This window comes from Lactuca saligna, chromosome 4, assembly GCF_052625555.1.
Source record: "Lactuca saligna cultivar CGN05327 chromosome 4, ASM5262555v1, whole genome shotgun sequence".
In the NCBI taxonomy this organism is placed as follows: Eukaryota; Viridiplantae; Streptophyta; class Magnoliopsida; order Asterales; family Asteraceae; genus Lactuca; species Lactuca saligna.
Genome location: NC_136420.1, coordinates 13,338,852 through 13,410,940, shown reverse-complemented (window position 1 = coordinate 13,410,940; position 72,089 = coordinate 13,338,852). Strand labels below are relative to the sequence as shown.

General features: G+C 37.0%; 1 protein-coding gene and 2 long non-coding RNA genes across 3 annotated transcripts; 2 read left to right on the top strand and 1 right to left on the bottom strand.

The window, feature by feature from the left end:
• Positions 1 to 5,685: 5,685 nt before the first annotated feature.
• On the bottom strand, positions 5,686 to 9,712 carry LOC145041258 (uncharacterized). The gene is made up of 6 exons (XM_078989264.1): positions 9,678 to 9,712; positions 9,462 to 9,611; positions 8,686 to 9,183; positions 7,318 to 7,449; positions 6,734 to 7,197; positions 5,686 to 6,538 (listed from the first exon to the last, which is right to left on the bottom strand). The coding sequence occupies exons 2-6, from the start codon at positions 9,601 to 9,603 to the stop codon at positions 5,903 to 5,905; spliced, it is 1,872 nt and encodes a 623-aa protein (XP_078845390.1). The 5' UTR covers positions 9,604 to 9,611; positions 9,678 to 9,712; the 3' UTR covers positions 5,686 to 5,902.
• Positions 9,713 to 52,865: 43,153 nt separating this feature from the next.
• LOC145041257 (uncharacterized) lies at positions 52,866 to 57,483 on the top strand. Its single transcript, XR_013680007.1, has 4 exons — positions 52,866 to 53,590; positions 53,655 to 54,951; positions 55,455 to 55,533; positions 55,640 to 57,483. It is a non-coding gene; the product is annotated as an uncharacterized LOC145041257 (long non-coding RNA).
• Positions 57,484 to 57,623: 140 nt separating this feature from the next.
• On the top strand, positions 57,624 to 59,042 carry LOC145041256 (uncharacterized). The gene is made up of 3 exons (XR_013680006.1): positions 57,624 to 58,282; positions 58,368 to 58,412; positions 58,531 to 59,042. It is a non-coding gene; the product is annotated as an uncharacterized LOC145041256 (long non-coding RNA).
• The last annotated feature ends 13,047 nt before the right edge of the window (positions 59,043 to 72,089 follow it).

Below are 72,089 nucleotides of genomic sequence, written 5' to 3'. Positions count from 1 at the left end.
GGTCTACTACCTACTGAATGTTGCACCGGTTGATTTCTATTTCTCTCACGCATCACAAGAACAGTGAGAGAGTGCCTTCGATAGAACTTTATTTCCTATGGGCGCTAGTTACTCCCGGGAGGCACCTGAACCTTCCGGTTGCTTTGGCTGTAGGGACGGAGGGCCAGGGGACTTAGGGGGGACAACCCGATATGTGGAGGGCATTTTATCACGCGTTTAGCCTGGTCATATCAGTTGCTGATGCGTGAGATCACGAGATTGATGGTGTTCCATGACATGAGGTCGATGAGTCTTCAGCTATTAGAGTCGATGCGTGTATTGGAGGGGGGTGGAGATGGTGTCTTGAGAGTACAAGCAGATGATGTGGAGGATGAGGAGGGTGCCACCGAACCACAGCCGAGACGGGTCCCGCGGCGTAGACCTGCTCCTCGGGGAGCGCAGGAGGGACTTGAGTCGGAGATCGATATGCGCTACTTAGCTCAGGTCATTGATCGTCTTGACATGAGGGTCCAGAACCTTAGCGACTATGTGGCACATGTGGACGCGCAACAGTGGTGGCAAGGGAATGCGTTGAACGCATTCTTTGCCCACCAGGGTTTTCAGTATTCGGTCCCCTACCCACCACCATTTCAGTCACGATATGATGGGGCCGGTACTTCTGGGACGCAGCAGTTGGATGATGGAGATGATGAGTGATTTAGTTATCCTTTTATTTTTATTTTGTGTTATTTTTAGTTTAGTTAAGTATTTTTATTTGGTGTGTAATAGATATTTAATTTAGTTTGTTTTTACTTTTGTTTTCCATGTTGATGCTCTTTGGTTGTTTAGATCTCTGCAGAATTTTGGCCCTTAGAAAGCTGGCAGTAAGTTCAGCAGCTAGGTCCGACTGTTGCTAGAGAGAGTCGTGTGAGAGTTCGAAGAGTATAGTCAAGACCCACAATTTGTCATAAGTGTGGGGTGCATATTTATTAGAGTTTTATTTCGACGCGAGGAAGAAGTATCATCCCGACTGCCACGACATGGTTGACACTTTCCTATGTTGTGGGGGATTTTTCATCGCGAGAAGAGCATGTCATTTTTGACGAGATGACGTGGTCGACACTTTCCCACGTCATGGTTTTTATACATTGCATTTGTTTGCAATCTTTTACGCCATATTTTTTTGAAGACGGCGGTCTTGATTTTATTTTTCGGCACATCTACAAGCAGCACTTCCAGTTTCCAGTTTTTCAGCAATATTTGAAGCAACCTGTAGCAGCCCCATTCGATCTCGCCACAACTACCCAGGGGAGTCTGTTCCTTTTTCTCCCTTTTTATGTTCTTAATTTGTTTTAACATACAATGAGGGCATTGTATGAAATAAGTGTGGGGTAGGGGGTCGGTAAAAGTAAATTATAAAAATGAAATAATAGTTGGAAATTGCTAGATTTAGGGAAATTTAAAAATTTAAAAGAAAACTTGAAATAATAGTTTAATTTAGAAAAATCTAATGATAATTTAAAATTTTGCTAATATTGTATGAGATGATCCGATGAGAACTCAAATGTTTAGTTGAGTCAATACACGTTATAGTGCATTTGTGGCTTCCCTTATTTTAGTGAAATCATGGAACAAAAACATAACCCCGCTCGGTTTGAAGGATGCAATATGTTTAGCAGCCTAAACCTGAAATGTATCCAGGAAAATTATTATCATTAACCAATAAAGGTTGAGGTTGAGCGCCTCTGCTTAAGCATGTAGGTTTTGAGTGAAAAAAGAGAGGTACATGTAAAAAAAAGAAGAAGAAGAAGAGAGAATTATGAAAAAGTTTGAAGAATTTTGGAGCAAATAAAGTGAAGATCAAAAAATCAAAATTCCAAGAAATTCAAAAAGTTGAAGATACCAAGAAATCAAATCAAATAAGGTGGTGAATTCAAAGAAATCGAAGATCAAATTGTTAAGAAAGTGAAGAATTCCTAAAAAGCTCCACAGTGGTATCATAAATTGTAATTCTAGATTATGTATGCTTAGGTTGCTCAACTAAAAATACCTTGAGGTTAAGAGGTTTTCTGCGGATGGATTCGGAGGGTTGCATAAAATGAGCATTGTTCGGAAAAAGTGGGCAAGTGTTTATGAAGATTGTGAGTATTTAAAGTATGGGGGGGTACTTTAGGAAAATTTTAGACACAAATGCATGCGTTGAGGTCTTGGCATAATGGCTGAGTTTTAAATGGATTGTTTAGTGCAATATTGGTAAAATAAAAGTAAATTTGCTTGGGGGCAAGCAAAGGCTAAGTGTGGGGTATTTTGATATGTGTATTTTTATATATATTTTTATGCACTTTATCTTAATATTTTGGCCTTGTTTATTCTATTTTAGAACTAAAAAGTACTCATAATACTTTGAATTATGTTTTGCAGCTATTCGTTGTCAATAAAGCACAAAAGAAAAGACTAAAGCGGAAACCGGACTTAGGAGCTAAAAGGAATTAAATATGCTGAAGAAGTGGGTTACGCCCCGCGTAAAGTCGCAATACGCCCAGCGTAAAGCCTAAACTAGCCGTACGCCCCGCGTAATTAAAAAGTACGCACCGCGTACTGGGTGCCTTCAAATAACTCCAAATCGCGTAGTAATCCTGTGTACGCCACGCGTAATCCTATGTATGCCCAGCGTACTTAGGTCGGCTACAAAGACTATAAATGTCGATTTTCAGCTAACTAGGGAGGGGGATTCGACTTCTAACCTAATTTAGTCGACAATTAACTTCTGTTAAGCCGTTTTGAGGGTCTAGAAGGCGGGCGGAAGGCCGTTAAGCTAACGGGAGCGGAGATCGAAAGGGTTGGAGAACGGATACGTGTCAGTAATCCTATGGGTTGTTAACGTGACCATGTTTAGCATTCCATTGTGTTACTATTCTGTATTTAGTTTCTGACTTGGGTGTAAAAACCTTTTACTTTGTGTTTATGATTGAATGAAGCTTTGATTATTAGACTAATTGCTATATTAAATAGTTTGTTTGTGTTTAATTTATCTTACCAAGCTTGTTAAAAGATCATTATGTATTAATGATGATTATTTTCTGTTAATTGTTAAGTGAATTGAGTTGTATGAACATATGCTTGATTGCTTTTCTCTTATGATTTTGATGACCATCGAGATTATAAGTCTAGGAATAACGAATGTGAAACTAGGATTAACATGGGAATAAGTAAGTTAATGTGTGAGCCTTGTTTGATGACCATCAACAAGAGGTTAATTGAATGTTTAATTTGATTAACTATATTTACAAGTCTTGTTTGATACGAACTGAACACTAGGAAGCATGTTAGTTTAACCAATTGATCACTGTTTGAATTGAATTGTTTGCTAAAGGATTAGTTATAGTGAACACGAATCTAATCATTTTAGGAATCGGTGAACATGAATAAATGAATTTGTGTATGCAATTGTCTATGTTTTTAAGGTGGAATTTGTCTAAACCAAAGTACCTGAAGAGATTTATTTTCCTGTTAGTTTATCGAGAATGGTTAATTAATTATTAGTTTGAGATTTATTAAACTATTTCTTTTATTCTTTTCGTGTGACATGTAACCTATAATCAAATATATTAAATTAATCCACCGTTCCCTGTGATCGACACCCGACTTACCTAAGCTATACTGTAATCTGACTAGGTACACTGCCTATAAGTGCATAGTTAGTCTAAGTTTGTTAGGTTATAAATATTAAAATTAGTGGGTACTTTTGTGCACATCACCAACCCACTTAAAGGTCCACCTCGTATTCCATGTAAGTCTCCTTAAACCTTATAATCGAGATGAAGAAGACCCGTCTAGGAGTGAATCACAACGAGCTCCAGTTGCGAATGTGATCTCCTTTGATAAGGAAGTAGAAGAAATTATGGTCGATAGAATAATTCGCAAAAGAGGATCACCCAACTGGACTGAGTACTATGTTCGATGTAAGGGACAACCCGATACGGAATCCAGTTGGGAACAAGAACAAGACTTATGGCAGTTCAGAGACAAGATCGAAGCATACAAGTCCAAGGCTTGACGGGGACGTCAAGGATTTCGGTGGGGGAGGGTGTCACGAGTCGGTGTTCTAGAATCTTCCAGACTGATCAAGAAGATGGTAGAACAAGTAATAATCTACCATAAGGCCTTAGAACGATCTAGAATTCTCTAGGATGCAAAAGTATAGAATAGAATTGTGTAGAACTTTGTATATAGATAAGGATCTTGTAAGAACAATCTAGAATACTCGGGAATATACGAAATCTAGAAACTTCCCTTTGAGGAGGTGTAGGATGCCTATAAATAGGAGGATGGCTCATTTGTCCAAGGCATCCAAGAAGTTCTCTTGTAAGAAGTAAAGTTGTATAAAGAAGCTCTTTTCTTAGAAGTGTTTCTTGTCGTTTCTCTTGCTTCCTTTAATCGTTAATACATCTAAGCCATCGAAGTTAGCCTGACTTAGTTGGAGAAAATACTAAGTGGTGCACGGTGATTGAAGCATCCCGTGACAAGGTGCTAAAATTTTGAAAGTCATGGCTATGCATTACCCTTTATGTACACTTTTGCAGGATAGATGACATCTTACTTCTTGAACCAAATGCTAAATTTCCTAGGTAGAATTATGTACGTGTAAGCTCTAATTATTAGTAGCATCACAAACTGTAGCCATTCTATGCACAACAAGTGTTCGATGAAATGGTTTGCTAGGATTTATTTGTATTTATAGGTTTCATTTAAGTATCACCATTTCATTAATAAAGACACATATATTGGTGAAAAGGTTGTGCTATATCTATCATAACAATGTCAGGTTGGAGGGTGTAGATTCTTAACCAGACTGACTGTTAACGTTGTGCGATAGCTATGGAAAAGCCTGGAAGTAGTTGAGGTGACTGAGTATGTTACGCTAAATTTATAAAAATAGTTTTTGTGTCTATATACACACGATGTATTTCTCATTTTTTATCTGGAAAATAAAACAAATGTTATAATTTAATCTTTTTAATGAAAACATGTAGGATTTAAACTTGAAAGTGAGTGTAATGTAATTGTCTATTTGACGCTTATGGTTGAAATAAAAAAAATACGAGTGTACTTGCATCTATTCAACCATGATATCAACTTACTTACCTTTTTTATGGTTATATTTGTCGTTAATTTCCCAATTTTTGTAGAGAAGATAAGGGCACAATATAAAAAACAGAACAACTGACCCATGAGAAGCATGTGTCTCTTATATATCTAGTTTATATTAAGTAGTTTGTCTTTCCAAACCTTTTCTTTGCCAACTATCTTAATAAGCTCAACCCATTAATTAATTAACTCTTTAATTAAATTGAATGAATTTTTAGTTAAATAAACTATTATATTTAACTTACAATAAATAAACTGTTTTATTTATTTAATATAATTTTAACCAATAAATAATAAATCAGTATTCTTAATTTACTTATTTATTTAATTGAGTTGGTAATAAATATATACATTTCAAATATATTATTTGTTTATCATGTTCTTAAATATGTATGTTCACATACAAACAACTTCTGGACTTACGATTGTGGATGCCTTTGCACAATAGTTATAATGGAAAAAATACGGATTCAACACCATATTTTTTATTCCTTGCACATCATCCGAATAGCCTATCCCCTCTTAAATTATTGCTGACCTTTCTAGGTACGTAACATATAAGATAAATACATTTGGTTTCTAAAGATCCATGATAACCAAATATATATAGGTATTTTACACATCAAACATTAACGTTGACAAATAATTAAATACATGCATTTGGCTTCAAACATACATCATCGCCCACACATCCACTGCTTCCTGTTGATAGAAAGCATCAACGTACAATCACATGCATCTTGAAATGAAACATTACCGTGAAAACAACGAGTGATTAGAATGTTGGATTTTTGTAGTACAGCCGAGGCTTGTTTGGCGTAAAGAGATTCTTAGAAGCATATGTTGAGTGATAAATATCCGGTAGAAGATCATATAACTGAAGCCTGATGAATAAAATTACCGGTATGGAGATGAACAAGCTGATCATAATTGGTACCCAAATCAGCTTGTCTTGAAAAAGCATGAAGAAACTGGCACTAAAACCAATCAACATGGCTATGATTGAGAAGAAGACAGCAGCTAGACCTCTCGTCATTTTTTTGTATAGGGATTCCAAGAGATTATGTTCAACTTGGTGGGATGTTAAAAGAGACGTGAATATAAGGATAGATATGCAAGAGAAAGTCAATGAAATGGCATCTGATATAGCAAAGACTATAAAACATCGATTGTGAAGAAACAAAGGAATTCCATTGTTCTGGTTGTATCCACCCGGAACAGCAAACGCTGCTGCAAATCCTATGGAAGCAACGAGTGCTGCAACCACCAAACATTGGTTTATCGTTTCTTCCATCCACTTATTATTCAGAGACAGTAGACCTTCGTGCTCCCTGAGGAACAATTCATCAGGTGTTCGACCATTGTTGTTCTTCATTTGTCTATAACTAGGAGGGATTAGAGCTTCTACCTCCTAAACAAAAAGAACCGGATCATTTCAGTGCTGGGTTTGTATTTCAGAAGGTAAACATGACATGTGGTCATAACTAGCTAGCTAGTTTCTGCTTGTATAGCACGTACTACAAGTCATTGAGAATTAACGCAACCATAAAGAAAAATTATGTATATATTGTACAAAAGGCAGCTTGGCGAAAAAAGATGTACGTACCTTGAACCATAAGAATTCGCGTTGCATAAGTAGAGCAGCTCGTGAAGCGTGTTGAATCTTTTTTTTCTCTTTACTCATGGCAACTAAATGCAAAATAGTATTCCCATTCTTGTCTTTGAGAGGTGTGATCATATCCTTCATAGAGCCGATCTCTCTCAGAAGATTGTAGATACCTGCATGACGGTGTGAGACCGCAACATGAAATATAGTTTGGTTATTATCATCTGTCCTCCATAATAATTCTGGATATTGGCGAATTAACTCAACCAGAAATTCCGTGTTTCCCTTTTTAGCAGCAAGAAATAGTATTTTGGAAGACTGATTTGGCTTTCGCTTTCCATCCTTCCCACTCATGATCTCATCGATTGTCTCCTTGTTCAATTTCATAACGTCTTCCCAAATAATTCTAAGCAACCGCGTAGCATCCCTAGGCTTTTCTGCAGGCCCAACCTTCACACCGATGACTGAAAAAACTAAGAGCAACACCAAATTAGAAATAAAGTAGGGAACACCAAATGGAAGGATGAAGCTGCGCAAATTGAAGTTAGTTAGATAGAAAGAAGAAGAGTCGTAGAGATATTCACTTTGGCGTTGGGTTCTCCGGAAAAAAGGTGGTTCTATTATTTCAAAGGCATGTGTCTTTTGAGCCAAAATTCCGAGTACATTCCCGTTAACAGCGAGTTTTGGATGGTCACTCAATATTTTCAAGGCAACATCTACAAAACATTTGGCAATTACTTCGTGAGGTAATTAAGGTGTTACATATTAAACAAACACAATCACATTAAGCTAACCCTATTGCAAGTTAAGTAAGGTAACATCTTATATAACCTCAACACTAGGTAAAAGAGGACACACAACGAGTTTCAACCTTTCCCAGTGACTAACAAATGCATATGATATGTTCGTCCTTTCACAGTGCATGGTTCAATGGAATGGTTGATTGAGTTAGAATGTCAAGTTTTTATAATAAATTAAACCCAATCATAATGGATTTTTATAATCATAATGGGTTTTTATAATAAATTAAATCCAATCATAATGGGATGTAATTTTGACATATAATGAATTTGATTAAATAATCATTCAACTATTAAATGAGAAACAACTATTAAATGGAAAAGGACCCACAATTTTGATTATTTTACATAGACTTTATGAATCAAATGACTATTGAAGTGAAAATTTTATTAAATATTGTAGAGTTGAATGCATGGTGAGGATTAAATTGTTTGAAATATATATATATATATATATATATATATATATATATATATATATATATAGGGTTGTTCGTGAACCGTTCGATGGAAAGTGCATTTATGTTCGTTTATTTAATAAATAAACGAATATGAACACAAATTTTCGTTCGTTTAATTAAACGACCGAAAAAGAATAATTGTTTCGTTTTGTTCAATTATGTTTGAAAACGTTCGTTTATGTTCCGTTTATATTGATTTGTTTATGTTCGTTAACATCCAAAACGAAAATAAACCCATTATATATATATATATATATATATATATATATATATATATATATATATATATATATATATATATATATATAATGAAAATATAAATGAAAATAAACAATGTAATTTGTTAAACGAACGAATATGAACAAGAAAACTAGTTCATTTATCCGTTCGTATTCGTTTGGTTCGTTTTATATATATATATATATATATATATATATATATATATATATATATATATGCAAGAAAAAATAAAAGGTTGTTTCCATCAAGAGTAAATTACCTATCAAACTGTGAAATTATTGTAGCAACACTCCAGATTTTGTTGTCATAATAATTTCTTGGAATAAAACAAAATTTGTGCAGCAAATTTCCTATTGTTTTTTTACCTTCTTTTTTATTTTTTTCAGAAAACAATTAGAAAGATGTAAAAAAAAAAAAAAAAAAAAAAAAAAAAAAAAAAAAAACTACTTACCAAAAAGATCACCTTCTACACATTTTTCAAAAACCCAAGCACGATTCTGATCTGTCCAAGAATCACCACGCATCCCGTAACAATTATCATAGAGATAAGTTATCATCTCCCTCTGTCCAAATAGAGAAGCAATGTTGAGTGGCGTCATTCCTTGACTATCAGTGACGTCCATCAGGTCCTTGTTCTTTTGCAGCATAGTCCTCGCAGTTTTTACATTTCCACTTGCCGCTGCTAAACACAGTGCGGTTTTGTAGCCTCTGTTCTGAAGTTGTAACTGTTCCTTTGTCATTAGATTCACTAGATTTTTCACAAAATTTTCCACCAATTTACTGCTTTTTGCAGATGCTGCTATGTGAAGCGCAGTATCGTAGTTTTCAGTGATACCAAATTCTAGCAGTTTTGGGTATTCCAAGAGGAGGGCATGAGCAGTTTCCCAATCACCTTCGAGTGAAGCAGTATAGAGCGGAACACAGATTTTGAGGTACTCGTCTCTATTTCCTTTTGATAATATAGCAGAGGTTAATGATGCATGGACACAAAAGATCGAGATGCTTTTCTCAACACATGAACGCTAGGCTGCTAATTTTACTACCAATTTGATCTCAAAAAATAACTGAAATGCTTTAAAATAGGATTTGTGCATGGAATACTCACAAAAAGATTATTTCGAACAGTTTTCTATGGTAACTAAAGGATCTACTTCACCAATTTTTTTTTGAAATTGTGGTTGATGAAATAAACAGACATGCATGGGTGTAATTAAGATCGTCATATACCAGTAAGTAGATCTCCACAAGGTAGATTCAGAGGTGGACGAAGATATGAAGGCGTCAAATATTCGGTTTCTTCCAGCTGCCAGCCATGGATGGGAGTTGTCTCATTGGTTGAACCTTGTCGTACTGTGCTTTCAGTGGTCATTATTGCACCTACATAATATATCACACTATTAGTAATTGAAATCGAAAAAAAGGCACCATACTTTATGAAACTACCTAGAATAAAAAAGAGTAAATTCAGCTGGATGAATCTACGGTAATTAAGTATGAATGAAATAGCCCCAGCGTAGAAACGGATTTATAAGCAAAATATGATGGGTTAGGTAGATGAAAGTCAACGTTTATTTAGAATTGTATTATTCTATTATTATGTATAGACCTTAACAGTCGAGAAATTCATAAACAGGAATGACCTGGAAGACTGTAACATGCTAACTAACACTATAAAATATGAATGATACCGGTTTCGTCCCATAATTTGATCATGTATGTGAAAGAGATTTTTTTATTTTTTTATATTTTGAAAAAAAAAAAAAGTGAAAGTGAAATTTTAGCGACTTGATTAATAATCAATAACTCAAACAAATTAGAAGTTAATTAACTAAGAATGTTGCGTTTTTCTGTAGCAAAAAATTATATTACACATTCAATCAAGCATTCTATGAAATTAAAAATGTTAATCTATTTTAGTCGCAGTTAAACAATCGTGTAAATCCCTCTCATACACATTTGGACAATGAACTTTACAATATGTACTTCGATTTGGAATAAGTGTTAAGAGGATCTCGAATGGGGATTTATTTTAAAGTTTTTTTTTATTGATTCATCACTTATTTTCATTTAAATTTTTTAAAAAGTTATCTAGTTTTATCAAAATTTGAATATGTTCCTTAATTAATACTTCAATTTTCTAAGTAAAATTAAAAAAAGTCTGTTAGCTAATAATTAACTATGCTAAAATAGTTAAACATATGAATAAAATGATAATTAAATTCAATTAATTTTTTTTGAAGGAAAATAAAAATATTTATATGTTTAAAATGTTTGTATTGCAGAAATAATAATGTATCATATTTTTTAGATTTGTTGTAGATATCTATCGCTCGTAAAGCAGTTTTGGAGGTGATAATAATCACTATAAGGTGACATTATTTCCATGCAATTTTTTTAAAGAAGAATGAAAATATTTTATATGTTTAAAAGTTTTGTATTTCAGAAATAATAATATTATCATATTTTTTTTATTTAAATAAATATAGTTGTATAAGTTATTATTTCTAAAACACAAACATAAACCTTTTAAACATATAAAATATACATGTATTTGTCTAATTTATTATATAAATATATTTATTTTTATGAAAAATATGATACATTATTATTTCTGAAATAAAAAACTTTTAAACATATAAAATATTTTTATTTCCGTTTAAAAAAATAATTGAATTTAATTAATGTCATATATCCATATGTTTAACTATTTTAACAAAGTTAATTAGTAGCTAACACATGTTTTTTAATTTTGTTTTGAAAAGTTTAAGTATTAATTAATGAATATATTTAAATTTTGATAAAACTAGGCAACTTTTTTAAAAATTAAATATAAAAAGTTTATATCGAACCAATATAAAATTTACCATACGTAAAGCAAAAAATATGTTTCGGTTTAGGTTTCATAATATAAATACAGTAAAACATATATTAGTTAGATATATACTTTTGACAATTACATTTTTAAAAACCATTTTGTTTTATCATAGTTTGAATATATATATATATATATATATATATATATATATATATATATATATATATATATATATATATATATATATATATATATATATATACTGGGAAATCTTCGGAAAAGTCCTAATATTTTACCCTAATTTACGAAAAACTCCCAAACTAAAATTGGTTTATAAAATTGGTATTGCTTCCTTATTATTGGCAGGAGGTAGGTGTAATGCCCAGGATTTGTCAGGTAATTATATTGCTACTTATCCAAGTATTATTATGCATATATTGGATTGGGGAGTACGTTGGGCGTACAAGGTGTACACACGGTGTACGCAAGCGAGGCGCGGAGCAGGAAGTCCCCATGCGTACGTTGGGCGTACCCATACGTACGATGGGCGTAGGTTGATCAGATGCAAACCCTAATTTAAGCTTTTTATAACCCTCCAAACCCTTATCATCTCAGCCTATAGTGTCCCCAAAGTGTCAAACTCGAACCCTAACCCCTTTGCATGTATCTTGAGCTTACTTTGAGCTTTTTGGTGTTACTTTGGTGGTTTTGAAGGAAAATGAGCTTGGAGAAGGAAAATGAGCTTGGAGAAGGAGCATGAGCTTGGAGAGGGCTTGTAGATCCAGAAGTTTTGCATCATTTCTAACCCATTTGAGGTATAAAGCTTTAAACTTGGTCATTGGACGCTTAGATTTAGTTTTGTGGTGTTTTATGTCACTTTTTTGTCCCATGCTTGAGGTCCTTTGAGTATTAGAAGATTTTGTCCGGATGGGCTGTCCTTTTTAGCTCTTGGAGGTTTTTAGAACCATAAAAATCAGATCTTGATGGTTTAGCCTCAACCATGCAAGTGTTAGATGGCTACTAGTGAACTTATGGACCTAATGTGTGTCTTAATCCCCACCCATGCATGCAAAAGCATAAAGTTTATAACATTATGGTTTGGGATGTTGTTAGAACCTAGATCTACATTCTAAACATTAGAACTTAATGGATTAAGTCAAAAGAAAGAGCTTATGGTGGCTGGTAAGAACGTTGGGCGTACCCCCTTGTATGTTACGTATACCAAGTCAGCTTCCCGCCTCTGGTTAAAGTCTGAGTACATCGGCCGTACCCGCTGAGTATGCCGCGCATACTCATTCATTGGGTTGTTTGGGGCCATGAGTGTTGGGCTTAGAATTTGTGGGCCTCAAACCTACAGGTGGACTGGAACCCTTGGGTTTGGGATAAGGATTATTATATTGGGTCTTATTGGGCCTTAAAGACTAATTATTTGGACTTCGACATTTTAATATGAAAGTTGGGCCTTGGAAGGAAAAGGCCCAATTGGACAAAGTTAGAGAATCTTTGCTTTATGTGGTAGAATTGGACCTTTGGAGTTATATTTGGATCCAATAGCTAATTAGGAAGTTATTGTGATTTAGGGAGAGGAGCCCCGAGTCATCCACAGAGTACGATTCGACATTCATAGTTGAGGTGAGTCTCCCTTCGTAGAATCTGTGGGTTGAAGGCTCCAAGGCCGACCCAGTAGTATTGATATAGTTTAATAATTGTCTTTGTTATAATTATTTGTCGCACCCCCAAACCAAGGATGGCGGAAACGTCTGGGGGTGGAGGACTTCATGTATAGTATCATAACAACAATGGCAATAGCGATGAAAGTAAACACAACCAACATATATATATATACACACACACACACACACACACACATATATATATATATATATATATATATATATATATAATTGAAAGAGTTACACCATTGTATGCATTACATGTTTCAAAATCAATTACAATATGTTGACAAAATATGAAATGTTTGACGCCTTAACGTCCCATCCTCAAAAGCACTTGGTTACCTGTTTAGTGATTTCCTGAGAATACAAGTTGTTTGAAAAAATGTCAATACAAAGGTTGGTGAGTTCATAAGCTTTTGATAGTAAGAGTTTGAAAATGGATCTTTGTAGTGAGTTGTATGTTACCAAGAAAATCCAATATTTTCCTTATAAAAGTTATGTAGTCCTAAATACCAGGACCGAGAGTGAACAAGTATTTGTCATACTTAAAGATATACAACTGATTTTAAATCGACATAAAACCCCTTTTTATTTATAAAAATTCCCGTAAACTTTATGTGTTGTTAACTCCCTATGTGAGTCGCTATAACCATACTATGACTAGAGGTAACATGCACAACGTCTTTCAGACGCCCTAATCCTATGACTCTTGTCACTCGCAGACCTGTCGGTCCGGCTGTAGCTAGCAGCGAGGTGTGGGATGTCAACCCCAATATAGATCTATACACAATTATCACGCTCTCCCTACAAGAGATTCTAGTTGTAACTTACCAGAATTTATATCCTGTACTCGAACGTACGGGGAGAGAATGTCCCACAACTTAAGTTAACAAGTTTACGTGTAGTGTGCGTGAGTGTAGAACCTTTTTCTGTGGGAATAAAACTTCCGAAAAAGTGTTTGTTGTATTAATAGAAACATAAACCATACCTATTATAGTTTATCAAAACAAGGGTAGTAGTAGTGATGTACATAAACTATACTTAACATAGTTTATTCGAACGTTTGTATGTAATGGATACAATTTGATTTTAACACATTGTTATTTCTATGCTTTATCTAGCCAAAAACCATTTGTTAACTGATGTATATCTATATACTAAGACAAAATATCATATATTGCCTTACACATAATCACATAAAGATATATACCTTGCTCAACATGTTACAAGGTGAAATGAAATTGATAGTATTTTTCTGTTGATAACATTTTCTGTAACTCTTCTTAGAAAATTTGTAGAAAAATCATCAAATGTCCAAATCAAATTCCGTAAATTCTGAGAGTTTGAAAAATGAGTCTAGTTTGTTCATAGAGGATGGGTTATTCCAGCTCTTTGAACGTAGGAAAGGCTGAAATTGAGTGGGAAAAGGACTATGATGTGACTAGGGATGGTGGGGAGGAGTGTGGGTTAGTCATGGAGTGGGTATGGTGGTTGCTTGTGTCATAAGTTAAAGGAAAGTCGACACTGCACCTCAATTATTCACCCACTAGATTTTATTCCTTTAATAAATATTTTCATAAAAATAAGTTTAAATTATGATTATTTAGGGTCTTATATGTTAAAATATGATTTTTGGAGAAAATCCCGCGTTGAAATCATGAAAAATGGGCTCAAAACGCTAAAAATATTGAAAACCGAGCAAAAATTGCCAAAATCCGAAGTTTGGGGCCGGAGGTTCGGTCCTGGTCCTTAGAACTGAAAGTGGGAGAAGAAACCGAGAGGGGGTTCGGTCTTGGAAGAGTAACCGAGAGGAGGGGAAGGAGGACCGAAAGTGCAAAGGTGGGAAGGGCAGAGACGAGGCTCGGTCTCTGCTCTGGCTGGGAAGCTCGGCTCGGTCTCGGCTGGGGCAGTGAGGCTTGGTCTCGGCTGTCAGCTGGGGTTTCGGTTGCTTAGGGTTTTGGCCTCTAAGAGGAGTTTCGGCTCCTCAAGGCTGTTTTTTGTGTTTTTACCCCGTTTCAAGTCGTTTTTGACCCGGTTAAGGGTCGGGATGGCCCGAATGACTATAAAAAGTTACGGGAACTTTTGAGAGAGATTTGGGAGAGATTTAAAATAAAGAGAGGTATAGTGAATCCGATTGAGAGGGGTTTCGTTTGTGACCTTTTTGAGTGTCTGGCTTTGCAATGCGAGGTCCGTAAACCCCGTTAAGCCATGTTTTAAGGCCCCACACACTCCCGATGAGTGTGCAATAGTGTTTTATCGCTTTGGTTCAATGTTTAGCATTATTAAAGCTATGGAATTTCAAATGTACGAATTTTCCAATGATGTTTTCTCATTAAAATAGTGGTTTGTTTAGTAAATACACAATGTAAACCCTAATATACAAGGGCTAAATGGGTCGTCTGGTTTGACTTGTTGACTTTGACTTGACCCAAAATCGACTATTGTCACATCATCCCCCCGTTAGAGGGAATTTCGTCCCGAAATTTATGTTTTGACTGGGACTTCAAGAGTTTGGGAAGAGATTCGAGTATTTTTGTTTTATTTGATCTTCGCGTTCCCAGGTGAACTCAGGTCCCCGTTTAGCTTTCCAGCTGACCTTTACAATGGGAATACGATTCTGTTTTGTTCGCTTGATCTCTCTATCCATGATTTCTACTGGTTCCTCCATGAAGTGGAGATTTTTGTTAACTTCGATTTCGTCGAGAGGTATTACAAGTGTCTCATCCGCTAGGCACTTTTTCAAGTTTAATACGTGGAAGGTAGGGTGTACGTTACTAAGTTCTTGTGGTAATTGGAGTATGTACGCTACAGGACCAATCCTGGCAAGGATTTGAAACCGTCCGATGTACCTCGGGTTTAGTTTCCCTCACTTACCGAAACATATCATTCCTTTCGAAGGGGAAACTTTCAGTAGTACCCGATCTCCGACTTGGAATTCCAAGGGTCTGCATCGCTTGTCTGCTTAACTCTTTTGTCGATCACGAGACGCCTTCAGTCTTTCCCAAATTTGAACAATCTTTTTTGTGGTCTCCCTTATGATTTCAAGCCCAGTAAGGGTGCTATCAGGGACTTGCCCCCTAGCTAGCTGAGTATCCCCCACTTCGGCCCAACACAGAGGGGATCTACACTTGCGACCATAGAGAGCTTCGAATGGAGCGAGTCCAATGCTAGTGTGATAGCTGTTATTATAGGAAAATTCGATAAGCGGTAAATGAGTATCCCATACCTTACCAAAGTCTATCACACAGGCTCTCAACATGTCTTCTAACGTTTGTATAGTGCGCTCGCTCTGCCTGTCGGTTTGCGGATGATAGGCCTTGCTCATATCTAGCCTAGTTCCCAGAGATTTTTGTAAGAACTACCAAAATCACAAGGTGAATCTACTATCTCGGTCAGAGATAATGGATATTGGTACACCATGCAGTCGCACAATCTCCTTGATGTATGTCCTGGTTAACTTCTCCATCTTGTCGGTTTCCTTTATTGGTAGGAAATGCGCAGACTTGGTCAATCTGTCTACGATTACCCATATGGTGTCAAGCCCACCCGATGTCTTAGGCAGCTTGGTTATGAAGTCCATGGTTATCCGTTCCCACTTCCACTCAGGTATATCCAGCTGTTGTAGTCCTGATGGCTTCTATTATTCTACCTTGACCTTGGCGTATGTCAGACACTTACCCACATAAGTAGCAATCTCAGCTTTCATGTTCGGCCACCAGTACAACTTCTTAAGGTCTAGGTACATCTTATCCGAACCTGGATGGATGGAATATCGTGTCTTGTGTGCTTCGTTCATGACAACGTCTTGGAACCCACCGAACTTCGGTGTCCAGATTCGGTTCATGAGGTAGCGAGCTCCGTCCTCCTTGACTTCTAGGTTTTTATCCATCCCTCTCAATGCCTCACCCATCACGTTTTCTGGTTTCAAGGCTTCACGTTGAGCTTCCTTGATTTGTGTGAACAGGAGCGAATGGATCGTCATTGTTAGTGACTTCACCCGGCGACCCGAGTATTCTTTTCTGCTTAGGGCATCGACTACAACATTAGCCTTGCCCGGATGACAATGGATTTCACACTCATAATCGTTTAGTAGCTCTACCCGTCTTCTTTGTCGCATGTTGAGCTCTTTTTGATTGAGGATATGCTGAAGACTTTTGTGATCGGTGAAGATGGTGCACTTTGTGCCGTAGAGGTAGTGTCTCCAGATCTTCAAGGCGAACACTACTGCTCCCAATTCGAGGTCTTGGGTGGTATAGTTAACTTCGTGGGTCTTAAGTTGCCTTAACGCGTAAGTGATAACCTAACCCCTTTGCATGAGCACACAACCGAGGCCTTGTTTTGAGGCATCACAATATACCACGAAGTCATCGGTTCCTTCTGGAAGAGACAAAACCGGTGTGCTGCATAGGGCTTGTTTTAACGTTTGGAAAGCAACTTCTTGTTTATCCTCCCACTTGAATACCACACCTTTCTGAGTCAAGGTGGTGAGTGGTTTGGTGATCTTGGAGAAGTTTTGTATGAACCTTCGGTAGTAGCCAGCGAGCCCTAGAAATTGTCGAACTTCTGTCGGTGTTTGTAACAACCCGAAATTCCGTATCATTACTTGTAACTCTTTTCGTAATCCAATTTGATCAACCGATCGTCGTTTTCAAATCCGATTCTGATTTCGTCATTTAATTAAGTCATTAATTTGTATGTATCTAATATGACTTAATGGGTGTCTTAATGCATTTAGAAATCATTCTAACACCCCATTCTAGTGATCGGAATATTTCTAGAATCAACCATATCGGGTTACGGTAACTTAATCGGGTGCGACCAAAAGCCCCGTCTAACGCCGGTATCGGGTAGAATTCCACCGTGTCCAATTCCCGAACACTAAGTCATCATTTGAAGCTTTTGGCTTCATCTCACTACTCTCTCTCTCTCTCTAACTTCTCTCCTCATCCAAGATTAAGGTCCAAATACATAGATTTAAGGCTTCAAATCATAGAGGTTGTTGGGTTATGTGCATTCTAACACTCCTAAGTGTACATGCAACCCTAAATACCTTGGATCTATGTTTTCTCTATTATACATGCAAATATGAACATCCAAGGTATTATCCTAATCTAGCATACAAAACTATCAATATAACAAGATAGAATACATACCTCTTTGATGTAGAATGTCTTCATGAAGCTTGAGTGCCTAGTGCCCCAAGTGTGACACCTCAAATGGTTCACACAACACAAAATACTCTTGGAATAACTTGAGATAATTCTACACTTCATAAAATCGGCTAGCCCTCTCTAGAATAATACTAGTGGCTGATTTTCCTCAAGAATAAGATGCTTATATAGTTATACAATTAGGGTAAACTCTAATTGTCATGACTTTTCATTTCCTTGGATCCATGGGTTCAAATACACCATGGAGCATCCATGGAGCATCATATAGGTTTTGGCCCAACTAGATAATCCATGGAGCATTAGCCCACTATATAAGTATGGATGATTTGTACAATCAACCCATATATTTAATTAGTCTTCTTTTGATCACTTAATTAATCCTAGATTAATTCTTGATCAATACTAATTAAATAATCTTATTATTCTTATTATTAATATACTAGAACTTATAATATATTAATAACCATAAGTGTCTTATTTCTCTCATTATAGTCTATCCAAGTGCATGATGCCATGCAACCTAAATGGACCATGCCGGGTCGGGTCAAGTCTTACCAATTATAGTTATGGACTTAGACATTAATCCAACAGTCTCCCACTTGGATAAGTCTAAAACTATTATTGCGTATGACTTCAGGAACCAACTGGCAATCGTAGCTCTCAAAAGCTTCTGTCGAACTCTGACCTTGTAGATGAACTCTGATCTTGTCAATGACTTGTCCATTAGATAAGGGATCATATATTCCTCCATTCTAGATATCATATGGACTGAGACATGGATTATAATCATTCTCTCTGTCCATTTGTTGTTTCCCGATTTCCGATTTATGATGACTGACTAATTGAACAAATCAAATCAGTCCTGGCCCGGCTGAGCACTTCCATTTGTCATCATCAAATCATCAAGGGGCCCACAGATATCGCTTTTATCCCGAAGGTAAAAGGAATGGATAAACTTCGACTCATATGGCTTGTTCTACTACTTATTGAATCATACACAAAGACACGTTTTATAACATCGAGTTACCAATGCGTTTCGTGTAATCAATGTACTATCAACTCATAGTAACAACTCATATCTCTAGGTTTGAAGAATATAAGATATTATCGTCTCATGATCACTCGTGATAAAACCCATGAAGTGATTCCAATGAGCGCGGGTTGAATCCAATACTCAGAACTTATGAGCACTCATGAGTGTTGTAGCCCTTTGTCCAACATCTTAGACCTCTACAAGCCAACCCATGACAGTCTTAATTCATATCTACTTCCAACATATGACTGACTGTGGATGGTTTGAATAACTTAGTCATTCTGGAAGAATAACCTAGCTTATTCGGGAAGTCAAAACATGCAAAGTGAAACACAATAATAATTGAATCCAATATGGTATCAAAACCTATGAACATAAATAAAACACCTTTTATTTATCACCATATGATTACACATTATTCATTGTATACTGTTTCAGCTATCAACTTTATTCTTGAATTTAAAACAATAGTTGTCCCATGCTCCAAGCATGTACACTATGTTTTCTAAACAATAGTCATGCCACACACCAAGTATCATACTATGTTTGTCTATGATCTTTACTTTGTGAACTAGATCAATTGAACATAATCTTCAATGATTCTCTTTTCACACTCCCAAATCCTTACTGCAAATGCAAGAATTCCAAATTCATGCCATTTACTGAAATCTGTTAGATTCTAAACTTATATGCATTGATCCTCTTGTAATGATTATGCACAAAGTCAGAAAGACTTGGCAACAATCATTACAGAGTATTCCAAAGGAGATCAATTCCTTGGAAACATCCTTCTTGCATTAAGTTTCCTTAATCTTACACATATTGAAATTTCTGACTTTGAAACATTTCCAGATTCATTTTGACTATCACTTCTGAACAAGAGTTGCCTCCTTACAGATTATGTCAATATGGTCCTTCCAGAATTATCATTATACTTCCAACTGTCCTTGAGCAACCAATCTTTGGTAAACCTTAGATTTTCCTCGACAATTGTTTAATCCTTTTAGTCATATCCAGTTCTAAACCTTTTCCCTTCTTAATGCCCTAGGCATTTGGAAAATTTTAGAAAGGATGAATATAGCACATGTAATCGGTCCTATATCCGAAGCATATGGGACACGATTCATGATGTCTCACATAAAGACTAAACCATTCTTTTGCTATAACATTTCCATTTCTATTTGCCAAGTTCTCATAATTCAGATTATAAAAAGGGATGCCGTAATCATAATCGAATTTTAGAACGCAAATAATGGAACCATATACAGAATTTCCTTATGTTGAGCCAATCCAACATGAAATTCATATATATCCTTGACTAAATGATTAAAACCTCACGATCTAAGCTTATAGATTTGAGATGAAGTATAATTTCCTCTCCCTTAATTATAGCAAAACAACTTTTTTTCCAATTGAAACCTTTTGTTTTCTATAATTAACATTGCTAGCTTGCAATACTTATCGTAATTATCATGCTCCCACTAACATGATGATTATTAGCATAACACTTATGCTCCCACTAGCTTTGACATGTTCTCAAAAATCAGCTCGACTTCTAGAAATCAATACTTTATTGACTTTCTTACCAAAGTTCAGATTTCTGATACTAGATTTCCTTGATAAGACTTTATCAATATCATACACCTCTCTTAGATAGCTCACATGTGTGTCTAAACAATTATGAAGAGGGATGCCGTAATCATAATGGTTAGACCTTTTTGCCACTTCTCACAAGTCCAGGTTAGTGTGCCGGTAAACCACACACGCTCCACTAACAACTTTGAGAATGCAAACATCACAATTGCTATCTAACTAAAATCTACTTAATGAAAGTGTTTCCTCACCATCATTTTCATGAATCGGAGAGAAACTTTATGACACTTAGATTTAATGGTGTATGTGTTCTTATCCATGTGAATTGTCAAAACCATAGTCACAAGACAAGGGTAATGACAAATCCAAACTCATATGGACTGAACTCAATCTTAACTTCTTGCCACCTGACAGCTCAAGGGCCTGCCATTGCTTCCAAGTTGTTGTGCAACCAATTGAGAACTCTAAGAACTCATATGCAAAGCCAACTTTGATTGGAATGGGCACAAAATATGTCAACACGATATGCTATAAACCTTAAGTCGTGTGCTAGTGAAGAACTTTAGGTTTTATTCTTGATTAGTTCTTGAGACTTTCAAGACCTTTAAGACTCCCACTGTCCTCTTGACCTATAAGACTCCCTTGTCAAACATCCAAGAGATAGTGTGGATTCTAACCAAGACAAACACTTCACACAATTGGCCTAAGTTGGTCTTTGTTTTATCCAAAACATCACAACTTACCAACTTAAAATGAACAAGAGTAGGACACTTTTACTCTTACATTTGACACGTGTTTTAAACCTTCTTAAAGACATGTCACTCAAATTACAACCTTGGAGTATGACTCTAAGACTTGTATTGGAACGAAGTATGAATCATCTTCTTGATTTAACCATTTCAACAATTCAAGATCCCTTCTTCTTAGTCATAAGAATGCACTAAGACTTCCTTAGAGAACTAATTTTGATATGGTTTCTTAATCATTAAGATGATCACAAAACTGATACTAAAGTACTCTCCCATCTTTTCAGATTTGAGAAACTTTTATCCTTTTGCCTAATTTGATTCTTCTTATCCGCTCTGCTATGCATTGAAACCTTTTCCAATGTCTCAGAGTTACACTTAAGCTTGTAAGTATAATCATATTTACTGAGCTTTAGTAAACTATGACGAATAGCCTTACATCTTTTATGGTGGACTTAATCAGTGCACATGACTATGTACTCGATCCCTTAGTCCATTACTTGACTCACACATCCATGTGAACAAGTAATTAGTCTTAATTTTTCCAATACTTGGAAGTTCTCATTCATCATGTTATACAACTTGCATGATTCCAAGTTTCGGTCCAATTGAGACTTGGTGATGAGAATCTTTCCTTTATTTGGTAAATTTAGACATTACCACAAATGAAGGAATCAATTTCATATTTCCACTCTTGCTATTAATGGAATCATATAAGCAACAATTTTTCCTCAAATGCCATTGTAAGGATATTTAAAATAAATAAAATAAAAAATTTCTTTTATTTTAAAACTATGCGGAAAAACTTATCCTTACAACCCATATGAAAACTTGTTGTTATCTATTCCTAAGCAATATCTCATAACTCCTAAGAAGTAGCTCAAGAATCCGATCTTCAAACTACGCGATAGAAATCCATCTACGCGATCAGATTCAACATATTCTTTCTTTAAGTTCCTTTACTTTTCTTTGATTCTTAAAACATTACCATGTGACCCAGTCACATCATGTATCAGGAATCTCAGAATAGAAACTTAAGAGAGTTAGATAGTGGACTTTACCTGAAGTAGAGTCAAACTTATTGACTTTAACATCCTTAGGTAAATTTGGCAGCTTCGCAACTAATAACCCTTACTTTGGCAATATAAACATATGGACCCTTTGATAATGGTACACAGGACTATTACAGACTTAGCCTTTTTCTCTTTACCAATTGGTCAACCTAGTTGACTATGGTCAATCCCTTTCCTTGGGAAGAGAATGTTTTTTCTGTATTTCCAGTGTCACCATTGTCAATGTCCATAAAGTTTCAGAAAGTTGATCTTAGCAAATAGATAAGATCATTAAGGGTCTTGTCATAGTCTGTTTCATAGGTGTTCCAAAAGAACTCACTATGTGACTTAGAAAGTAGTTGAGCCACTAACTTTCTCAAGACTTTGACACCCAACTCTCCCGGCTTATCAATATGTGACTACATCTCCAAGATGTGATCACACCTAGACCTTGCCTTGCCATTAGGGCTTGAGTGATCTTAAACTTTTCAAGAACTTGTGGGTTAGGGAGAATAATTGGAGGAGGAGAAAAAAAGTATGATATCCATGGGACATCATCTTCATTAGGAATGCTTGTTTCAAGAGATTTGGGAAGATCATAAATGTCTAAACCAGACATCTTTTAGGAGATATTCAAGATAGTTGATCTAAAGTCCTTAATATGATACCCAATATGAAATATTAAGGCTAGGACCCAACAAACTATTTTATAACTTAGAAGAGGTATGCCGTAATCCAAGCTATAAAACAATTTGAAGGTAGGTGAATGACGATTCACCAATTTCCACCAAGATAAACAAAATGTATTATTAGGTTTTAATTGGATTTGAAACTCCTAGATCTTTTGAGATTCATTGAACTGTTCAATGGCATGTTTCAATCTCGAGTGTGCCCTTCAGGTTTTGTGACTGGGATGCCGAGGATCACAAAACAAGGTGTGAAGTAACCATGCAAATTACTTGGTACCCTTAATAAATTACCCCTCAATCGATGTGCCGGTTAACCACACACGCTCCATCGATACTATGATAAACATTAAGTTACCCTTTGCCTACCTTGTTAAATACGAGTTAGTGTGTCGGTTAACCACACATGCTCCACTAACCGACTTAAACAAAGTGCAAAGTGTAATTTCATGGATTAGCACCTTCTTCACATTTTCCTAAGTAACTAAGATTGGGTATTATTAAGAGTTTAGTTACTTAGTATTTATCATTAATACTTTTAATGAAGGGAGAATTATAGTCCTGTCAAACCCGTTCGGCTAACGACCCTCCACCAGTCAAGCAAGCGGTGGGTGAGAGTGGACACCCATTAAGCTGCCATTTTATAGGCAACAACCTTATACCCACCTTATAGACCGGCTTCGTGAATGAGGCGTACTAGCGGTAAGACTGACTTTACTCTTATACATGTATATATTATTAACTTATAATATTATAAAGTATAAGGGTTGAATTTTAACTTTTAAAATTCTAAGGCCTAACTTGGAATTAAAGTATTCATAAGAGAAAACTTTACAAATTCCAAAACTTGAGGGCAAGTTTTGAAACTATTCAAAACTAATTAATTCCATAACTTATGTGTTTAAAGTAGTTTTAATCCAAAAACTCTTCAAGTTCCATAACTTGAGGACAAATTATGGAAGACTTTAAACTAATAAAGAATTAACTTTTTCTTTATTTTATAACTTATGAAATTAATTAAGGTTACATTATTTTTTTTATATTTATTTAATGAAGAGACTCTTGGTCCTCCATAACTGGAGGACAAATTATGGAGTCATAACTCCAATTAATTAGAACTAGACTCTTCATTTTTGTAACCTTTGCCAACTTTATGAGTTTTATGAGTCTTTAATGTGACTCTTCATGTAACTTGAGGATAAGTTACACAAACACATTTTATACTCAACTCTTAGATTAAAATGGATTGAAAACAACTATTTCATTCAACTTTTCTATTAATCTAAGAAACTCATAAGAACAAGATAATTCAAATCAAACTTTTTCATGTAATTAGTCTAACCTTTAAACTAATACAAAACATGAATCTATTGACAATTATCTTTGAAAATGGATTAGCATGAACATTACCACATTAAAAACAAGTTTATAAGTTCAAAAACAACTTAGGGTAATGTTCCTAGTCCATTTCTAGCCAAAAACCTCGAAGATATGCTGTCTGGGGTCCAACTCGTCGAGTGCATGAACAAAACTCGGCGAGTTGGATGCATTTTGCCTTGGACTCGTCGAGTCCCTTCATGGACTCGGCGAGTCTGCTGGGTAGACAGCAACAAAACTCGATTTTTCAGCTTCTATTGCAAGTATAACAAGAAAAGAAGCCTAGGCTCTGATACCACTGTTGGGTTATGAGCATTCTAACACTCCTAAGTGTACATGCAACCCTAAATACCTTGGATCTATGTTTTCTCTATTATACATGCAAATATGAACATCCAAGGTATTATCCTAATCTAGCATACAAAACTATCAATATAACAAGATAGAATACATACCTCTTTGATGTAGAATGTCTTCATGAAGCTTGAGTGCCTAGTGCCCCAAGTGTGACACCTCAAATGGTTCACACAACACCAAATACTCTTGGAATAACTTAAGAGAATTCTACACTTCATAAAATCGGCTAGCCCTCTCTAGAATAATACTAGTGGCCGATTTTCCTCAAGAATAAGATGCTTATATAGTTATACAATTAGGGTAAACTCTAATTGTCATGACTTTTCATTTCCTTGGATCCATGGGTTCAAATACACCATGGAGCATCCATGGAGCATCATATGGGTTTTGGCCCAACTAGATAATCCATGGAGCATTAGCCCACTATATAAGTATGGATGATTTGTACAATCAACCCATATATTTAATTAGTCTTCTTTTGATCACTTAATTAATCCTAGATTAATTCTTGATCAATACTAATTAAATAATCTTATTATTCTTATTATTAATATACTAGAACTTATAATATATTAATAACCATAAGTGTCTTATTTCTCTCATTATAGTCTATCCAAGTGCATGATGCCATGCAACCCAAATGGACCATGCCGGGTCGGGTCAAGTCTTACCAATTATAGTTATGGACTTAGACATTAATCCAACAGAGGTAACCTTCCTAATTTGTTATTCAACCTCTTAGGCCTTCAAATCCGTGTTTAAATTGTGATTTTGGACCTGGAACATGTGTTTACGGCCAAGGAGCATGCTTGGGCCGTAAACACATAATATTGGGGTTTTTGAGTAATTTAACCCTTCCAAACCAACATTGGGACTTAGATATGACCTTAAGGCTTACAAACCCGGACTTGGAACACCCTAGACATGAATTTTGAGGGACAAATGAGAGTTTATGGCCAAGGTATATGCTTGGGCCGTAAACTCCTCAAACATGGGGAGTAAACCCTTTTAAACATGTTAGAATGCCTTGTAACTTCACCAAGAGCCTTGGAATAAATCCTAGAACCATCTAAAAATAGTTTGGAGACCTTAAACACATCAAACACTCTCCATTTGAGAGTTTACAGCCATAGCACATGCTCCAGGGCCGTAAACTCCTAATTATGTGTTAAATGGTGCCCTAAATTCACACCAAGGCTTGGAAAATTAGTTACAATCACATGTGATTGTCCTAAGCATCACAAATTAAATTTGGATTGAGCTTGGGGAATTTTACGGCCGTAAACTCCATGTCTACAGCCGTGAACTCCCATAAATGGTGTATATGTCCATACAATTCATTCCAAGGCATTTGAAAAATCCATACTAGCATTCCCCATGTCCATTTAAGCCATTTAGCACTCAAAACCACCCAATCATGAGTTCACGGCCGTGAACTCATGTATGTAGGGGATATATGGCCAAAAACTCATTAGGAAGTTTACTCTTGAGGAGTAAACTCATTTCCCAAGTCCCTCGCATCATTACACGTCCGAAGATGTCACCCGAGTCACTCCAAACACTCATTTTGAGGTGTCTTAGTTCATTGAGTGTAATGTTCCATCTAATTAGTAATTGTAAATCTAATTAGATATATTTGGACATTATTCCATTATACATAGGAACATCAAGAGTAATCAAGCCCCGAACCAACGTTTAGCCTCCGAAATCATCACTTTTCCTCGTTTGGTGAGTTCATACCCCTACCTTTTTTCACTGTTTTCAGGAGGGGAATACAAGAAAAGTACAAGGGATTACTTGTACTCAAAACTTGTTTTCATGTGTGTGTTTCACATTTTATATGCTTTTACACTGATTGTTACAACTGATAACCGTTTGAACATGCAGATCACGTAAACATATATTTGTGAAATGGATTCTAAATTGTTATGTTGTATATATATTTCACAAATGGTCTTCCACATGTTATCAGTTAAAAGCATGACATTAGAACATTTGAACATAAAACTTGTACACTGTTTTGTCCTCGGTAACACTCCACGGAAATACGCAAGTGGAGGACTATCGCATTATTACTAGTAAATTTGTTAGTCCTATATAATTGGAGACACGTCCTTGTCGAACACTCCACAGAGATACGCGAGTGGAGGACTGCACCCGTAACCAAAATCTCTTAGATAGGGAGCGTGACTTGAGTTTATAGATCTATACGGGGCTGACTACCCCACACCTGGCTGCTAGCTACAACCGAACCGAAATGTTTCAAGGGTGACGAAATTCATAAGGTGATGTGGACTACTTATTGCCATATCTAGTCTATTGTATGGTTATGGAACTCGCAATTAGGATAACAGGGATTTACTAAGTAGTAATAATCAATAAGGTAATACACTTTACAAGATAACCAGGTTTTCAGTATAGATCTTTCACATTTGATAACCAACATTCAGGAAAGTATGGGACTTTCCTGGGGAAACATTGTACATAACCATGTTTTACAGAATACATCTTTTACATTTGATAACCAACATTTAGGAAAGTATGAGACTTTCCTGGGGAAAACAGTACATGACTAGAAAAGTGAAACAAACCGGATAACATTACATGTTGAGAAACAATAACCAACCTTCTAAGAAAATATGGGATTTTCTTGGTGTGTGTAACATTTTCAGAAAACGGAAAGGAAAATTTGTACATTTTCACAAACAAAACCGCTTATGAACTCACCAGCGTTATGTTGATTTTCAAACCGCTTGTATTCTCAGGTTAGCGTTAGAAAAAAGCCCAAGGTTTCAGATCACAGGTCTAGGAGTCAGCAGAGCCACGATCGGTGTGGCAAGTGTGGGAGATTGCACGAGGGGGCGTGCAAGGCAGGGAGTTCTGGCTGCTACAAGTGCGGTCGGATTGGGCATTTGAGTAGGGATTGTACGGCCCCTGCTACTACGGTTACAACATCAGATCTGATTTGCTTTCAGTGCAATCAGAGGGGACATAAAAAGTCCCAGTATCCCAGTTTAGCTGCAGCAGGGAAGGTGGTTGCACCTGCCCCTGCCACCTTGAGGATTACAGATGGCCGGCAGGGCCGACCTGATGCGCCAGTGGCGAAGAGTAGGGCGTTTCAGATGACAGCAGAGGAGGCGCGAGCGACTCCTGATGTGGTGATGGGTATGTATCTTTCCTTCATCTTTTAATTATTATTATCGTTTGAATATTACTTGATGATATGCTTTATTTAGGGTCGTTCTCGGTGAACGGCATTTCTGCTTTGGTATTGTTCGATTCGGGGGCTACCCGATCATTCGTATCGCTTGCTCTTAGCAAGAGATTTAGCAGAGCTCCAGGGGAGCTGGATTGTCCATTAGAGGTTGAGATAGCAGATGATAGGACCGTGAGGGTCAGCAGAGTAACATAGGGGGTGTACTCTTCAGATATTTGATGAGCAGTTTTCAGTGGACCTGGTACCTATTCCCCTGCGAGGGAATAAAGTTATTGTGGGCATGGATTGGCTGAGCCCCAATGGGGCAGTGATTGATTGTGAGCTTCAGCTAGTGAGGATTCGCACTCCCAGTGGGGGAGAGTTAGTGATTCAGGGCGAGAGGCCACAACGTGGACCGATCTTTTGTTCCGCCGCTAGGGCGAGGCGCTATGTTCAGCAGGGTTGCGCTAGTTTTGTAGCTTACGTCTTGGATGCCCGGGAGAAGGGCAAGACGACGATTGATGATGTTCCTATTGTTCGGGACTACCCGGATGTGTTTCCCGAGGATTTGCCGGGGATACCTCCAGAAAGGCAGGTTGAGTTCGGGATCGACCTAGTTCCTGGTGCGGCTCCGATAACCAAAGCACCGTATCGACTAGCTCCCCCTGAGATGCAGGAGTTGTCTACACAGCTGCAGGAGCTGTTAGACAAGGGTTTCATTCGGCCGAGCAGTTTGCCTTGGGGAGCGCCGATCCTGTTTGTGAGGAAGAAGGATGGGTCGCATCGTATGTGCGTTGATTATCGGGAGTTGAACAAGGTAACGGTGAAGAACCGTTACCCACTTCCGAGGATAGATGACTTGTTTGATCAGCTTCAGGGAGCATCTTGGTTCTCCAAGATCGATCTACGCTCCGGTTATCATCAGATGAGGGTTAGAGATGAGGATGTACAGAAGACTGCTTTCAGGACCCGGTATGGTCATTATGAGTTCGTGGTGATGCCATTTGGGCTCACCAATGCCCCAGCCGCGTTCATGGACCTCATGAACCGCGTGTGCAGGCCGATGTTGGATCGGTCAGTGATAGTATTCATAGACGATATCTTGGTATATTCCAAGACACAGGGGCAGCACGAGGAGCACCTGCGGGAGGTGTTGGAGACTTTGAGGAGGGAGAGACTTTTCGCAAAGTTCTCCAAGTGTGAGTTCTGGTTGCGCAAGGTGCAGTTTCTTGGTCATCTCGTCAACCAGAAGGGTATTTTGGTAGATCCGGCCAAGATAGAGGCCGTGATGCAGTGGGAGGTCCCGAAGTCTCCATCTGAGATTCGGAGCTTCCTAGGGTTGGCAGAGTATTATCGGAGATTTATTCAGGACTTCTCCAAGATAGCAGTGCCGCTCACCCGACTAACCAAGAAGTCGGTGGTATTTCGTTGGGGGCCTGAGCAGCAGGCGGCGTTCGAGACTCTCAGACAGAAATTGTGCGAGGCTCCGATCGTTACCTTGCCAGAGGGAGTAGAGGACTTCGTAGTCTATTGTGATGCTTCGATCACAGGTATGGGAGCAGTATTGATGCAGCGAGGCCATGTGGTAGCTTATGCCTCGAGACAGTTGAAGCCTCACGGGGCTAATTATCCTACCCACGATTTGGAGCTGGGGGCAGTTGTGTTTGCCCTCAAGATTTGGAGACATTACCTTTATGGGGTCCGTTGTACTATATACACGGATCACAAGAGCTTGCGATATCTTATGGATCAGTCGAGTTTGAACATGAGGCAGAGGAGGTGGTTGGACGTACTAAAGGATTATGACTGTGAGATCCTTTATCACCCAGGGAAGGCCAACGTGGTGGCCGACGCCCTAAGCCGCAAAGTGTCGGCGGCCCCTATCAGAGATCTGTGTATGAGGATGACAGTGATCACTCCGTTGTTGGAACGGATCAAGGAGGCTCAGATGGAGGGTCTCAAGGAGGAGAGGCAGAAGTGTGAGAGAATAGTGGGCCGAGTAGCTTCGTTTGATTATGATAGTCGGGGTTTGCTGACGCTTCATGGTAGGGTGTGGGTACCGTACTGGGGTGGAGTACGGCAGGTATTGATGGACGAGGCTCATAAGTCTCGATTTTCTATCCACCCAGGGGCGACAAAAATGTATCGAGATCTTCGACCTGATTATTGGTGGCCCTGCATGAAGCGGGACGTCGCTTGGTATGTTGAGAGATGCTTGACCTGCCGGAAGCTCAAGGCGGAGCACCAGAGACCTCACGGCAAGATGCAGCCGTTAGACATTCCCGTGTGGAAATGGGAGGATATCACCATGGATTTTGTCACCAAACTCCCTAGGACCGCACGTGGAGTGGATTCGATATGGGTTGTAGTGGATCGGTTGACAAAGAGTGCCCATTTTATTCCGATTCAGGAGAGTATATCGACGGAAAAGTTAGCCGATATCTATGTGCGAGAGATTGTGGCACGTCATGGAGTGCCGGTATCGGTGGTGTCAGACCGAGATGTTCGTTTCACGTCCAGATTCTAGAAGCGGTTCCACGATGTGATGGGTACTCGTCTCCATTTCAGCACCGCTTTCCACCCTCAGACTGACGGGCAGAGTGAGAGGACGATTCAGACTCTTGAGGACATGCTTAGGGCATGTGTTCTAGATTTTGGGGGCAGTTGGGATACGTATCTTCCGTTAGTGGAATTCTCGTATAACAACAGTTATCATGCGAGTATTGATCGACCTCCTTTTGAGATGTTGTATGGGAGGAAGTGTAGGACCCCGATTTGTTGGGGCGAGGTCGGTTAGCGAGTCATCGGGAGCACAGAAGTGGTGCTCAAGACGACTAAGTTGATCCAGCAGGTCCGTAGTAGGCTGCAGACTGCGCAGAGTCGGCAGAAGAGCTACGCTGACAGGAGGCGTTCGGACTTGGAGTTCCAGGTGGGAGATATGGTTCTTCTGAAAGTCTCACCTTGTAAAGGTGTCATCAGGTTCCGGAAGAGGGGCAAGCTGGGCCCCAGATTTATTGGTCCTTTCAGGGTTTTGGCCCGGGTGGGTCGGGTTGCTTATCGGTTAGATCTTCCTGAGGAGCTTAGTCAGATCCACAACACCTTCCACGTGTCGCGGTTGAGGAAGTGTTTGGTGGATGAGTCAGCAGTCGTTCCCCTAGAGGATATTCAGGTTGATAGCAGCCTGAATTATATCGAGAGGCCGGTCGCGATTTTGGATCGGAAGACCAAGACCTTGAGGAACAAGGTGATTCAGCTAGTGAAGGTACAGTGTTACCACCGGAAGGGGTCTGAATGGATGTGGGAGGCTGAGGAGGAGATGAGAGCGCACTACCCGGAGATATTTGCAGATCCAGCCGTAGCAGACTTCGAGGACGAAGTCTGAGATAAGTGGGGGAGAATTGTAACGACCCGTTCCCGGTATGTTAATTCATTACTAATTGTTTTAAAGTTTTGCAAGAGGGACTCGGCGAGTTCATAGCCTGACTCGCCGAGTAGGGTCGCGACTTCAAGCACGTGTTAGCTGGAGACTCGGCGAGTCCATATCCCGGACTCGGCGAGTCCGTCCGTCTGGGTGAAACCCTAAATCCCCGGGTTTCCCACTATTTAAGTCACCTTATAGCCCCCATTCTTGCCTCCTTCACCCTCTAAAGCTGTGAGAAAAACCCTAGTTCATCCTTGAGAGTTTGTAAGTGATTTTGTGTGATTTTGTGAAGGCTTGAAGAAGGAGAAGAAGGAAGGAGCAAGGAGAAGAGGTGGAGTGCCAAGATCCAAGGGCAAATCTGAGTTATTTGAGGTATTTTCGGATTTCCCCTCTTGTTTTATGCTTTAAACCTCCATTAGAACTCTTCTAAGATCTAGTTGATGCTTGTTCCAAGCCTTATGATTGCATGAATGCCCTAATAAGCCGAGATATCCTTAGATCTATTCATTGAGAAGTCCCATAGTCCAGATCTGTTGCCTTTATGAGGATACTTTGCATATTAACCCTAGATCTATCCCTTTTATGCATTTTTTAGCCTTATTTCCCTTGTTCATGTGTTTGTACACGTAAGCTGGAAACTTTACGTGGTAAATCAGCTTATTGGACTCAGATCTATCATTTGTATGTTCTGGATTCAAGCTAAATCGAGTGAAAAACAGTTGCATGGCGGCAACTCGGCGAGTCGAGTCGCGAGTCCCCGATTCCTTCATTTTTAGCAGTGTCGAGTGGAACCAGTGAGTTAGAGAGTGGACTCAGCGAGTTGAGGGTAGACTCAGTAATGGAGGGACTCGACGAGTTGTTCATACAACTCGGCGAGTCCAAGGCAATCTTCTTAAGCTCAAGAACAACTCGTCGAGTTGTTCATACGACTCGGCGAGTCGGATGAAGATTGTCTGAGTTCTTGGATCAAGAGGGTACTCGTCGAGTCGATGCCATACTCGACGAGTAGCAGCGAGTAGAATTGAAAAGTGAGAGTAGGACTCGGCGAGTTGGGCGGCCCAACTCGGCGAGTCAGTCCAAATGAGAGTGACTTTGACCAAGGGTAAAAGAGTCATCTTACCCAAGCGCAGTGTTTAGTATTTGATTGAGAGTGTTTATGGACTTGTAGCCGGGGAGATACAGGAGCAGCAGCAGTTAGCTTCCAGAGCCACACACTCAGCAGCCAGTTTACGAGGTGAGTTTCCTTCCAGTAGGGACGGGTCTAAGGCCACAATGCCGGCCCGTTCAGTTAGCAGTAGTTTCCGAACTTTGATCCGATGCAGTAGCTAGTATGTTTGATGCCTTCGTGGCTCAGACAGGATTTGTGTGCTATGTTTTATGTGTTATGTATTATGTGTTCCGGGCTACGGCTCGATGTAGTATGCAGTATATGTGTTCATGCTAGTTGATATGTTATGCTACGCTATGCTCAGTCAGTTAGTTCCGGACTTCAGTCCGAAGCAGGGGACAAGGTCCCAGTCGGTTCCGGACTTTGGTCCGATGCAGTTAGTTCCGGACTTCGGTCCGATGCAGTCAGTTCCGGACTTCGGTCCGATGCAGATAGTTCCGGACTTTGGTCCGATGCAGGGGACAAGATCCCAGTCAGTTCCGGACTTCGGTCCGATGCAGTTGCCGGGCTTCGTCCCGATGCAGTGGGCAAGGCCCAATATGTGTTTATATGTTATTGTATGGTATGTGGTAGTTTGGGGGAGCTCACTAAGCTTCGTGCTTACAATTTCAGTTTTGGTTTCAGGTACTTCCGCAAGCAAAGGGAAGAGCTCGGGGTGGCAGCATCGCACACACCATAGCTTAACTTTTATCCTGGGGATTGATATAGTTTGTTTGATTTGACATAGTATGATACAGTTTCCGCACAGTATTTTATTATGTTTGGGATACATCACGTATGTTTTTACGATATGTTACTCAGATTATGGTTTTGGTGATATTGAAAAAAAAACGAAATTTTTGGGTCGTATTTTTGGGACGTTACAAGTTGGTATCAGAGCCCTGGTTTGAGGGATTCAGATACACTTCCGGGTGTATCTGAACTCAAACTAAGGGAAATAAAAGATTTTATTTTAAAATATATATATATATATATATATATATATATATATATAAAATATTTTACAAAGAGAATTTTGAAAGCACTTAGTAAGAAAGAATTGTTTTTTTAACAAGATAGAGGTGTGTGCATGCGGTCAGCCGAGCTCAAGTAAGTACTCCCAAATTACCCATACAAGTTATTTGTTCAGTTTCAGTTTCAGTAGAACAGCATGCTAGTATAGGACTAAGGATCTAGGAGAATGCCTTATGTGCCTGCTTATGTGTTACATCTTTATGAGTATTGCATGCTAGTATTGAGTAGACAGCAGTAGGATAGCCTGTTTAGGTTATGCCTGATAGGTTGTGCTTAGCATCCTATGCTAGTATAGTTTCTTGTTATGAGAATAGTTTGGCCTGAGTCGGTTTCCCTTATCCGAATGTTGCTTGCTTCGTGCTTTGTGGGGATCTGAGTGATGGGAGTTAGCCATTAGGTGAACACGTCACACCACATGTGATCAGGGTTGAATAATCCCAGAGTGCTGGAACTGGCCCTATTATGCAGCTCTTGTTTGAGTCCAACCGTTATAGGGACGGGTCTTTTACTTGAAGGATTATCTGATCCTCATCACATGTGATGGTGTTTAGATGGTGGCTAATTGGCATTATGAGGAGACCTTCAGCAGCTGAGGACCAGTCGTGTTGAGCCTGAGGTTTCCCTAGGGCAAGCCTAGGATGAGAGTAGCAGAGAATAGCAGTAGTAGAAGTGACTTGGTGGAGTCAAGGCAGTTCTTGAGGAAAGTACGGATAGATGTGAAAGGTAGTATGGGCCCGTACTACTGAAAGCAGAGGATCCGTACTCGAATCAAGGAAGGCCAAGACAAGACCAGGAAGCTAGTAGCAGTGTCATGATCCCTTGAGATATTTCAGTGTTCTGATGTTGTTATGATATGTTTCAGAATGGTAGTTTTGCGTCCGAGACCAGCAGTCGGCAGCTCAGATGCCGGAGGGGGATCAGGATCGGGATCAGGCCCGGAGGTCGGGCAGATGGATGAGCAGACCAGAGAGTTCCTTTCTTCTAAGGTTACCCACATCATACTGGAGCAGACTCCTGTGATCTTCGGTTCGATCAAGGAGGGTATTTTAGAGCTGATGGATGAGAGATTGGGTATTTTCCGTGCGGAGATGGCGGCCATGATGGGGTCGCGCACACTTACGTTCAGGGAGTTCAGGGCATGCGGAGCTCCAGACTATCATGGGGCGCGGGACCCCATAGCGAGTACCAGATGGTTGGCGGATGTGGCCAACGCTTTCCGCACTAGCAGGTGTCCCGAGGGGGACAAGGTCAGATTGGCGTCCTGTCTTCTGAAGGACAGGGCACGGGATTGGTGGGAGGAGGTCGGACATGCCATCGGGGATGATGTGGCATTGGATGCCATGACCTGGGCTGATTTCTCTACCAGGTTCAGGGCGGAGTTTGCACCGGTCATTGAGGTGCAGCAGTTAGCTAGGGAGTTTCAGGACCTTACCCAGACTACAGAGATAGTGGCGGAGATCACCGCCAAGTTCAGGGAGAGGGCTCTTCTTGTTCCTCAGTATGCAGCCGATGAGGAGATGAAGAAGGCCCGTTATCATGAGATGTTGCGGAGTGATATCCGCATGTTTGTGAGCCGGTCCAGTTGTAAAACGCTGGACGACATGATTGCTAGAGCTCGGGAGAGGGAGATTGATCTCGAGATGGAGAAGAAGAGGAAACCGGAGGCGGTTTCGGGTTCAGGCAGTTTGGGAAAAAAGCCCAAGGTTTCAGATCACAGGTCCAGGAGTCAGCAGAGCCATGGTCGGTGTGGTAAGTGTGGGAGATTGCACGAGGGGGCGTGCAAGGCAGGGAGTTCTGGCTGCTACAAATGCGGTCGGATTGGGCATTTGAGTAGGGATTGTATGGCCCCTGATACTACGGTTACAGCATCAGATCTGATTTGCTTTCAGTGCAATCAGAGGGGACATAAAAAGTCCCAGTGTCCCAGTTTAGCTGCAGCAGGGAAGGTGGTTGCACCTGCCCCTGCCACCTTGAGGATTACAGATAGCCGGCAGGGCCGACCCGATGCGCCAGTGGCGAAGAGTAGGGCGTTTCAGATGACAGCAGAGGAGGCGCGAGCGACTCCTGATGTGGTGACGGGTATGTATCTTTCCTTCATCTTTTAATTATTATTATCGTTTGAATATTACTTGATGATATGCTTTATTTAGGGTCGTTCTCGGTGAACGGCATTTCTGCTTTGGTATTGTTCGATTCGGGAGCTACCCGATCATTCGTATCGCTTGCGCTTAGCAAGAGATTTAGCAGAGCTCCAGGGGAGCTGGATTGTCCATTAGAGGTTGAGATAGCAGATGATAGGACTGTGAGGGTCGGCAGAGTACATAGGGGGTGTACTCTTCAGATATTTGATGAGCAGTTTTCAGTGGACCTGGTACCTATTCCCCTGCGAGGGAATAAAGTTATTGTGGGCATGGATTGGCTGAGCCCCAATGGGGTGGTGATTGATTGTGAGCTTCAGCTAGTGAGGATTCGCACTCCCAAGCGTGGACCGATCTTTTGTTCCGCCACTAGGGCGAGGCGCTATGTTCAGCAGGGTTGCGCTGGTTTTGTAGCTTACGTCTTGGATGCCCGGGAGAAGGGCAAGACGACGATTGATGATGTTCCTATTGTTCGGGACTACCCGGATGTGTTTCCCGAGGATTTGCCGGGGATACCTCCAGAGAGGCAGGTTGAGTTCGGGATCGACCTAGTTCCTGGTGCGGCTCCGATAACCAAAGCACCGTATCGACTAGCTCCCCCTGAGATGCAGGAGTTTCCTACACAGCTGCAAGAGCTGTTAGACAAGGGTTTCATTCGGCCGAGCAGTTCGCCTTGGGGAGCGCCGATCCTGTTTGTGAGGAAGAAGGATGGGTCGCATCGTATGTGCATTGATTATCGGGAGTTGAACAAGGTAACGGTGAAGAACCGTTACCCACTTCCGAGGATAGATGACTTGTTTGATCAGCTTCAGGGAGCGTCTTGGTTCTCCAAGATCGATCTACGCTTCGGTTATCATCAGATGAGGGTTAGAGATGAGGATGTACAGAAGACTGCTTTCAGGACCCGGTATGGTCATTATGAGTTCGTGGTGATGCCATTTGGGCTCACCAATGCCCCAGCCGCGTTCATGGACCTCATGAACCGCGTGTGCAGGCCGATGCTGGATCGGTCAGTGATAGTATTCATAGACGATATCTTGGTATATTCCAAGACACAGGGGCAGCACGAGGAGCACCTGCGGGAGGTGTTGGAGACTTTGAGGAGGGAGAGACTTTTCGCAAATTTCTCCAAGTGTGAGTTCTGGTTGCGCGAGGTGCAGTTTCTTGGTCATCTCGTCAACCAGAAGGGTATTTTGGTAGATCCGGCCAAGATAGAGGCCGTGATGCAGTGGGAGGTCCCGAAGTCTCCATCTGAGATTTGGAGCTTCCTAGGGTTGGCAGAGTATTATCGGAGATTTATTCAGGACTTCTCCAAGATAGCAGTGCCGCTCACCCGACTAACCAAGAAGTCGGTGGTATTTCGTTGGGGGCCTGAGCAGCAGGCGGCGTTCGAGACTCTCAGACAAAAATTGTGCGAGGCTCCGATCCTTACCTTGCCAGAGGGAGTAGAGGACTTCGTAGTCTATTGTGATGCTTCGATCACAGGTATGGGAGCAGTATTGATGCAGCGAGGCCATGTGGTAGCTTATGCCTCGAGACAGTTGAAGCCTCACGGGGCTAATTATCCTACCCACGATTTGGAGCTGGGGGCAGTTGTGTTTGCCCTCAAGATTTGGAGACATTACCTTTATGGGGTCCGTTGTACTATATACACGGATCACAAGAGCTTGCGATATCTTATGGATCAGCCGAGTTTGAACATGAGGCAGAGGAGGTGGTTGGACGTACTGAAGGATTATGACTGTGAGATCCTTTATCACCCAGGCAAGGCCAACGTGGTGGCCGACGCCCTAAGCCGCAAAGTGTCGGCGGCCCCTATCAGAGATCTGTGTATGAGGATGACAGTGATCACTCCGTTGTTGGAACGGATCAAGGAGGCTCAGATGGAGGGTCTCAAGGAGGAGAGGCAGAAGTGTGAGAGAATAGTGGGCCGAGTAGCTTCGTTTGATTATGATAGTCGGGGTTTGCTGACGCTTCATGGTAGGGTGTGGGTACCGTACTGGGGTGGAGTACGGCAGGTATTGATGGACGAGGCTCATAAGTCTCGATTTTCTATCCACCCAGGGGCGACAAAAATGTATCGAGATCTTCGACCTGATTATTGGTGGCCCTGCATGAAGCGGGACGTCGCTTGGTATGTTGAGAGATGCTTGACCTGCCGGAAGGTCAAGGCAGAGCACCAGAGACCTCACGGCAAGATGCAGCCGTTAGACATTCCCGTGTGGAAATGGGAGGATATCACCATGGATTTTGTCACCAAACTCCCCAGGACCGCACGTGGAGTGGATTCGATATGGGTTGTAGTGGATCGGTTGACAAAGAGTGCCCATTTTATTCCGATTCGGGAGAGTATATCGACGGAAAAGTTAGCCAATATCTATGTGCGAGAGATTGTGGCACGTCATGGAGTGCCGGTATCGGTGGTGTCAGACCGAGATGTTCGTTTCACGTCCAGATTCTAGAAGCGGTTCCACGATGAGATGGGTACTCGTCTCGATTTCAGCACCGCTTTCCACCCTCAGACTGACGGGCAGAGTGAGAGGACGATTCAGACTCTTGAGGACATGCTTAGGGCATGTGTTCTAGATTTTGGGGGCAGTTGGGATACGTATCTTCCGTTAGCGGAATTCTCGTATAACAACAGTTATCATGCGAGTATTGATCGACCTCCTTTTGAGATGCTGTATGGGAGGAAGTGTAGGACCCCGATTTTTTGGGGCGAGGTCGGTCAGCGAGTCATCGGGAGCACAGAAGTGGTGCTCAAGATGACTAAGTTGATCCAGCAGGTCCGTAGTAGGCTGCAGACTACGCAGAGTCGGCAGAAGAGCTACGCTGACAGGAGGCGTTCGGACTTAGAGTTCCAGGTGGGAGATATGGTTCTTCTGAAAGTCTCACCTTGGAAAGGTGTCATCAGGTTCCGGAAGAGGGGCAACTGGGCCCCAGATTTATTGGTCCTTTCAGGGTTTTGGCCCGGGTGGGTCGGGTTGCTTATCGGTTAGATCTTCCTGAGGAGCTTAGTCAGATCCACAACACCTTCCACGTGTCGCAGTTGAGGAAGTGTTTGGTGGATGAGTCAGCAGTCGTTCCCCTAGAGGATATTCAGGTTGATAGCAGCCTGAATTATATCGAGAGGCCGGTCGCGATTTTGGATCGAAAGACCAAGACCTTGAGGAACAAGGTAATTCAGCTAGTGAAGGTACAGTGGCAGCACCGGAAGGGATCTGAATGGACGTGGGAGGCTGAGGAGGAGATGAGAGCGCACTACCCGGAGATATATGCAGATCCAGCCGTAGCAGACTTCGAGGACAAAGTCTGAGATAAGTGGGGGAGAATTGTAACGACCCGTTCCCGGTATGTTAATTCATTAGTAATTGTTTTAAAGTTTTGCAAGAGGGACTCGGAAAGTTCATAGCCTGACTCGCCGAGTAGGGTCGCGACTTCGAGCACGTGTTAGCTGGAGACTCGGCGAGTCCATATCCCGGACTCGGCGAGTCCGTCCGTCTGGGTGAAACCCTAAATCCCCGGGTTGCCCACTATTTAAGTCACCTTATAGCCCCCATTCTTGCCTCCTTCACCCTCTAAAGCTGTGAGAAAAATCCTAGTTCATCCTTGAGAGTTTGTAAGTGATTTTGTGTGATTTTGTGAAGGCTTGAAGAAGGAGAAGAAGAAAGGAGCAAGGAGAAGAGGTGGAGTGCCAAGATCCTAGGGCAAATCTGAGTTATTTGAGGTATTTTCGGATTTCCCCTCTTGTTTTATGCTTTAAACCTCCATTAGAACTCTTCTAAGATCTAGTTGATGCTTGTTCCAAGCCTTATGATTGCATGAATGCCCTAATAAGCCGAGATATCCTTAGATCTATTCATTGAGAAGTCCCATAATCCAGATCTGTTGCCTTTATGAGGATACTTTGCATATTAACCCTAGATCTATCCCTTTTATGCATTTTTTAGCCTTATTTCCCTTGTTCATGTGTTTGTACACGTAAAGTTGGAAACTTAACGTGGTAAATCAGCTTATTGGACTCAGATCTATCATTTGTATGTTCTGGATTCAAGCTAAATCGAGTGAAAAACAGTTGCATGGCGGCAACTCGGCGAGTCGGGAAGAACGACTCGGCGAGTCGAGTCGCGAGTCCCCGATTCCTTCATTTTTAGCAGTGTCGAGTGGAACCAGTGAGTTAGAGAGTGGACTCAGCGAGTTGAGGGTAGACTCAGTAATGGAGGGACTCGACGAGTTGTTCATACAACTCGGCGAGTCCAAGGCAATCTTCTTAAGCTCAAGAACAACTCGTCGAGTTGTTCATACGACTCGGCGAGTCGGATGAAGATTGTCTGAGTTCTTGGATCAAGAGGGTACTCGTCGAGTCGATGCCATACTCGACGAGTAGCAGCGAGTAGGATTGAAAAATGAGAGTAGGACTCGGCGAGTTGGGCGGCCCAACTCGGCGAGTCAGTCCAAATGAGAGTGACTTTGACCAAGGGTAAAATAGTCATCTTACCCAAGCGCAGTGTTTAGTATTTGATTGAGTGTGTTTATGGACTTGTAGCCGGGGAGATACAGGAGCAGCAACAGTTAGCTTCCAGAGCCACACACTCAGCAGCCAGTTTACGAGGTGAGTTTCCTTCCAGTAGGGACGGGTCTAAGGCCACAATGCCGGCCCGTTCAGTTAGCAGTAGTTTCCGGACTTTGATCCGATGCAGTAGCTAGTATGTTTGATGCCTTCGTGGCTCAGACAGGATTTGTGTGCTATGTTTTATGTGTTATGTATTATATGTTCCGGGCTACGGCTCGATGTAGTATGCAGTATATGTGTTCATGCTAGTTGCTATGTTATGCTACGCTATGCTCAGTCAGTTAGTTCCGGACTTCAGTCCGAAGCAGGGGACAAGGTCCCAGTCGGTTCCGGACTTTGGTCCGATGCAGTTAGTTCCGGACTTCGGTCCGATGCAGTCAGTTCCGGACTTCGGTCCGATGCAGATAGTTCCGGACTTTGGTCCGATGCAGGGGACAAGGTCCCAGTCAGTTCCGGACTTCGGTCCGATGCAGTTGCCGAGCTTCGTCCCGATGCAGTGGGCAAGGCCCAATATGTGTTTATATGTTATTGTATGGTATGTGGTAGTTTGGGGGAGCTCACTAAGCTTCGTGCTTACAGTTTCAGTTTTGGTTTCAGGTACTTCCGCAAGCAAAGGGAAGAGCTCGGGGTGACGGCATCGCACACACCATAGCTTAGCTTTTATCCTGGGGATTGATATAGTTTGTTTGATTTGACATAGTATGATACAGTTTCCGCACAATATTTTATTATGTTTGGGATACATCACGTATGTTTTTACGATATGTTACTCAGATTATTGTTTTGGTGATATTGAAAAAAAACGAAATTTTTGGGTCGTATTTTTGGGACGTTACACGATGGAAACTTAACCAATCCATACCGATGATTACGTCGAAACATTTTTTTGTGACCGACATCAAGCCTATTTTAAATGAGTGGTTATCTAGGGTACACCCTGAGTATATATCATTAGTGCGTTCTTCTTTTCCATTTGCCATTTCTAATATGTATGTATCTTTTAATGAATGAGGGGTTTGTTTAAGTAATTGTTTGAATTGGTGGCTCACAAAACTCCTCTTTGATCCACTATCAAATAGTACGCATGCATATGTGTTATTAAGGAGAAACGTACTGGTAACCACGGTGGGGTCCCTGACTGCTTCCCCGTGTCTTAAAGTTAGGACTCTTCCTGCATTCCCGGTATTTGTGTTTTTTGCTTTTGCGCAGTTTCTTTTGTAGTGCCCTGACTCTCCGCAGCCATAACAGGTTTGGCTTTCTCCGGTGTTGGCTGCCGTGGTGGTTTGAGTGGTGGGTTGGGTCGACGCTTTACAGAATCGGGCAGTGTGTCCCTTCTTGTTGCAGTTATTGCAGTGTAACTCTTGACAAGCACCATTGTGGTGGTAGCTGCACTTGTTGCACTTGAGGAGAGTTCCGGCATATTGCTTCTGTGGTGCCGCGGTAGACTGAGTGGTGGCGGCATGGAGTGCAACAGTTTGTTGCTTCTTGGTGGACTCTGGCACTGGTTGTTTCTTCTTGTTGTTCCAGAACTTTCTTTTATTGTTTCCTCCTTTTGTTTGATCGGGGGCGGCGATCACGGTACCACGGCTAGCCCGGTGATCGATAAGTTGTTGTGCCAATTCCTTGGCACTTTCAAAGGTAGTGGGTTTCGAGGCCAGTACACTATCTTGAATCTAGGATGATAGCCCCCATAGGTATCGCTCCACCTTATTCTCCTCTGGAGTGACCATTGTTGGACAGAGGAGTGCTAGGTCATTGAAGCGGGCAGTATAAGTTTCAAGATATGTGCCCGACATTCTGAGGTTCAAAAGTTCTTCTTTGAGTTTTTGTATTTTGCCCCTCGGGCAATACTCCTTTAGCATCAAAGCTTTTAAATCCTCCCAGCTTTTAGAGTTAGCCACTGTAGGAGTAAGTGACTTAACTCGGCCATCCTACCAAGTAAGATCTTTTCCAGCGAAAGTGAATGGCGCATACTTGACCTTGCTCGCTTTGGGATAAGCACAGATTTCGAAGACTGCCTCGGTCCTTTCGAACCATTGTACCAGTGTGATGACGCCCCCGCTTCCATTGAAAGGGTCGGGTTTGCCATTCGTGAAGTCTTTGTAAGAGCACTCCTTCGTATGCCCCGTGCTGTCCCCATGATTTGAATTAGTAGCCTCGGATCCAGAACCGCCAGAACCATTTGTACCCATTTGCGACATTGCTGCCGCCACGGCTGCCATTACTGCAGCCTGAAACATCACAGGATAAAATTGTTGGATAAGGTGTCTAAGTCCATAACTTATTTGGTATATACTTGACCCGACCGGCATGGTCCATTTGGGTTGCATCTCATCCAAACTATTATGGATAATTTTATGAGAGTTATACACATATGTTTATTAATATATTATGAGTTATAATATATTAATATGAAGTTACGTTATTTAATTAGTTTTAGTCTTAAATTAATTATGAATTAATTTAGAGATTAAAAGGAATACTAATTAAATTATGGGCTACTTGTTTTTTATATAGTGTGGGCTAATACTCATTTGTTAATGGGCTAGGCTTATGTGGAAGTCCATGGATGATCCATGGAGCTTTTAACCCATGGATCCTTGGAAAGGAAAAGAAATGGGTTATTAGGGTTTCATCCTAACCATGCACACTATATAAGCATGCTTATGGAGCATGAAATGGAGCCTAAGAGAAAACTAGTGAACTAGTGTGTATGTGTGCATGTGTGTGGCCGATTTTTATACAAGGTGTATACTCTCTCAAAGTTTTCCAAGAGTTTGTGGTGTTTGTGATTCCATTTGAGGCATTCACACTATTGGTGCTTGGCCCTCAAACTCCTTAGAACCCAACTCACCAAAAGGTATGTAATCTCTTCTAACTCTTTTATGTTGAAATGTTCCCCATGCCATGTTAGATAGGTTATAAACCTTGGAAAATTATTATTTTGCATGTATTTAGACAAACATAGATCCAAGGTTTATTAGGGTTGCATGCACACTTAGGAAGTGTTAGATTGCTCAAAACCCAACAGTGGTATCAGAGCCTAGGCTTGCTTGTTTGATACTTGATGCAAAATAGTGAAAAAAGTCGAAATCGTTGCTGTCAGCATGGTGGACTCGCCGAGTCCATTGGGGGGACTCGACGAGTCCAAGGCAAACTTCAACCTACTCGACAAGTCCGTTCATGCACTCGACGAGTAGGATCGAAAGAATGCAGATTCTCGACTTTTGCTGCTGGAAATGGACTAGAAACATTACCCTAAATTGTTTTGGTGTTATAAAACTTATTTTAGTTGGTGTAATGGTTGTTCTAATCCATTTACAATAGCATATATCAAAATTCCATGATTTTATGTGTTCATATAATTCTTGAATTTTTGATGATCATGTTCATGTTCTTATGAATTTAGAAAATGATAGGAATTATTTGCTGAATTGTTTAGGATTAATTCTTTATCATTTATGTGTTTTAATGGAGTCCATAATTGGTCCTCAAGTTATGGATTACCAAAGGTCACTTTCATTTAACACACACTTAAAACACATAAGTTACATGAAAATGAAGAGTCTTCATTTTTATGAACCTTTAATTCATAAGTTATGAAATGAAGAGTTTTGCAAAGTTACAAAACTTGTCCTCAAGTTTTGGAATTTGTAAAGTTTCACACACTTTAATAAACTTTAATTCCAAACCTTAGAGTTTTAATAGTTAAAATTCAACCCTTATACTATTTATAACATTAATGGTTAATTATTATATATATGTATAAGAATAAGTCATTTTACCGTTAGTAGGCCTCATTCACGAAGCCGGTCTATAAGGTGGGTATAAGGTTGTTGCCTATAAAATGGCGACTTAATGGGTGTATACTCTCACCCACCGCTTGCTTGATCGGTGGAGGGTCGTTATCCGAACGGGTAGAACAATGACTTTAAATCCTCATTAAAAGTATAATGAATATTATAAAATAACTAAACTCTTTTAATTCCCAATCTTAGTTATTTTAGGAAAATATGAACATGGTGCTAATCCATGGAATTCACACTTTGTACCTTACCAATTCGTTGGTGGAGCGTGTGTGGTTAACCGGCACACTAACTAGGACTAGTAAGGATCACGAAGGGTAACTTAATGTTTGTCATAGATCAATGGAGCGTGTGTGGTTAACCAGCACATTGATTAGGTGATAATATTAAGAGTACCAAGTGAATTAGCATGGTTATTCACACCTTGTTTTGTGATCCTCGGCATCCCAGTCACAAAAATTTAAGGGCACAATCGAGATTGAAACATGCCATTGAAAAGTTCAATGAATCTCAAAAGAATCTAGGAATTTCAAATCCAATTAAACCTAATAAATCATTTCGTTTTCATGGTGGAAATTGGTGAATCGTCATTCACCTACCTTTCAAATATATTATTACTTAGATTACGGCATCCCTCTTCTAAGTGTAATATATTGTGATTGGATCCTAGCCTTAATATTACATTTGGGTGTCTTATTAAGGATCCTAAATATCTAATCTAAACTTACTCTCTTCTTTCAGATGTCTTCCAACACTAATGCTTCAGGCTCTAACCCAACTGGTTCTTTCTCTCTCATGAATCTTTATGGGAGGGTCATCTTTGATGGTTCCAACTTCATGGATTGGATTAGGAACATCAGGATGGTTACTCGTTACGAGGACAAGGAATATGTCCTCGATAAGGAGTTAAAAGAACTTGATGAGTCTACTGCTACTCCTGAGGAGATCGTTGAATTCAGGACTCATGAGAGAGATGCTACTAAGGTGGCATGTATCATGATGGCCACGATGACAGCCGAGCTCCAAAAGTCGTATGAAGATTTCTACCCTTTTGAGATGCACCAAGACCTGATGGAAAGGTACCATCAGAGTGCTCGTCAGGAGCGGTATGAAATAATCTCCTCCATAATAACTACCCGCATGAAGGACGGTGAATCCGTCACTGGCCACATGCAAAAGATGCAAAGGTATGTGGACCGTTTGCTGAAGCTGAATGTTAACATCCCCGAGGAGTTGGCAATTGACATCATTTTGCACTCCTTGCCTTCTTGTTATGATCATTTTTCGAATGACATATCATATGAACAAGGAGGAAGTTACCCTCAGCAAGCTTCAAGGACTCTTGAAGACCGCGGAATCCGGTCTTAAGGGTAAAGCGGTTGTTACCTCTATTACTCCTACTCCAACATCTACCCTTGTTTTAGCTATTGGGCAAGGCAAAGGGAAGAAGAGGAAGCACCCTTCGAAGGGTACCAAGGGAAAGTCTCTTGAAGGCTCCTCATCAAAGACCAAGAACGGTTCTGCCACTCCTTCTGCCATTCCCAAGGATGCTGAATGCTTTTATTGCCATGAAAAGGCACACTGGAAGCGAAACTGCCCTAAGTACTTGCAAGATCTAAAGGATGGGAAAGTGAAACCCACCTATGCAGGTATTTACACTATATTGTCTAATTACTCAACATACTCTAACTCTTGGGTGCTTGATACAGGATGTGGTATTCACATATGTTCTGATTTGCAAGGCCTAAGAAGAAGTGAGAATGTGGAGCACGGGAAGATAAACTTGATCATGGGGAATAGGAAGGCTTCACCTGTTTCCAAGATTGGAGTTTATACTTTGTTGCTTAATAATGGGTTAAAATCAGATTTGAATAAATGTGTGTATTCGTCTGAAATGGCGAGGAATATTATGTCTTTTCATGCTTTGTACAAACAAGGTTTTACCTTTTCGTTTGATAATGAATGTGGTGGTATTAATGCTTTCATTAATAATGTGTTCTATTTTAAAGCATTACCTTGTGATGGCGTGTATGAAACTGTGTCGATTGTAGATAACTTAGGAAATAATGTGTTGTATATTGATTCTTCTACTAGCCTAGATAAAGCATCATTGTGGCATTGTCGTCTTGGACATGTAAACAAGAAACGCATAGGCCAACTCCAAAAGAGTGGAGTCTTGGAATCATTTGACCTTAAATCAGATGATAGTTGTGAATCTTGTCTACTTGGAAAAATGACAAAATCACCCTTCACTGGAACTTGTGAGAGGGGTGAAGGTTTGTTGGACCTAATACATACTGATGTATGTGGGCCATTCAAAACCGCCACAAGGGATGCTAATCGGTATTATGTGACTTTTATTGATGATTTTAGTAGATATGGGTATGTCTACTTAATCAAACATAAGTCAGAAACCTTTGAAAGGTTTAAGGAATTCAAACATGAAGTAGAAAATCAATTGGGCAGGAACATTAAGATGCTTCGATCCGATCGAGGTGGTGAGTATCTTAGTACCGAGTTCCTTGACTATCTTAAGGAGTGTGGGATTGTCTCACAATTGACTCCTCCCAGGACACCACAGCTGAATGGTGTAGCTGAGAGGCGTAATCGAACTTTGTTGGACATGATTCGCTCTATGATGAGTCGAGTTTCGTTACCAATCTCTTTTTGGGGGTATGCCTTAGAGACTGCCGCCCATATCCTTAATCTAGTCCCTACAAAGAAGGTTACCAAAACACCTCATGAGATGTGGACTGGGAAGGTTCCCAATTTGGACCACATCAAAATTTGGGGTTGCGAAGCTTTCGTGAGGCGTGAAACTCATGATAATCTTGAACCCCGAAGTGAAAGGTGTATTTTCATCGGCTACCCACAGAAATCCTTCGGTTACCTCTTCTACAGACCCAGTGAGAATGTGGTCTTTGTAGCACGAAGAGGGATCTTTCACAAGAAAGAATTTATAAGCCAAGGAGACAGTGGGAGGCAGATTGATCTTGAAGAAATTCAAGAATCAATTGGTGAAGGAACCTCAGACACTAGCAATCAACCTGAGGAGGAAACTCCTGTTGATCCAGCTGACGAGTCTGTACCTCCGAGGCGTTCCACACGGGTTAGGAACACACCTTCGTTTTATTATGGTTTTCATATTACTACGGAAGGTGATACGTTTATTAGTGATAGTACACTAGTAAATTTGGATGAACCTAGCAGTGTTAAGGAAGCCATGGCAGGCCCGGAGTCTGCGAAATGGAAGGAGGCTATGGACAGCGAGATACAGTCCATGTATGACAATCAAGTTTGGAACTTGGTTGACAATGTACCAGGCCGTAAAACAGTCGGGTGCAAATGGATCTTCAAGAAGAAGACAGACATGGAAGGAAAAGTGCATACTTATAAGGCTCGACTGGTTGCGAAGGGTTTTACTCAAACTCAAGATATTGATTATGATGAAACCTTCTCGCCGGTAGCAAAGATTAAGTCTATTAGGGTTATGTTAGCCATTGCAGCATTTCATGATTATGAAATATGGCAAATGGATGTCAAAACCGCTTTCCTTAATGGAAAGTTGGCTGAGGATGTGTACATGAATCAGCCAGAGGGTTTTGTCAGTGCAGAGTACCCTAATAGAGTATGCAAGCTTGAGAAATCCATTTATGGATTAAAACAAGCATCTCGTAGCTGGAATCTTTGTTTTGATGAGAAGGTAAAAGATTTTGGCTTTTTGAGAAGCGAAGATGAGTCTTGCGTATATGTCAGAGCTAGTGGGAGTATAGTTAGCTTCTTGGTACTGTATGTGGATGACATACTACTCATAGGAAATGACATCCCAACCTTGCAGGAGGTTAAGTCCTGGCTTGGGAAGTGCTTTGCTATGAAGGACCTAGGGGAGGCTACCTATATCCTAGGGATAAGGATATTAAGAGAAAGGAGTAGAAGACTAATTGGACTTAGTCAGAGTATCTACTTGGATAAGGTGTTGAAAAGGTTCAACATGGAGAATTCCAAGAAAGGAGATTTACCGATCCAAAGCAATACCAAACTGAGTAAGACTCAGATTCCGAGTACAGAGGCAGAGATAGCTGAGATGAGCCAATTACCATATGCTTCCGCAGTTGGCTCAATCATGTATGCTATGACTTGTACCCGTCCTGATGTGGCATTTGCTTTGAGCATGGTCAGCAGGTATCAGGGGAACCCTGGCAAGGCTCATTGGACTGCGGTAAAGAACATTCTCAAATACCTACGGAGGACTAAGGATTGGATCCTTACCCTTGGTGGCTGTGATGACTTGAAAGTATTAGGGTATAGTGATGCTGGTTTTCAGACTGATAGGGATAATTTCCGCTCTCAGTCGGGCTGGATCTTTACCTTAAATGGAGGGGCAATTTCTTGGAAGAGTTCCAAGCAGGAGACAGTGGCTGATTCGACTTGTGAATCAGAGTATATAGCAGCGAGTGAAGCAGCGAAGGAGGCAATATGGCTAAAGAACTTCATCGGAGACCTTGGAGTTGTACCAGCTATTAAAGAACCTATAGAGATTTTCTGTGACAACAATAGTGCGGTTACCTTAGCCAAGGAACCAAGAGATCATGGCAGATCTCGACACATTGACAGAAAATATCACTTCGTAAGACACAAGATTGAAGAAGGACTCCTTGTGATAAGGAGGATATCGTCGGATGAGAATCCTGCAGATCCCCTTACGAAGGGACTGACGAGGGTTAAGCATTTTCAGCATGCGAGACGCATCGGGCTGAGGGACGATATTAGTTTTACAGATTAGATAGTTTTCCTGAAACTTGTAAAATGTAATCGACGTTTGATGATGAATAAAATTTGTGATTTATTTATGAGTAAAGTGTTACTATCATTGTCAATTATTTACTATTGTTTCAGTTTTGCATGTTTTGACTTCCAGAATAATTAATTTATTCAAACCTCCACAATCGATCATACGTCGGAAGTAGGTATGAATCAAGATTGTCATGAATTGGGTTTGTAGATGCCTTAAAGGTGTTTAGACATGGCAATGGTTGCTGCAACATTCATGAGTACTCATAAGTTATGAGTATTGGTATAAACCCACGCTCACTTGTATCACTTCATGGAATTTATCTCGAGTGATCGTGAGACGATAACATCATATAAATCTTTAAACCTAGAGATATGAGTTGTTACGTATGAGTTGGTTGTGCATTGATTGCACGTAAACGCATCAGTAACTTGATGTTATAAAACGTGCCTTTGTGTACAATTCAATAAGTAGTAGAACAAGCATATCAGTCGAAGTTTATCTGTTCCTTCTAGAAATAGAAGCGATATCTGGGCCCCTCGATGATTTTGTGTTGACCCATGTACCAGGCCTGGTCAGAACTAAACCGATGTGTTCAGTGAAGTTCTTCGTCAAACAAATCGGAAAATCGAGAAACAACTGCTAGACAATAAGCAAGACATAGTTCCATGTGTTTGTCCGGCTGATATCATGAGAACAGAGGATTATGTGATCACTTATCTAAAATGGCGCTTCATAGTTCGACAGAGTCTTCATTGTTCGAGAGAGTTTTCAAGAGCTACGATTGTTGGTTGGTTCCTGAAGTTATAGGCAAATATAGTTATTAGACTTATCCAAGTGGGAGTCTGTTGGATAAGGTGTCTAAGTCCATAACTTATTTGGTATATACTTGACCCGACCGGCATGGTCCATTTGGGTTGCATCTCATCCAAACTATTATGGATAATTTTATGAGAGTTATACACATATGTTTATTAATATATTATGAGTTATAATATATTAATATGAAGTTACGTTATTTAATTAGTTTTAGTCTTAAATTAATTATGAATTAATTTAGAGATTAAAAGGAATACTAATTAAATTATGGGCTATTTGTTTTTTATATAGTGTGGGCTAATACTCATTTGTTAATGGGCTAGGCTTATGTGGAAGTCCATGGATGATCCATGGAGCTTTTAACCCATGGATCCTTGGAAAAGGAAAAGACATGGGTTATTAGGGTTTCACCCTAACCATGCATACTATATAAGCATGCTTATGGAGCATGAAATGGAGCCTAAGAGAAAACTAGTGAACTAGTGTGTGTGTGCATGTGTGTGGCCGATTTTTATACAAGGTGTATACTCTCTCAAAGTTTTCCAAGAGTTTGTGGTGTTTGTGATTCCATTTGAGGCATTCACACTATTGGTGCTTGGCCCTCAAACTCCTTAGAACCCAACTCACCAAAAGGTGTGTAATCTCTTCTAACTCTTTTATGTTGAAATGTTCCCCATGCCATGTTAGATAGGTTATAAACCTTGGAAAATTATTATTTTGCATGTATTTAGACAAACATAGATCCAAGGTTTATTAGGGTTGCATGCACACTTAGGAAGTGTTAGATTGCTCAAAACCCAACAAAAATTGTGGAGGTGGTGGCGGAGGGGGCGGTGTTGTGTTGCCGGAAGGTCTTGGTCTTTTCCTTGGTGGCATGGTTCTGTCATAATTTTAAAAAAATGACCATTCGGTAAGACTTCAATAGTAATAACGATTTGAGTTTTACTTGTTTCATCTCATTTGTATTTTTATCCCGACTTTATTGTATTTGTAAGTTATTTGTGTTATCGAGTTATGAAGTCCAGTGCCAAACATTCAATAAAAAAATAAAATGCATGCCAAATTCATTGATAAACTTTTATTACATAATGTTTTGGGGGAAATTTGACCTCATAAGGGTCTACATTTCATCAATGCAAAAGATAGTTTCGACAGCACAAAAACCCTTTGAATAGTGTAATCACTTGACCGCAGGGTCAACTTACATACAAAAGAGTAGCACCAACGCGTACTCATAAACTTATACTACGAAGATGTGAGAATAGTGATGAGTTCTAATCACCACGATCCTTCCCTGATGGAGCCTGGGATGATGTCGATACGCCCTGTAGTTCTGCCAATCTCCGTTCGGTTGCGACCATTCTCTCTTCGAGTGCCATGTATCTTTCCCGATACTCCCTTGCTTCTGCTCGAGCAGCGAGAAGGTCCTGAATGAGTTGGTCTCTGTAGTGGGAGTCTCGTTCTAGGTCTCTGGTGCGAGCAGTGGTAGACTCTACGATGACACTCAGCTCCCGGACCTGATCGGTTGTCGTCCTACCACGATCATCCATACTCGCTATCCGCTGAGTCATGACGGTGAGGGCTCTATTAGTCGTTCTACCATGGATGAGGTCGTAATAACCTCGTTGTTCGTCATATGGTGACCGCTGGCGTTGTTGTCGGCTCCACCTTTCGATCGTTGTTACCCAATGGGGCTCAGGCCCGTTGTATCCAAAGCGGTGTGCGGGCACCCTCGCAATGTAAGGAGGGTTGAAAAAGAATACTTAAGTTCAGACAGTCTTTGTCATTCGGATTTTGTACACGATAAATTTGACGAATCTTTATACTTTCTTGATATTCTAAATGGCCTTAGACCTTCAGGTTTACCAATTCATAAATTGGTATTAAAAGTCAGTGTTCTGGTTATGTTATTAAGGAATATTGATCAGAAATTCGATTTGTGTAATGGAACAAGGCTCCAAGTTATAGCATTGGGTAAGCGTGTTATAGAAGCAGAGATGATTGTTGGAAGTAATATAGGAAAACGTACATATATTACAAGAATGTCACTGGCCCCGTCGGATAAAATGATTCCTTTCACCTTTTAGAGAAGACAGTGTCCACTTGTTGTATGCTTGCGATGACAATAAACAAAAGTCAATGACAATCGCTATCAAATGTTGGTTTGTTTTTTAGACGACCGGTGTTTACACATTGACAGTTGTATGTTGTATTTTCTAGAATTAAAAGCAGAAAATGATTGAAAATATTAATTTTAGACAATAAAGGTAATCTTACTAATAAGACATATAATGTTGTATTCAAAGAAGTATTTGGAAATCTATGATTTTTAACAATTATTTAGAATATTTCATTAATGATTTTTTTGTAATTTGGGTTCAATTACATACTGATGCAATAAAGTTCTTACTTATATGTATTGTATTACCTTAATAATTGGTTGGTGTTTAAGATTTTATATTATTTTTTTTAACAAACCCATGTAATATACGGGTCTTACACCTACTTAGTTATCAATAAAAAATAGATACGTATCACTTGATTATTTGTTCTAACATATATTATCCTAATTATGCATTTTTTTTATTGAGCACACACACACAAATATATATATATATATATATATATATATATATATATATATATATATATATATATATATATATATATATATATATAGTCAAGATCAAATAAGAATGAATTTTTTGGTAGGAAGGTAAGAAGTTTTTTTTCTACATATTTTTTTCGCAAACAAACAAAATGAATCATTAGATGATTCATTTGAAAGATGATTCACAAGAAAAAATTCTCAAAAAAACATCTCGATGATTCATTTATATAATGATTTTGTTGTTATTCACTAAAATTGTCATAAAAGTGGATTTTTTTCTTAATTTATTTAAAAATGAATCATATAGATGTTTTTTTGAGAATTTTTTCTTGTGAATCATCTTACAAATGAATCATCTACTGATTCATTTTTTTTGTTCGTCAAAAAAATATGTAGAAAATTTTTTTTTTTACCTTTCTATCAAAAAAATTTTCTTACCGGATCTATATATATATATATATATATATATATATATATATATATATATATATATATATATATATATTACCTATATGCTCAAGAAAATTATTTTGGTCCACGTCTATGAGGTTCTTCCGTCGTCCAAAACTACTTGCCAATCCTATGAAACGTGCCTTGTAGCCTCTGCTATCTTTTGGCGAGCCACCCTCGATTGAGAGCTCCAGCTGCCGCTATAGGAGACTTGAATGTGGGTTTTGCTTCTAGACTTGCCACCAGTTGCTTGTAGCTTTGCCAGCTGCCATGATCGGTGCAGCTCCGGCTACCGAGGTGCTTCTCCTACGTCAGCCACAAAGTCCTTCTTTACAAATAAAAGGTGTATGTCTCTCATATTCCTCTTTCACTTCACCTGATTGCTTCCTCCTCATAAGAACCATCATCTCTCCCTTAATTGAGTTGTTTTTCATCCAAAAATTCCCGTTTGATACTATTTGACTGATGTGTCGCTGGCGTTCTCCTCCAAATCCTTAATTGCTATTTATCGTTGGCGTACCTTGTAGCCTCTGCTTCTATTCTATAGTTTTGTTTCCCTCTTTCTCTTGAACACTGCATGATTCATCTTTATTATCTTTTATTTTTACATGATTTGAAAGAAGGACGATTGTATGTTCCACTTTATTTGACTCTTGGGTCTTTTCAGCAAAAATTAGAGTCTTAGATTTCAATTTGGAATCCAGTCATGAGGTCTGCCTGGATATAGGTCACATTTCATATTAGACTTTCAATTTTTCACTCCTTTTCACTTTAATCCATCTTCTAGCATTCTCTTCATCTGCATATATGTTGAAGCCCTATGTTTGTTCTATTTTCTTCATCAGGTTTGGAATCGATCCAGGTAAAGGGCTAGAACCCTAATTTCATTTCTTCCTAGCTGTATTTTGAAAGTTTTTTTTAATCAGACGTTGGTGCTGTTAGTTCGTCTCTTCTTTTCCAAATACGATTCAGTTTGTGTCTTTGTTATGTGATTTTGGTAAAACTTTCTCATTTTATGTAGCTACTTATCTTATTAAACTGTAGCCCTATTTCTACATAATATTTGGTTTTTTTTCTTTCTGGAAGTAGTTAACAAGTTTGATAATTGGAGCTCAGGATTCATCTAAAGTCAAGAGGAGGAGAGGCCGAGGGGTGTCGGTCAATTTTAGGACCGTCAAAACCGATCGATAAAATTGAAATATTTGAAATGCTTGTCATGTTTGTTTCTTCATTTGAGAGCAAGACAATAAAATGGGAGCAAGAGAGGATATGATAAGAGAAAACTTTGAATTTAAGGTTCATGGGAGGAACCCTACGAAAAGACAGAAAATAAGTTCGAGGTAATCCAAAACCAATCAACTGTATGTGCTTATTTATTCTCTATGTTGGTACAACTTTTATGAAGAATCAGGAAATCAACTCCCAAACACCTTTCCCGATTCGGAAACTGTCATCATCAAGAAGGTTTGAGGTAGCAAAGGGGAACCAGTGACGTTAGCTTACCCTGATCAATAGAGAAGCTATGAGGCAGTATGAATCAAACAGGTTTATGAATCATCTAAAAGGGTTTATGCTTGGATATAATTAAATATATTTTTATTTTTATTTTTTGGTTGAAGTGATGGGATTGACAGTGAGGATCATTAGATTTGGAAAATATACTTGTTTGTCATATATGTGTTGCCATCTATCTTCAAATCACTTTTTAATTGAAAAAGTATTTTTTTGGTTTAGACTTGTTTATTGGGGTTTGGGACTTGGGTAAGGAAGATCCAGTTTGAATGAAGTGAAAGCATTTTTATTTTGTACTATGACCTAATTCCGTTGAAAATTGCACTTGAATAGTGGGTTTTTTTGTATGGATTGTCAAAAGGAAGCAAGAATCAGGAAACAAAGACGGTCAATTTTTTTGGTTAACTACTAAGATTCTTGATTGTTTATACTTTATAGTACTTGTGTTTTTTCAGGTTGTGGAAACGAAGATATCTGCTCTTTGTTTTGGTCACCAGTTGCCTATAAGCAATACATATGCATCTACACTACTATATCTGACCTTCGATTTTTTTTTGCTGAACTGTCCCACAACATGAACGTTTATTGCATCTTTGTGATAAATCATATCTAGATTAATCTTTTGATTTGTTTTTCTTTTGTTTTCTCTTCTCACCCAGGCATGGAAGCATGTTTAATCTACCTTGGAAGAATCACATTAGTATACACAAGGTACAATTTTTTTTTTTCAATGATTTCTTAACCTGTTAGGTTTATAATGATTATAAATATTTTCAATTATCTACCTATTATGCTTTCTACAATTTTAGTTTTTAATACTATATTTTCTTAAAAAAATCATACGGGTTTATGTAGATTGCATTTTTGAATATTAATATATGGTAATTTTGGTATGTATATGAACTGTTTGACAAAATGCCTAAACTAGAAGACAAACTAATAAAAAAATGGCTAAAAATGAAAATAAATAAATAAAATAAAATAAAAATCTAATGGATGGTTGAGTATAGATTCCACAAACTAGAAGATAGTCAAGGCTTGATAGAATCTGATACTTGTTCGGACTTCTGATACTTTAAAACTATCATTTTTTTCCCTTTTAATATGCATCAACGGTTTGGGGATGAAGACTGAGCAAACACATACTCTTATGTCTATTGATTTTAGGTTTCTTTTTATTTGAGATCTAACGGATTTGTTTTCATTTTGAGCAGATTTGCAGCCTAAAATACCAACATCAACCTTGCAAGAAAGTCAAATCTAATAAAAAAAATCAAAGCTCTACAGTTTCAAGTAATGTCAAAATTCATTTAACATTGCTTCCTCTATATTATCTATAAAAATGGGATCCATGAAATGGTATATAAATAACATATGTTTCCTTTTGCGGGAACAATAGGTTATTAAGCTAAAGGAGCAATCGAATGAATTAGCCATGGAGCAAGAAAGGTAAACAAATTCATCTAATTTTTAATAAACAAAGCAAAGTATTGCTTAGTATGAGGTAATCGAGGAACGAATGGAATGGTTCATTCCATTGTATGTTCAGAATTGTCCTTTCACCTCCTATTAAAGCCATTAATTGTTGATGTATCTATACCACCAATAAACCAAGTATGTGTGATACTTCATTAAACTTTTTTTTTTCTCATATATTAGACTTTTTTTCTATTTACATCATGATGTAAAGGAAGCATTATATCACGTGTTCATAGGATCAAATTTTTTATACTATATTTTTCTATTTTTTTTAAACATCAGCATAATATCATTAATCAAACATTTTCCATTTTTTTAAAATAGTAGTATAGAGTAATTTAGTAATTTAACATGTTCTTTATGGGAAATTCAAGAACAATTATATTTTCCTATCGCATCACACATTCTCTTTCATGAAGTTCTGCATTTATTTGAGTTTATGAATATCTGCACGGTTCTTATTTGGAATATTTATGAGTTACTTGATTAGTAAAGCCAAATTTATGTTCAAGAAGATAACAAGAATCAGCTACTATCTCTAGATGTAGAAACTGATGTCACAAATGTAGAATCAAAAAAGGAAACAATATGGAAAATGTAGAATAATTATGATGAGACCAGGCACAAGAGTTCTTGTAATTCAAGTGTGAGCAAGGCTGCAAAAATATATTTCTTTCAGAATATGTTTGGCAGCACCAGCAAATAAGTTAATAAAGACCCGATAGGCCATCATCAGAGTCTGTTGAATTCACCTGGTAATCTTTCTTCTTTCCCACTTCTTCCTGGGACTTATATAAATGAAATTTTTACATATCTCTTAGATTTCAGCCACATTCATGGCACATTTGTAAAAACTAAAAATTCATATTTCCATTACATTCGTTCTCATACCTCTTCCATACAAACAAAATAACATCAATGCCATAATTTCATGACTTTTCAAATTTAATTAAGAAAAGTGTAAATGCTATAAATTTCTTCATATAGTGATCTATGTGCAAATTTACCAAGGAAACCATTAACAATTCAAAATATTGGTATTTATTTTCATTTTCTCTTTATCATGATACAACCACTATTTAACTTTTTCCTCTACTCTTTCCCTCAGCCTCCCAACATATCATTACCTAACAATAAGTATTTTTTTTACTATTATGTATCGATTAAAACCCATATTCTGATTCTTGATATATAGGTTATATTAGCCAATTATTAGTGTGTTTCGAAAAACAATGACTTATAAGTATGTGCAAGTATTAATTGGAAAAAATCCATTTGAAGAAGATTATTAGTCGCGTTAATATTTAACTGTTCTAATTATGAAATAAAGATAAATTTGGGGGTTACTTTTGTTCATCTGCTATATTTGAGGTAGTTAATTTCATTACTAAGTTCAGTAAGTCTACATTGTTTCCATTACAACAGTTTGGATACACAGACCGATGTATTTTAGGAAAAATAAATGATTATATTAGAATTTGGTCGTTTAATCTTTTTTGAACTTTAACATGTAATTGTAGTCCTAGAATTTGGCCGTGTTATCTTTTTTAATACTTTAATTATCAGTAGGCTAAGGTGAAACCGTGATTTTGGGAGTTGATTATGATGTGGTGTGCATTGTGTGAATATATGTTCATATTAATATACGTTTGAAGATAATAGTAGTAAGGACTATCAATTGCTTTGATATTGTGTTTTTTCTCTAACCAATTAGAACTAGCTCTCTTTAGAGCCGTGATTATCACGGCCTCATTATGTTTCCTAGTGTGTATATATATATATATATATATATATATATATATATATATATATATATATATATATATATATATATATATATATATATATATATATATATAAACTTAAAGTACAATTAAGAATCAATAAAACAATATTATTTATTATATCTACTATCTAAATAAACAACTTTCGTTCCTTATTTCTTTTTATATTGACTTGGCCTCTTATCTCCTCCCCATATATCAGGCGTCTTCCCCCTGTTTCTTAAAAAAATTGAATTGGTCAAGCCTTGTCATTTGGCTCCCGTGCCTTTGTTTAAAGCGGCTTCTAAACACAGGAACTTGATAACGTCTTCTCCATCATTTTCAGTCTCTCAAACCCTAATCTCTCTCTCTCTCTGTCTCTCTCTCAAACACTAACCTGCAGTTCCGTCTACAGTTTATCGTCGTCACCATCACTCTATTTGTCTCATCTCTCTAACCTTGGCATTTTCCGCTCATCCATCACCATCTCCACAACACCGTATCAGCACCACCATTGGGGTCTCTCTTCCTCTTACTGTCGCCTTAAATCACTGGTCATCCCTGTCTACAATATATTTAAAATATATGGCTCAATTTGAATATCAAAGTTGGAATCAGGAAAAATTAGGATCCGAATCGACATAACGAAATCGAAACTCTATACTTTCTCTCTGATACATGGTCGATTTATTAGAGTAGCGCTATAAGTTATTAAACATGTTCATATAATCGTATTAGTAGGATCAAATGTTGACATAATATCTGGAAATCACCACCATCGTCTCCATTTTGTCCCCCAGGTAACAAACCTACCCAACCTCTCTTTTGTTGATTTTTTATGGGTTTTATTGTTTTACACAACACATTCAGATTGTTTTGTTGCAGGGTTTTTATGGAAATCACAATCATCTTCTTCGTTTTGTCATCTAGGTAATGAATTCTCTCTCCCCCTTCCCTCTCTATTGTTTTAGTCAAAATGTAATTAAGTTTATAGCTTTATCACTTATAATTTTGAGGAGTTTTGTTCTCATTTTGAATATTTTTGCAGTTGTAACAACAACAAATGGTGAATCAAAGAAATTGAAGAAGTGATTAATCGATGGGCAGGAACAAGTTGAATATGCTGTTTTGATCTAGATACTATTTGTGTATGCAGTATGTATTGGTTAAAGGATGGGCGGAAACAAGTTGGAGTTTTATTGGAGCCCGGGGGTTTAAAGTATAAAGACGAGGAAGGTATTGCTTGTTCTACTAGAGGTAAATAATATATTTTGAAGTTTTGATTGTGATTAAGGTAACAAAGAATGTGTCTTTATGATTTGATTGGCTACATGTCCTTAAAGAAATTTGATGTAGCTTATTAATAGAGATAGATTTGATTGTCTACATGTCATTGTAAAGTAGTTGTTGTAGGAGGGCAAGGGGCTGTTCTCTAGGGACACAAAGTAACTTGATGATCGAAAAAGTACAAAAATGATCGACTTGTAATTCATATGTAGATAAGAATCAATATCAACTCTTAATTCATATATTGGACAACTAAAATGAACTCCATTCAAATTGTTTCTTACTGCAATGTGCAACAAAGAAGAAGTTCATGAATTTTATATTCTATATTGTTCAGAAAAGTTGCCAATAATGACATTTTCTTCAAATTTTTTGGCTCTACTCTATTATCCACCAAGGAAAAAAAAAAACTCAATTCTTTATTTATTTTTATTTTCTACAATTCTACTGATCTTCAAATTTTTTGGCTTGACTCTATTATCCACTAATATTTATGTTTATTTTCTACATATTCTAATAGAATACATATTCTGATTGAATGACAATTTTGAATAATAACAAAATTTTGAACCATGAGTTGAAGAATAACAACATTCTTAAAGAATAATCATCTATTATTAACATTATTGAAGAATCTAAGGTCCAAAAGTAAACAAAAAAATAACTTTTATTGTCACATTCTATAAAATACAATGTTATTTTTTGAATTGTTGCCACATTCTATTAGAATACAAGCTTTATAGTGAGTCATTTTTTTTAAAAACATTCATTCTATAAGATTGCAATGTCATTCATGAAAGAATCTTCATTTTAATTCTTGTTTCATGTTGTTATATTTTGACATTTTGGTGTGGTGAATCTTAATTGTTATGAAATTGTCTCTTAATTTCCATCCACCATTGTTGTTCTAAACAAATTTGCTAATTATGAGTCGTCTGGAAATAAGACACATACTAATTTAAGAAATCATTTCAGAAAATATGACTCCAAGAATACATTCATTTCATAATACATTTGGCAGAATAGATTACATTTTGACATAACACATTTCTCTTTGATATTTCATCAAACACTTTTAGGACACTGCCTAAATCTTCACATTTCTATAAATCTGACAGAAAAAATCCAATTCAAAAGCATCAAAATCAAATTCACAAGAAGATACTCCAACATCATTATAAAAATCAACGATTAAAAGTTGAAACCGTAACAATTAGTAAGTCACAGAGAAAGAAAAAAGAAAAAATTGTTTGTTATTTAATGGAATTGATGCCACATATTACAATGACAATGACAAGTTTATTTTTTGTTACTTGCTATGTAGTTAATTCAATAAGCCATAAACTAATCTCGCTGCTAAGCTAGATCGGAGGTTTCTCCATGCAGTCCATCTTTAATATCTGGTTTGAAAAATGGTAAAGCTTGCAATTGGTTGAGCTCACGTCGCCGGCAACCACGACACTTATTCTCCTCGGAGGTTCAAACTGATTTCGAAAAGAGGACATCTGATCGATATGTGTTGATTGACTTCCTCATCGGAGATGATTTAGATATACTTCATTAATCTCGTCTGTTTATCTTAGTACAACTCACCGGAAAGCAAACTTAGCAACCATTGTTGCTCACCGACTCTTCCTTGGTGTTACCAACACGCTGATAAAGATGATAATGGCAGTGATTGTATACCCTAAATTTGATGGTTGAAGGCGATGATAACTCAAGGTCGTCTGATGGGGACGAAGGTCGATGGAAGTGGGAGGGATACGATTTTATGGGTGTCGATGGAGGAGGCAATAAGGTTTTAAATAAAGTAATTTGTCTAAATTAAAGGGTAAATGATTTAATTAATTATTTATTAAAATTAAATAATATTTGACCTATATTAATCATTACATTCACACAATATTTGTTTATCTATGTTTGAACCTACGTATCTCTCTCTCTCTCTCTCTCTCTCTCTCTCTATATATATATATATATATATATATATATATATATATATATATATATATATATATATATATATATATATATGAACTTGGTTTTGTGTTAAAAAAAATACTATTATGACTCGTTATCATCAGCCACAAGAGTATTTTATAACACTAGGAGCAAGTTCACTAGTAAATTGTGTATGGAAATATGAAAGTAACTAAATGTATACGTATGTTACCTTATATTCATTATCCTTCTTAATATCTAAATTGTTTTATTTTAATTTTTCTTAAAAACTCTATTAATTTAGAATTACTTATTTTGATGAAAAATTATTTTGTAAGCCAGTTTTTAATCTCTTTATACCGATCAAAAGCAAACTAAACAGTTAAATGTGATTTTAATTTTATTAGAATCTTCAAGTTTTCACAAAAAAAAAAAAAAAAAAAAAAAAAAAAAAAGAACACCAATTTGACACGAACATCAAGAACTTGAACCAATAATTGAGTGATACACAGGGTTCTATAAGAGAAAAAAAGATTATTCTTAAGCTTTTGAGATTTTTAGAAAATTAACGTATGTTTGATGTTATAGGAGATAAAAATATTGTTCTTTTATGTATCACTAAGATGTTATTGCATTTTTGATATTCTTATCTACCTCATTTGTGAAAGTTTGAAAAATATTGAAGTTCAAAGTGAAGATAATGTTCGAATGATTATGAGAATAATTTGTGTTTAGTATAATTATGATAGTTGGTAAGTGACATTTTAATGTTTTTTTTTTCAAGATTAGAAAAAGTTTCAAATATATATTTACAAAATATATTTTTATAAAATTAATAATTTATAAATTAATTGATTTTTTAATCAAAGTAAAATGAAAGATGAAGAAATGATAATGAATGAGGTAACATATTTTTCATTTTTGTTTGATTTTTTGTTTTAGATAATTTACCAGTAAACTTATTTTCTGTGTTTAAAAATATCCTTGTAACCTATAATAACCGATTGTTGTGATATTTTTCAACATAAAAAAACAAATTTATAGATAAATGGTGTAAAAAAATACAATTAAATATGGATAAAATATTATTCATTACCATTCCGAATCATTATCTCCTCTTTTTATTGGCCCTGGACGTAATAAGTAAATTAAGAGGGTGTTTGGGGTATTTTTTCAGAGGGCAAAAGGATTTTTGGGAAAAGTTTCAAAAAGCCAGATTTCTCTTATTTTTTCAAAAAGCCAGTTTTCCTTCTATAAAAAATCCAAAATGAACTTTTAAGGAGCTTTTACCAAACATCTTTTTTATGCTATCTTTTTCCAAAAGTTCTTTTGCCCTCTCAAAAGATATCTCAAATACCCCCTTAGTTTGGCCCTTATAATAACCAAAAGGCTTCTAGCCCAGCGGTATCAGGTGATGCATTCCCTCTTTGAGGTCGAGAGTTCAAGTCTCGTCGTGGACATAGGTGGAATTATGTGGTATTAGTTTAGGAGCATATTAGATTTGCCGTTAAAAAAAAAAATTGACTTTTTATAGGCTAAAATAAAAGCGAAAGACCAACCATTAAAAAAAAACACTATATAACTAAGCAATAACAAACTCATTAATATAAGACAAGTAGTATTATTGTTATTGTTTTTATGATTGTGATCAATCTTTTAAAAACCGGTTTTTTAACTGACAAGTATGACGATTAGTTTTCGGTTTAATCGGTTCGACCGTTGGTTTTACCGATTTTTATAATTTTCATTTTTTTTCTTATTTTTCTATACACATAGACATCCACAAGTTTAAACATTAAAAATAGACAAAACCGCAAAAATGGTCCTTGTGGTTTGCTGAAAATTATCACTTTTGTCCAAAAAGTTTTGGACTAGCACCACAAGTCCAAAGTTTTCATTTTATTGCGAGTTTGGTCCAATTTATTTTAAAAAATTTGGTAATGACGATTTTACCCTTATTTCTTGTTTTTTTTCAGTTGTTTTGTTTATTTAAATATTTTCATAATTAAAAGAAAAATAAAAAAGAAAATAATTCTCTCTCTCTCTATCTATCTATCTATCTATCCCCCCTCATAAAGGGTCGTTGGTGTTTTTTTAAGACCTAAAAGAAGGCAGCAACCTCCATTACCCCAACACCACCGAGGACCACCTTGCTCCACCACAACATCACTGCTGCCACCACCCATTGGCCCGTTGTCTTCACTGATCAAACCCAACTCAACACCATTCCCTTCCTTCGTTTTTCGCCATACAACAAGAAAACAGGAAGCGTCATTGCAAGTAGAGGAGAAATCAAACACCAAGTTCGATTTTGGAGGGTTCGATCCTTGGTTCCTTGCTCGCCACAGGCCAGAAAGGGGACCGAGGGAGGTATCAGCGATTACAGATCGTAAGGAGGGAGAAGTCTCCGGGTCGACGAGAGCTATGCGATGCAGGTAGGAAGAAGCAGCGAGCGGTTGTCATTTCAGGGCTGCTGGGTCGTGGATGAGCAAGGGGAAACACCCTCATTTTTTTCATTATTCAATCCACTTCTAAATCAAACCTTCGATAATCATATGTCAATTTTTGACTATCCGAAAGTCAAACCACATCAAAATCAATTATTTAGTTTGAATCGTTTATTATCCAAAATCGATTTCAGTCCCATTTTGCTTCAAGCCTTCGTTATCACCTTTGTCAATTGAAATTAGAGACCATCGATGGGTTTTTTTGGTGAGGAATAGAGGAAAGGGAACATATCTGTTTGTGTGTGTGTGTTTTAATTTTTGAAATCAAGTTCCAGAAACCCAACAAAGGAAATACAAAATCAGTTTCATAAATGAAATACAAAATTTATTTCAAAAATGAAATATAGGTGTGCGTCTGATGCTTTTGGTCTTGAGTTCTTGAGTTACAAAACCGATTTCAACTGTGTGTTTTTTTACGAAGAAGATAAGAGAGATAGATAGAGAGAGAGAGAGAGAGAGAGAGAAAGAGGGGAGAGAGGAGATTTTCTTTCTTTTTTTAATTGGAAAAGTATTTTTAGTAAATAAATAAACTGAAAAAGGAAAAGGTAAGGGCAAAATTATCATTATAAAAAAGATCAATTAAAGTTGGACCAAAATCGCAACAAAATAAAAAGTTTGGACCTCTGGTGCTAATCCAAACTTTTTTTGACCAAAGTGATAATTTTCAGCTAACCACGGAGACCATTTGTGCAGTTTTGTCTTAAAAATACAATAAAGACAAGTTATAGATCAATCCAAATATATTAAAAAATAAAAAACATATAATCATAAGTTTTACATCAATCTACGTACATAAAAAGAAAATAAAATATAATACGGAAATAAAATATAACCTTAAATGAATAAAAAAAACATTAAAAAACTTCATAACATTTACCATGCAGTTTTATTCAAAGGCATCTAATAGATATGAAAAAAAAAAAAAAAAAAAAAAAAAAGTTTGTTATACAGACTATTCATTTTTATGTGTTTTATTTAATTTAACCGGTTCAATTAAGTATTTGTAAAAATTGATCGGTTCATTCTGGTTCAAAAATAAACATAAAACTGATACAAGTTGAAACACTCCCTTTTCCGGTTTCCGATCCAACCGGTTCGACCGGTCAGTTCAAACCGGTTTTTAAAACATCGATTGTAATTGCTTTTTATTAAATATTCTCTCTTTGTGTATGGTTCTTTATTTTTTAGTGTTGACAATAACAATCCCGAAGAGAATTTCTCTATGAGTTTCAATGTAAAATTAAAGCAAAACACATCACAAAGAAAAGTGTTAGCCACCTATGTGTCATGCTATCTCCGTATATGTAAACTACCAAACCATTATTTCTTGAAAATGGTTATCATTTCATATTATTTATCTTTTTTTTACATTATATTAAATAAAAAACACAATTATTAGATATAAATAAATATACATCACTTGAGTAAATAATCACCGATTTCGAATCTCAAAATTTTGACCAAGAACAAAATTCCTTTTGACTTTTATCAGATTGCTTATGTTTCAACTTTCAATACTCGAACCTATGTAGCAATATCAATTTTATCTTTTAAATTCAATTGACTACACACTTGTCCTAGATATATATAATTGCTTCTCTTCATGCACCAATTTTGACCTTCGAACACATGAATCACAATTGAGATTTCATTCCAAACCAAATCGGAGTTGATCTATTTTCTTTGATTAATTTCTATTTAACCACAACTAATCCAATTTTGATTTTTTTTAGTTTCTCCATTCAAAACAACATCGACCCAATTCACTTCGATCCAATTTCACCACTTTGTCTTCAAAACACATATGACATATACATCACCGCCTAACCTCAACTATTCAATTCATCAATTCGTCAATTAACACAGTATAACATCAATTCATCAATAATGAAGCACATAAACACTATGGATACCAATTCAGATTGACTTTAACATCTTATCAAATCATGTGAACTTCACCAAGCACTTCAATTGGTAAAAAATTTCAAATTGTTGTGAATGATGAGAAATTGTGATTTGAAATTGAACATTGGATTTGAGAGCTCAAATAAATAGAATAAGATGCAAATAAGAGCTCGGTTAAAACAATTTTAACGCTGAAGAACAACATGATTCAATAATGAAATCGGAAATTTAAAGAAATTGAGATTGAAATTATGATGAACAAATCGAATAATCTGAACTAAATCAAGAATCGACAAAATAATTTTGATAACAAATACGATTCAGACGAGGAAAACAATTTCACAAATCAAGAGATACTATGACCATTTGCGAGAAAAAGCCCGCATTGGTCGTCTTCCTCCGCCTCTAACACCACGTCACAACCAATCCACGAAGCTTGTGGGCGGTGTTCACGCGTCCTTTGGCTAGCCACATCGGGCATCACGCGTGGGTTAGCCTTCCATACCATAAGACTCGACAGAGCGTCAGGGGGAAGGGGCAGCGGGACCCTTTCCTGTTCACCGAAACACCGCACCGGGAGTGGGAACGCCAGTGCTGGGAGGACGTGGGGGAGGGCTTCCCACATGCTCTCTCTTGATATTATTGGTGGATTTTTCCCCCTTTTGAACCGTTGAAAAACGGTAAATAAAAAAATCCAATCCACCCGTTGAAAAACGGTAAAAATATTTTTAAAAAATTGTTTTTACTTAATAACGGCTACATATCTAAAAATTGTTTTTTTTTTATTTTTTTTAGCATCTACAACATCTATAAATATACACACATTTTACCCGTTCAAACTGACACCCCCTTCTATCTAATTCTCTCTATTTTCTTCACAAAAAAAAAATCGACAACCAAACTCCAATAGAAGGAAAAAAAAAAATTGTTTTGAGTTCAAGCACCCCAAATCGAAACAGTTTCACTATCAATTCATCTCTCAAGGGGTTTATCGTTCACAACTCGATGCTACCCTTCAATCTCCACTACAATTCTAATACCAAAATGTTAGACAAGTTTACTCGGTGCAAGTTCCAAATGTTACTCCAAATATGTTACCAAATTTTGTTGTTTTTCCTGATCAACTATCGTCAAATCAACCTCAAACTCAAATCTCACTCTTTCAATCTCAAACCCAAACACAAACATATCCCTCTCAATCTCAACCACAATATCAAATCTTCGATGAGTCGGATGAAGAGATTATACAGGAAAACTTAAACCACACCAACACCCCCCTAACGTCGGAAAGGAAAACAAGTGAATGAGGGTCTCGCACAACCAGGAAGACCGAAGCCACAAGCATGGACTCCACAAGAAGAGATAATTATGGTAAAAGCTTGGGTTGACATTTCAGAGGATTCGGCGATGAGAAATGCACAATCGAGGGATCATTTTTGGTTTCACATTCTTGATAAATTTCATAAGGAGATGGGAAAAGGTGACGAGTACCGTACTAATTTTCAATTGATTTCAAAGTTTCGAGAAATAGTGAATGTTGTTTCAAAAATGAACGGGTTGTACAACAACCTAAAAACCCAACGAAAAAGCGGCCAAGGAGATGAAGAAATACTCCAGGAAGCTTTGCATTTTTATCTAGAGGAAGTGGGAAAGTCATTCAAGTGGCACGATTGTTGGAAAATATTGATTAAAAGTCCTAGGTGGAAAAAATACTAGCAAGATTTTATAAGCACAACAATCAAAGCGAACGAAAATAGGCTCTAGTGGTTACATAACATCCTCTGATGCTTGAGCCGGTCTAGATTTAAATGAGGCAGCCGAACTCGAGTTAGAAGAAATTGTCCAACCGATCAGTAGGGAGAAAGTAAAAAAGAAGGGAAATTGGACTTCTTTGGGTGCATCGGATTTCAGCATGTACACGGACGAAATGCGGAAAATAATAGAAACATTTGATCGATATAATCTTAATTTCGCTGACCATCTAACGTTCGACAAAGAAAAAAAAAGAAGCAAAAAAGAATGAGCGCGCAGAGAGATAAGAAACAGAGGATATGAAGTTCTTGATGGAAAACACTCACCATCTTTCGAGACCGGCTTTGGAGCTCGTTTTGAAGAAAAATGTGTGGATTATGCAAAAGTATTTTCAATTGATTATTGTTTGTTTGTTTTTTTTATGGTTATTTAAATCCTAGGTTTTTTTATGTAATTTTTATTTTAATTAATGTAGTGGTTTTATTTTTAATTAATTTTATTTTTATCACTCATTTAAAAAAATTATAAATCAAAAATATCAATTATTTATATTTAAAAAAAATGAAGTAATTTCTCACATACACACTGACTTTTAGTGAGGGAAAGAAACGTGAGAGAAAAGATGATGTGGCAGACAAAAAGTGAGGGAAGCTTCTCACACACACCCTCCGGCTTAATGAGGCTGCTTACATGGTCGAATGGCATACGACACCCCGATCCTTTTTTTCTCTCCTTGCTAACCTTCTTCTCTTTCTAGTGTTTCCATTTTCTTTTTTTCTTTTGGATATGATGCATTAAAGTCTTGTACATTGTGTATTTGATTCTTATATATTTCTCCTGAAAATTGAAATGCAGATAGAATATGGTTAGAAAAATTGATTGATATTTTAAGAAGAAAAGAGACATCTTCTTTAATAAATGAAAATAATTTTTCCATTTATCATTCTTTTATGTATTATGTCACATTTCATGTTCTGGTAATTTTGATTAAATTATATACATGTCATTTGGGGGGGGGGGGGGGGGGGTTATTTATTAAATTTCATATAATATGTAATTGTATTAACAAATATACATCCAAATCAATAATTTCTAAATTTCTAAATTGAATCTAATTATTTTAATTGTTTATTTATTTAGATTATTAGTTTAAACTTCAAATATAAATAAGCCCTTCAATTTTAATAATAAAATATTTTTTCTTTTTGTAAATTTAAATTTTTTCTAAATTATTAGATCTTTATATTTGTTTATTTATTATTTATTTTTATTAATTCATGTAATACATGAGTCTTAAAACTAGTAATCGTCTCTAATAAATGAAAGTTTTTTTTTTTTACCATTTGTCACACTCTCATTTATTTTACCACATATCATTTTGGGGTTATTTATTAAATTTCATATAATATTTAAATGTATTAACAAATATACATCCAAATCAATAATTTTTGAATTTCTAAATTGAATCTAATTATTTTAATTGTTTACTTATTTAGATTATTAGTTTGAACTTCAAATATAAATAAGCCCTTCAATTTTAATAATAAAATATTTTTCTTTTTGTAAATTTAAATTTTTTCTAAATTATTAGATCTTTATATTTGTTTATTTATTATTTATTTTTATTAACTCATGTAATACATGAGTCTTAAAACTAGTAATCGTCTCTAATAAATGAATGTTTTTTTTTTTGCCGTTTGTCACACTCTCATTCATTTTGCCACATATCATTTTGTGGTTATTTTAAATTAATTTTTATTTCATATATAATTTCGTGGTTTTTCTATTTTATTAAATTTCATATGGTATTTAAATTTAATAATAAATGCATATCAATTTCATAAATGAACTTTCCTTATAATTCTAAAATTTTAAAATAAAATCTTATTAATTTGTTTTTATTATTTTATCTAAATGATTTGTTTAAATTTAAAAGTGAAAAAAAAAACATTTTAATTTTAGTAATTCAATATTTTTCTCATTTTTTTTATAAATTCAAAATTTTCAAATGTTTATACATATTTAGTTATTTTAAATATCCTCATGTAAAACATGGAACTCACACCTAATCATCATATGCTAATAAAAGAGTAGTTCTTTTGTCAAATGTCACAATATTAGACCTCTTAATTAATATGATGCCACTTGTCATTCTAATAATTCTCTATTTTAAATTGATTAAAACTCCTAATTAATGTGATTCTATTTGTTTAATATATATGAAAAATTAACTCTATATATTTATTTGAATTAATGATTATAATTTTACATAATTAATAAAAATATATTTTAATTAATAATTTATTTAAAATGTTATATAAAATAAATGATTAATAATTTTGAATTTTTTATAAATTTAATAATTTTGTAACCGTGGTTCCCACAGGTTATAAACTAGTAATCTAATAAATCAAAACTCATTTTCCCACAAATCATATTCTTATTCAATTGGACATGTGGGAGTTTCTAGATTTTTTGAAATAATTAATATCTACTTGTTATTTTTGAGTTATTTTCATTTTTTTTAATATGTCACCTACTAATACTAATTATATTTAAGATGGCATCACGTTTCTTCTGAATTTTAATTTCAATATTTAAAACGTTTTTTTTTTTTTTTTTTTTTTTCATATATGATTTGATTAGCCTCAAATCACGCTTCCATTTCATTAATGATTTCCAAATTCTCAACTGTTCAATTTCTCACAAACGTCTAAATACTCTAAATACTATTATATGGATTTAAATTTAAGCTGCCATCAATCATGCCATTCCGTTCTTCTTTCAATGATATGAATCATCATACACAAATCGTCCCATATTGGTAATAGTTTTCAAAATTGACTCTCAATTTCATATATATATATATATATATATATAGATTCAGGTTCATTTGAGATCATTCTAATTTTGTGAGACCATGAGACCAAATCTAAAAATAATTTTAAAATGCAAAATAAATGGAAAATCCAAAAATTCTTTTTTTAAATATTATTTTCGGAACTTGAATTAACTAAAAAAATATTAAAAAAAATAAAAAAAATTCCGTTTTTTTTTTGAAAAATACGTGAAATATTCTAAATACAATATTACACTGACATATTCTAAAAAATAATTTTAAAATGCAAAATAAATAGAAAAATCTAAAAATTCTTATTTTAAATATTATTTTCGGAACTTGAATTAACTAAAAAAATAAAAAAAAAAATCTATTTTTTTTGAAAAATACGTGAAATATTCTAAATAGAATATTACACTGTACATATTCTAAAAATAATTTTAAAATGCAAAATAAATGGAAAAATCAAAAAAATCTTTTTTTAAATATTATTTTCGGAACATGAGTTAACTAAAAAAAATAAAATAAATAAAAAATAAATAAAAAAAATAAAAAAATGCGTCTCACGATCTCACAAAATATAGGTGGTCTCAAATGAACCTAACCCTATATATATATATATATATATATATATATATATATATATATATATATATATATATATATATATATATATATCTATATATATATATATATATATATTTATTAAAAAAAAACCCTCGATCAGTGTAGATTCACATTGTGAATCTAAACTGTAAGTATTTCAAATTTTAACATTCATAATGTGAAAAAGCTCCGATCAGTTCAGATTCACACTGTGAATCTGATTTATTATTATACACACTGTGAATCTGAGGAGGTTCACAATGTGAATCTGAACAGATTTACAATATGAATCTGAACTGAAATATCGATTTTTTTTAAAAATATGAATATGAATCTATGTTTAAAAAGTATAAGAAATATGAATTTTGATATATTTATTAATTTTTTTTTATAAAAAATAGATCTTAACTTTTTTCATTAAAGAAAATGAAGTGAGATTTTTTCGAAAAAAAAGTTCGTTATATATATATATATATATATATATATATATATATATATATATATATATATATATATATATATATATATATATATATATATAACAAATTAAATATCCTCCTACATTTTCTTCTTATCAATCCTTCTACCAATTTAAATAATAACAATTGTTATATTAATATCATTAAAATTCATTAAATGAGCAATAAATGTTACACATGTCACCATTTAATTGGGTATGATGATATGTAGGAACGAAAGGTAGGAGGATATTTAATTTCTCTCTCTCTCTCTCTCTCCATATATATATATATATATATATATATACACACACACACACACACACACACACACACTAGGTGAATGCTCGCGCGTTGCGCGGAAACACATATATAGTTGAAGTTTTTACAAACTAAATTGTAATCTCAATCGTTTAACTGACTTCTATCCGCGAGTTACACATGAATAAAATTAAATATAATATATGGTTTAATGTTATTTATAGTTATTGTTATTGTTAATTATTTTTTTTAAAATTTATTTGCTTAATTCTTTAATTTCTATCATTTTAATTATTTAAAACATCAAACATTATTTTTTGATTTTAAAGGTAACAATATAATTATTTATATAAAGTTAATTTTACTATTGTTATTGTAAGTTATTTTAAGCTACTTATTTGAAAACTTTTAATGATTATAAAAATATCTTTAAGAAATATTTTAGTTAAATTGATATTAGAATTTAGTTTTTTACATTTAGCACTACAATTTATCATTTTTTAACTATTTACAAAATATTTTTGGTTTTTTTAAGTGGAACTGAAATTTATGTTAAAGTTGACACTGTAATGTTATATTTAAATTAACAATGTAAGTATTTTGTCCAAACTGTTCAAAAGTTATAGTTTTAAACTGATAATGGTTTACATATAAGAACATTTTAAATATAATAAATTAAGTATAATATGTTAAAAGTTAAAGACATAAATTTATAAGTGGAAAAAAAATATATTATTTTAAAATTAAAATTTAGTTTATTTATGATTACACTTTAGGTTTGATATTTATTTAACCTAATTAGCCAATTTATAATCATTATTCGAAAGACACTATAATTTATCAGTTTTATCTATTTACAAAATATTTTTTTGGTTGTTTAAGTTAAACTAAAATTTATATTTAAGTTGACCATGTAAGGTTATATTTAAATTAACAATTTAAGTATTTTATACAAACTATTCCAAAATTATATCTTTAAAACTATAATAGTTTACATCCAACAATATATTAAAACTAATAAATAAAATATAATATGTTAAAAGTTAAAAAA

Coding starts and splice junctions, on each gene's coding strand:
- LOC145041258 (XM_078989264.1), bottom strand. CDS start 9,603: ATGACCACTGAAAGCACAGTACGACAAGGTTCAACCAATGAGACAACT. Junction 9,184..9,461: donor TTGTGGAGATCTACTTACTG/GTATATGACGAT, acceptor TATTATCAAAAG/GAAATAGAGACGAGTACCTC. Junction 7,198..7,317: donor CCGGAGAACCCAACGCCAAA/GTGAATATCTCT, acceptor TAGTTTTTTCAG/TCATCGGTGTGAAGGTTGGG.